Genomic DNA, 72089 nt, shown 5'->3' with positions numbered 1-72089 from the left:
GACGATAAGGACCAGCCAAGTTGGACATTCTCCATAATTACCGGGCGATAACGTTAATGACCATTAGATTCGGCCAATGTTGTTAATTCATTACACAAGCGCGCTATTAACATCATTGCCCGGGCAATGTCGTCATTTCCCGTTGGTTAACGGCCAGTGATGATAAATCAAAAAGTTAGGTTATATGTTTCTGTTGTGTTTATTGTGGGGTTACTCTATCAGTGTAGTTTAGTTTAATTTTTTAAATCGAATTCGTCATGGATCACAATGAAATGCGCCGCAGGTTTACTAAAAATATAAACGCTATCATAGAAATCAAACGCGATGACAATAAATCTTTTTTAAGCGTTGACGAATATAACAAACGTATTGATGAAGTTAAAGAGGCAAAAGCTTTACTGTCAACACCCGGCTCAGAAAAAGGCATGAAGCACTATAGGCGGGTGCGTAAATATGACGTCATTACAATAGGTGGAAAAGACCGTCTAATTAAACCTGTTGCTCAAACAGCTGAATCGAAGGTCCTGTACTACGTCACTAATGGAGAATTGTTTGATATTATTCATAATGCTCACTTAGCTATAGGACATGGTGGAAGAAATCGAATGATTGCTGAGATAAACAAACTCTACTGCAACATTACCAAAAAAACGATAATGGTATACCTACGACTCTGTACTCAGTGTCAGAAAAAAAGTAGTACTCCAAAGAAAGGGTTAGTTCCTCGACCTATCCCGCATTCCAATTTAAATTCACGTGCTCAGGTTGATTTGATTGACATGCAATCGCAAAGTTACAACGATTACCGTTTTATTATGGTCTATCAAGACCATCTTACAAAGTTTGTTTTGCTGAAACCGTTAAGAACCAAAAGGGCAGAAGAAGTCGCGTTTAATTTATTAGAAATATACACTACCTTTGGAGCACCTTTAATTCTTCATTCAGACAATGGTCGAGAGTTTGTCAATTCAGTTCTGGTAGATTTACATGCGATGTGGCCAGAGGTAAAAATTGTTCATGGCAAACCTAGACACAGCCAGAGTCAAGGATCGGTTGAGCGTGCCAATAGGGATATTGAGGAAATGTTAGGCGCGTGGATGGATGAAAATCAAACAACAGACTGGCCTTCAGGAATGAAATTTATCCAGTTCAAGAAAAACCGTGCACTTCATTCTGGTAAATGGGTTTTATGCAACACAACAAAGTTCAGAAAAATTTAATCACCCATTATAATACATTTTCTTCAGGTATTGGGAGATCTCCGTACGAGGCCATGTTCGGATGTCCGGCTAGAGTAGGATTAGCCTCAGCTGGCATTCCCCATGATGAAATTAATCATTTGTCCACTGAAGTCTTCTGAAACTTTGATAGAAGAAATGGGACGAGAGTCTAATGACCTCGAGGATCCTAATCCGCAAAGGGAAAGAGGAGATGAAGAAGGGATAGTTCCACAAATCATCCAATTCGAATATGAAAATGGAACTAATGATACTGGAAGCGCGACTGAAAGCAGTAAGTTAATTCATTCAATACAGTTTCAACTTATTGTAAATAACTAGCTATACCCCCCACCGACATTGTAGCGTACGAGGATAGAATAGTTTGCAACCAGTGCTCTACAGTCTTACCACTTGGCGAAGAAGCTAGTAATGATGGGAAGTGCATTCATTGCGAACGCCAAGAGAACATTGTTAATGAGCGTAAAAGATCCAGGGAATGTTTAGAAAAACAAGCCACCAAAATGCTGAAACTGTCTAATCGAAAATTCTCCGACGTTCAAGCTGGAACTACCGTTCGTGTACCCATACCAGACGTAGATAGAGCTCGTGGTTCTCCCCGTAATGTACTGGCTGTTGTTAATAGTGTAGAAGACGGTTTATATAAACTTGGTGAGTTTTACCATGTTTTACTCAGTTGGCAATGTCAATTACGCAATAATTCCGACATTTTAGGTACACCCCATGGCGCGTTGAAGCATAAATTTACCAGGTCAGAGTTTAATCCTTGCATTGAAAAGTTTATTCTATTAGAGAACCTTAGCGATTCCGCAAAAAATAAAGAAATTTCCCTGAGAGAAGTGGCCGCTGAAAATAGTGTTTTAGGGGGACAGGGTTACAAACGTTGTCACTGCAAGGGCGGATGTAAAAACAATAAGTGTGCTTGTCGCGCTAACAAGAAAATTTGCAATTCGAAGTGCCATGGATCTCTCTCATGCCACAATAAAAATGATTAATTATCCTTCTTATATTATTTTGTACAAACTATTATTATATAAACTTTTTAATACAGTTCAGAATAAAAATAAAAAATTGTAGTGATAAGTACCTACATTATATCTTACCTGATGTTACCATCAACCATGATTAATAATTATTTAAAAAAAAAGATAATCATACCTAACAACATTCTCCAGAAAATCTTGGGCATTATCGTTAATGACCGGGCACAGACGTTAATATGAAAATAAGATTGGAATAGTAACAACATTACCCTTGCGCAAAGGTCCATAACGTTAATTCCCGGTCATTAATGATAAGGACCAGGAAAAATGGGCATTCACATCATTGTCCGGGCATTATCGTTAATGTCCAATTATCGTCTTTGCCCGTAACATATACACCATGTACATAAAGTCCGAGAACACTTTAACATATTTATTGTATAAGAACAGACAAATGTACAGGATCATTTATGCACTGTGTTTAAGATAAGGATGTCTATGATGGGGATCTCCGAAAAAATAGAAGATACGACGATGGTCAAATTAGGGGAAAGTTGCGCAATTATCATGCTTTAAAGAAAATCAGAACATTTTGATTTTTCCGCAGATATTGTAACAGTATTTCTGTACAGGTTATTTAAGGTTTTATTTTTACGTAATTAAAGTGACCCCCAAGTACGAATGATGTGACTGAATGGGAATGCATTTAAAGGAGAATTGTTTATTTCAAGTTATTGTAGCCGAGTGTGCATTTCAAATATAGCCGCTATGACGCAGAAAGGGAATTAAACATAAGTAATAATCGCGACGTAAATAGAATTGCGTTCACCGTATGTAAATATGTAAATTAGGGTAAAAAACTGTATAGAAATAACAAGTATTAACGCTAAGGTCAAAGTCCGAGTCATTGTAAATAATTAATTGAGAGCTAGTAGAACCACTTAAGTCCGTCTGTTGCCAAAGTGTCAAAAGCTTAAGTCACGGGCGTTCAAGTTATTTATACATGTGAGAGTTTGCGCGATAAAGCGAATTGAGGCCAGCGGATACAAACTGCGAAAGTATAAACACGGGGATTTCAAGCACCAAAGAGGAGTTGCCCGTCGCCTTTTTACGGAGCAACATCTATGTCAGTCGCGCCCGCAAAGTTATAAGCGCGGAGTTTAATAATAGAGCGTTAAGGCGAGTATTCCTTCGCGCTTGTTCCGTCTGCGGTCCGTGCGTAGTCCAGCTGGAGAGTACCAAACGAAGACCAAGATAAACCAGCCTGCCTGTGATTGGTCCAACTAAAAAGCGAATAGCAGCCTGCAGTGGGCGGTCCGAATTCATTCGACTTCCACATCGATTGTGAAACAAAGTTATCCTCCAAGTCCTGGTGCACTTATGAACTAGAGGTATTTATAAACAATATTGCGTTGTAGTTATTTTGCGTTGTTATTAGCCTCGTGGTAGACTTATTATTGCGTTGTCGTTTATTTATTATTACAAGATTATTATATTGTAAAGGCGATTTAATTACCTACTAGTGTTGCGTTCAGATCAGTGCTTATTAGCACTGTTTGTGTTCATTTTAACGACTCGAACTTGAAAGCGTTATTACACGCATTTACAGCAGTTTTGTTTTGACTTTCGATTAAATTGGATGATCATTTATGAAATCCGAATTAAGTTTCTTTCTGTACTCAGCGGTTTTGGAGTAAATACTCCAATGATTTTAATTCACGTAGTAAATACAGATTTTCCTTTGTATACAGTGACTTTTTGTGTATGAATGAGTTAACCCTACTTTTACAGGAAAGTACCGCCTCGTCCCCATTTCTCTTAATATGTGTTATTTACAGTTAAAAGGCGATTTCTAAGAGAAAAAGAACTCGACAGGTTTTAATAAAGATTATTGATTTCTATTCATTTATCCTTTCCCCTCTCCTTGAGGCCAGAAGAATTATCGACTGAAGCTAGCCGGTGCCCAACAACCCTTAGTTTAGATAAGAAGAACCACCCCCAAATACAATATATGGCGAGAAGAAACGGTAAAGAGAGTTGAAAAGTAACCAGCCGGTTACAATATGGCGGATACACCTCGTGTTCCCTTTTATCGGACAAAAGAACCGCGCTAAAAAAATTCCGGATCACTGTTCACAGAGGTTAAATGTACATGACATCTAAAATATACAAAGATTAACAATCCGAGGAAGAACCCTTAAATTTGAACAATTTAAATCTGACGTTAATTTAATACAAAATTTGATAGGCTAAAGAAAGGGCTGTGCATGTAGATTGAAAAGCACCTTCAATCCTTTCCCATTTGTGAAGGGTAACATTTAGGAGTCTCTTACAAGGAGTATATGACATGAATTGTTAATTAGTCGAATCTCCTCCAATCCAGAAGGTATCTGAAGGTCTTGGGTATGGTAACCTTATGCTAAAGTTGTATTTCGAGATTAATGCCGTTAAGTATCTTGATCACTTCGGCATTTAATCAAATAACTAATCTCAAATAGTAATTAAATTGTTTCAACAAACTAGGATTGGTTATATGACTCGAAACATGGGATGCCATTATACGGATAAGACCATAACAGAGTTCTCCTACAAAGAAGAAACTTAATGACGAGGTAAATCAAGTATAACTGCAAAAAAACCAAACCTCTTTCGTAACGAGTAGGTAGGTGTTTATACAAAAATCCCCCAACTAAAAACACGTGACGTTTGAAACGCCATCGCACTCGGAAAAACTTTATTAAACGTGCTTTATGAGATTCTTGTCAAATTAATTGTATAAAAAGTGATTATATAAGGAATTAAGCATCAGCTGTTGCGTTCGTTCAAGAACCGATTTCGTGTCAAGATAAGCACGAACGAGCGCTTGCTTGGTTTCGCCTACGTAAAAGTAAGAAATAAAATTAAATGGTTAAAAGTGCATTTTTAGCTGCACTATCGATGGTAATTTCCTTTTCCAACCTTACATTTACATCCGCCCATTAGCTGAGAGTGCATTTTTCTACTTCGCTTACTTATACCTACACCCCCTTTGGAATCGGAAGGAAAATTACTTTATATTATTACAATATCATTATTCTCAATATTCCACCCGAACCACTGCATACCAACCATTTTTAGTGGAATAATAAAACTAAAATAGCTGCGTGACAAAATCTTATTTCTGTTTTACATAGTTTAACAAACTTTTATCATGGCAAATCGGAATTTCAACTTCCGGCTTATATGTACTTTTTCAGTAAGCAACTACGGCCAGGTTGCAATCTTGCTAAATAACAACAAACTCGAAAATGTTTTGCTCCGTTCGCTCGGCGAGGGTATAAAAATGCTAAGCCTCCATATCCAAGCGGGATTAAAACTAAAGCTTATGTTATTACGTGATTTAAAAGTTTTTGTTAGATCTGGTAGTTAAAATCTTGACTGAAAAAGGCAAAAGGTACACGCGTGTGTCGCATAAAATACAGTAACCGTAAAGTAAACCTCAACAGGATTATACGAGGGTATTTATTTTTTCTATGAATATAAAATTCGAATCACGCTAAAGCTATTTTACTGGTTGCTGCTTTTTACTTTAAAATTTAAACGATTTCAAACTATATGCATCGAACATCAACGAGAATACGTTTATCACTAACTTTAATTTGAAAACTTTCTGCGTTTTAAGCAGGAACTGCTTTTTCGCGAAAACTACTTTCAGAATGTTATGTGTTTACATAATGCTACAACGTAATTAGCTTTAGTTTTTGTGGGAGTAGTCACTTTGAGTGATGCATTGCTCTTGTTGCTCTTGAATGCAGCGCTTTTTCACATTCGTGCAACTACCATAATGGCATAATTGTTTGAAACGAAGTAGACTTATGTACAGTTTTGGTGGTCTGTTTGAAGTTCAGACAAAACCATTCGACGTTATGTCACACTGTAATATCATATAATAATAGGAAAATAAAAAGGCACTATACTCTTGATGTAGAGGTTTAAAAAAGTAAAGCTTTCAAAACTATCATAACTACTTTAGCTCGTAGTCATGTTTTTCTATTTTTCGAAAGCAAAAAATACTTACTGGTTTTATTGGCCCATTCGCCTGCGCTAGTGTTAAAAATTACGATCTTAATCCTTTCCCTTCTAAATAGTCCTAAAAATGCGATTTTCCATTTTTCTTGGCTTTCCCACAATGGAATTCCAAGGCAGATGATGGAGATTTAAACTCGAGTTTAAACTCTTCAAATATTCTTTCGAGCAACAGCGATTTTTTCTACGAGCATATTCCTGAAGGAGTAGACGAAAAGCCTGTTCCTTATGTTGTTGTCGTAATATAAATAATAATACTTTTGTAATTAGTAATTGTTTAAGGATCTTCTTAAAGCTGCTTACATTCTACATTGTACATCTACTTCTATATCTTATCACGACTGCCAACTAAACTTTCTTGATCATTTCCAACATATACAAGGTACTCCAACAAACCCCATTTCTGCCAGCAAGCAAGTTCGCTATTTTTTTGACAATAAGAATAAGTATTCGAAGGAGACTATAATGTTCTAACCACGTTCTAAGCAAAACTGTCAAACCAACAGAGTTGCCAAATAAATCATGCAGTCTTGGAAAGTAATCTTGTCGCAGCAAATACGTGCCCAAATGGAGTGCAATATTTGTGTGCCAATTTAATTTTAAGATGTACAAACGCAGTTTACAGAAACTGTACAAAAAAGAAGTTACTTTCCAAATCCAAAACGATATTATGCAAAATAGTCCCTACTGATTAGATTATAAACTATCGTGTAGAATCAGAATTTACCCACATTTGAAGGTATCTATTAATTATTACATTGTGATTGACGTTCCTTCGTTTAGTGTCACTTTTCGTCCCTTATACCATTCGGAAAAAAGGTAGCACGTATTCTGTCAAATAAATGATAGAACACGTTATTTAGCCCACGAAGTACAAAAATACTATTTCTCTATTACCCCGATTAATTAAAAAACTAGCGCAGGCGTTTTTGTCATTATTTCAAGCAAATTCCACTAACGATAATATTATGTTACACTTCAACTTTCTAAGAAAACCCTGAAACGTAGATTTTTTATTTGTAAACCCCTGTAATAAGTGTTGTAAAATTCCCACGTTAGATGTCGCCTGCTGTCATCCTCATCCTTTGAAATGAAATTCCAGCTGAAATCCCCTTTGAGTTCCTCACTTGTTCCTTGCTCCTTCTTGTCCATAATAGCATAATATTGTAATTCACCAGACACAACTTCTTTCTAGATCACTTACCTACCAGAACTCGTAACCTGATATTAATCCAGAACCGTATTCCGTATATTCCAGATCAGAAACCACAGACACTTTTCCATTTGTTAAATAAGGGGTTGCTTGAATCGTTCGGAAGATTCCGACGTAGGTAAATCCTATCCGACCTTATTGGGAAACCAGCACGTGCAATAATCCTAGGGGTCTCCCAAGCCGATACTGAAAATGTTGACTTACCCTGTACTTACCGTCGGCAACTCTGGGGAAAACTATGAGCGGAGCCACCTATCTTTCAAATTGAAACGACGGACGTTTCCCGGTACTTTTGAAACTTGATAGCGGGCGGCCCGATATGGATGGCGCGACTGAATTTCTACGTTGTGTAATCGGTTCTTGTACGCGTTGGGACGTGAAACATAATCGGGAAGGTAATTAAATAAAAGACAGAAATTTTGTGTGTAAGAAATGACAAGAACAAATAAATATCTTACGCACACAACAAGACCATGCCAGAGAAACCTACAGGACATAACCCGGCATAGCCCACACAAGTACATGAAGTCAAACATCTCAAATTGTACGATAAAAATGAGGTATCGAATCAAATGCAGTTAAACAAATTCATAAAAGCAAAACATACGACACATCATAAATGGAAGTGGAAAGCATGATAAATCAATGTAGTACAAAAACCCATTAACTGAAATTAAACAACTCGTAAAATGATAAATTGCATGTACATAGAAAAACATCAAAATGGCGTGGCTCTACCCCAGCCTCAATTCAGTTAACATTATCACAAAAAGTACAAACATGAGAATGCCAGGAACAAGTATTTATGGGGAAGTCGATTATCACTCAAGTAAAACATATTCTAAATAAAGGAAATTTTAATTAGTAGACCAACTAAACAATATAAAGGCATAATCATCTGTACAGTGTAGCAAACAAACATGATTCATATAACGGTATTCAAAACATGGAATATGCCATGTGCAATAGCAAATATACTGTGATTACTGTGAAGTATAAATAATAACAAATTGAGACATGAAAGTCACCGATTAATAGTTAGTACAAGAAAGAATAAAATGGTTACTACCTGTAATTCCACCTTCAAAACACCCGGGAACGCGTGATGCCCTCCATTGACGCCATATCTTCTTCTTCCTTAACCCGACGCTAACCTTTTCCCCTAGTCTTCTGCATCTGCGCAAAACGGTCGAAATCGACAACGTAGCACGATTGGTTGTATATAGAGCAGGTCGTATGTTTGTTTCAGATATAAAAGTGTGTTGCCTAACCAGAATATACACCGCTGTCACCCTACCTTAAATTCCTTTCGATGTCGCCTATACATCTAGATGTTCAGCAGCGCACTCCTGTCACTAGCTCAGTGGGGACAGGATGGATTCCACGTTGGCCGGAACCTATTACAACCTTCAAGTTTCCTCTCACACCAACAAGTACCAACAATTAAACGTGACAGCCGTTCTTTAACCGTAAAGATCGATCAAGTGATCACTTTAATCGTAAGGGTAGATAAAGTGAAACAGATGACTGTGTATTTTAATGACATCTGTCACTCTTATTTAAAATGCACGATATAAAATGACGTCCAGAACATAACACAATTCTGTTTCTATGGAAACGATCGCGACGGAAGAACCTAACCTTGCTATTTTTGACGTCTCTACATTAAATTCAGAATTGTCAGACAATGATTTATAGGGATTCTGCTATAAAATAAAGTTTTGTATTATACACGACGATAAGGGGAAACTAACCATCTCGTAAAAGTTAACATCTCTCGCTCAATGGTTAAAATATCCCTTTATCGTCTTGTTTAATAAATAACTATATCAAACTTCTAGTAATCACTGGCACTCGCCCCACAAAGCAATTAGAATTTCCAACTTCACGCTGGAGTGTCAACATTGATATATTCAACATTTTTTTTACTATAATGTGCTAATTTTTTGCTAATTTGTGCTGCTAATTTAAATTTTTTTGTGCTCATCAGGTTAGTGAGTAATTGAACTTTTTCTGATGACATTCCAACTTCACGCTGTAGTATTCTGGAAGTTGTTTTACATGACAATATTTCTTAGAGGAATTTTTTGAATGAAACAAATCCCCTAATGAGATGGTTCTGTCCGTCCGTTTGTTCGTCTGACTCGAGAACCAAAAGGGACAGCGATGTCAAACCTTTCCTTTGCATAGATCTCCAACAACAGCTGGGATGTGCGTTAGGTATTTCTCAATTTCCATTTAGGAAAAAAAGGGACGCAGAACATTGAGAGCAGACCAGTAGACCGGACCGTTTTTCAAAGATTCATCAAAGATTTGTAAAGGGCGCGGTGCTTGGAATTTTTATATAGTTCTGTAGGGAAATATTTGAAAATAAATTAGGTTAAGAACTGATAAGTGCTATGAATCAAGCTTTTGATTTAAAAAATGTGAAATTTGTAGAATTTTAACACTGCTTAGATACTTGTAAAGGTTTCACATGGCTTTTCCTTATACCTCGCTTATTAAATCTAGAATACAAGGACTCGACTACCTGTATTGCTCTTTCTTTTTGTATTTTTCCTGTTAATTTGAAAATTTTAAATTTTAAAAAATTTGGACATTTTAACGCAAAACCTCGAACATTTGAACTATACCTTCTGCACGCTTTTGAATGGTAAAACATGCGTGGAATAACTGTCAGGTGTTGGAAAGGTTAGTTTTAACCCGGTAGGCTTGCTTTTCTGCCTTTTGTGCCGATATATGGTATACGTAAAAGTTAAAAACATCGCATTAGCATTTATTGCCAGGAAGTAGCATGTATTTACATCAAAGAATTGTATCTAGGTAACATTCTTGTATTGTACGCAAATTTAAAGTGCATTATGTTGGATGGATGGGGTTGCGTTGAGGGTTGCGTCATTCGCTCCTGGTTTCATGGTGTTTCAAAGTTTTGTAGTGCCGACAATCTTACCTTTACATGTAAATCGTTAATTACAATTTACTTGTCCAGTTTAAACAAGATTTGAAAATACATGTGATAATGATAAAACAAGTTGTAAATCAGCATATACATGACGAAAGCGCATTTTAGTAAAGCAGATCAGTATTTCATTAGCATAGTTTAGAATTATTATATAATAGCGTATTTTTTTTCAAAAATGCGCTAATAATTAAGTTGTTATATAGGTAGCGCTATCTAACGGTAAAATTATAGCACCTCCAAAAACCATATCGAAATTATTTTCTTAGATTATCGATCTCACAAGCAATCTAACTCAAAATAGACTAGAGCCTGCACATCTACACTACATCAGAAAGCTTTTAGTGAAAATGTGAAAAGTCTGTAGCTATTGTAATTGCTGATATCTCAGCCGAACAGCCAGCCAGCCAGCCATATAATATAGCGCATTTTTGGAAAAAAGAAAAATAGAACTAATAGGTACGTACCATACCTTTCAATCGATGATCTAGAGATGTCAATCGTCTCCGAAAAAAGAAAGTAACATTCAGATTAAAAATATCTTTATTGCTTTCTTGAGATAAACTGAATAGGATATAACTATTTACTTATAGATCTAATTAATACATGCATACGCTATCGCTACTTTTTACGTTCCTATGTGAATGCAAATACAATTTTTTTCATTTAAATATATTACGTTTAAATTTTTCTGGTGAAGTTGGATAAAATTTTATTGCTTTCTGTACCAATTTATGTCTTCTACAACACGGCGTAAAAGGTTAAAAGCCCTCCTATTCGGAATGTAATCTTAAATTTCAGTCAAGCTTTTTTCCTAACTCCATTCTTTCCAAACTATTCGATAAACGCAAATACGTTCTGAATTTTTGATTGACATATTACGGCCCAAACGATTACTATCGACATTCTCTCGCGCCATTCATTGCATATTTGCGTGTCCCGAATAGGTTTGGATGAATGAGATATAGCAACTTTTCAAGCTGTGAAGTGACCTATTCTAGGTTTACGTGAATAATTTACCAATCTGATAAAAGTTAATGTATATAATATAAATATTTGGTGTATTTCTTAAGGCCGCGACTATTCCTTAGCTTTTACAGCCATTTCACTAGAGGGTCGCGCCGTCTAAATCACAAATATTACCATTACTTGATTCTAGTAAAATATGCTGCTCCTGTTTGTTAACTACCATAATGGAAATCGTATATCGTTTTCCATTTTCCGCATATTAAAACTAATAATTGATCTGATTTTGAACTCCCGTTCCTCTAATGCATGCCGGTTACCGTGTCGTTTATGATGTTTGCGACTGAATATCAAACGTTTGACTGTGACTTGTTGATGCCAGAACTTGTAAACAGAATCATTTAAAGGGGTCTCCATTTAGATGACTCGCTCATAAATAAACTAAAGGTTTCACACAAATAAATGAAAAGACGGAGTAGTTGGTTCAAACATTAATCAGTTCTAAGAGCTTCACATTAACACTTTTGTTTCAGAAGTTTTACCGTTCCCAAAAAGAGACATTCTCGCTACACCCGCGCGTACTTTTTCTCAACTTCCAGTTTGGATGTGGAAAAAGTTTAACTTGTAATAAAAAGTTTGAATGCGACATATTATCAAGTTACTTGGCGCCTCCTGCTTAATTTATAGAATAAAGGATTTTGAAACTTTTATCAATATGGAGAACGATTTTCATTAAAAAGTGCAAGTTGTTGCTTGAAACCGTATCAAAAATTTACGTTACATTCAAGCTAAAATTCGTACCGTACGTTTCGTTGTTTGTTTTATTTACAATTTGGTCCCTAATGTGGTCATAAAATGTGCCATTCAATGACGCTGATGCTCGTGCCTATTTAACATAACGTTTGTGAAGATGGCCGACGGCGTTGATATTCAGAAGCAACAATAGAAAAATGCGTAAAAGCTAAGCGGTTATTATTTGATTACATTATTCAAGAACGGCGTCGTTTCAATATTTTAATTAAATTAATCATTTGATCTACGAATTTTGAACAGAATTCGCCCTGCCATATAAATTCGAACGTGTCTCGCAAAAAAAACTTTTATAGCTTGGCAATCAGTAGCAAATATTCTGACAGTCCGATCGTATTTCTGCTGGTTTTTCAATTTCATTCAAATATGAAACTGTCAGAATGATTGGGTGACCGTCGTTTCGCAAACTTTATTAAAAAGTCTCGTCTCTCAGTCTCTCACCGATACTTGAAATTTAAATATAGAGTATGCATGTTGTTTCTTTACGTATCTTTTTGTTTTGTACAGAAAACAAATCGAAAAACTTTCCTAATTATACAATATAAGAATACTTGTACAGATTTATAAAAAACATTGCACAAAAAAATACTTATATGGGTACAAATAACACAGATATTTTGACTAGATTAGATGTTTATTGCCATCGATCTTTAAATATCCCCCTTTTGTTAATGTTTACGTATCAGACTAGTCTTCTCACACAGGTACCTAAGAGTGTTTGCACCGCAAACGACCAATTGCAGAAGCTGCTTTCGTACAGAAAACTTTTTTGGTGATAGACGTCTCTTATCTATTTTACTTTACCTTTTTGAACAAAAAGTGGTCATTGTTAAACAAAGCTTTAGATTCTGGTTCTGGAAAAATATTAAGACGTAGACAGGGCGATTTATGTACATACATTGTGTTTCCCTATGTCTACTTTCAAAAGACAAAATCCTTCTGCTAGGCGCCTAATTTTATGCAACAATAACTTCTTAAAATAAAGATTATTATATGGTTTAAAAAGCTATTTTGGATGCCTAAAATTAGGCGCCCTTCAGAAGAGATTCTGCATACGGAAAAATAATATAGGTACATAAATCCCCGTGTCTACTTCTTAATAAATAGCACTGTATAATAATAATAAACTAGCAATTCCATGTAAGGTAAGTGGAACAAACAATTCTTAGTTACGATTTGACACAAAACTGATGCTGCCATTATCACAAATAAAAATTGTTACTTTAGTAACGGGAGCCTCAAAAAACCGAAACTATAGAGTGACGAGCGCTTCAAAAAATGGGAGCACTAAAGTGATTTTAAACTTGGAAGACCCTGCCGAATCCCACACTCGCTAATCTTGATTTTACGTGCTCATTCTCAAAAGTCAGTTAGTCAAGCTGTTAGATATACTCGTACATAGAGTGTTGCTTCCATGGTTTTCTAGATGGATAGTTTCCAATGTGCACAGCAGAAATCGCAGTAAGGGTAGGAAGCCGCTGAAAGTAAGATAACGACTAATCCATAGCTCGGTACTGCTCGCGAGCGTTCTGCTCGAAAAAGGGCTCCAGCTCGAGCGTTTAAAGTGCTCGGCGCTCGAGCGGTTTTTCCGCTAATGAGCGGTTTTTTTCCGCTCGCAAGCTTTTTTTCAGTCGCGAGCTCTTCTTCCGTTCGCGAGTGCTTTTTCCGCTCTCGAGCGGCTTTTTCCGCTCCTGAGTTTTTTTGTCCGTGAGCGCTTTTAACCGCCCTCAAGTGCTGAAGGATTAAGCGCTGCTCGCGAACGTTTTTCCCCTCCCGAGCGCCTTTTCCGCTCTTGAGGTTTTTTTCGCTTACGAGCACTTTTTCCGAGCGCTCGCGATAAACCGCTCGAGTACTTTTAGGAGTGTTCGGAACTCGCAAGCGGTTTCGATTTGCAAAACCACTCGATGCCCGCGAGAGAAAAAATTATAGCGCTCGTCGCTAGTCGTTCGGGCGGTTTTTAGAACGATCGACCCAGCTCTGGACTAATCCCAACAGTCGAGATAAGTGGCCTGGTTTTGGTGACCGGAGGTCACTCCAACAAAAATGAATGTTAGTATACACAGTGTCCAAGATAATGGTGCCTATCTTGGGGATCTCCGAAACCATAGAATAGACGGTACGACGACGATCAAAGTTGTGCAATTATTAAAGAGTTATCCTCCATTTTTTATTACGAAATACATGTCTTTATTATTTAGGTCAGAAAAAAGGCTTGTTATTACATTTTTAACATTTTGGTGTAGTATGCGTTGACAAAATGTCAAAATAATTAAACAAATATACACATTAAAAAATTAAAGAAATTAATAAACTAATTAATTACCTAAAATCATTAAAAGATATATCAGGGTGCATTATAAACAATGTTCTAATAAATGCCCGTTACTCCCCAAAGACAAATTACATTCTAACAATCGAATCTTTCCAGCTGGTCCTCTGTTTCAAAATGTCGGTAAACAAAATTTTTGCAATAACCCCAAAGAATAAAGGCGAGAGGGGCCGAAAATTGTGGAATAAGTGCCTATCCATTTTTCAGGAAATTTGTTTGATAGGTATTCTCGCACGATTAGGGCGTTGTGCGCCGGTACACCATTCTGTTGAAACCGATAGTTTCTAACAAAAAAAAAAAGGTCAACAGCACTAAAAGCAATAACAATGTTCAAAGACGATATAATTATTTACACTACATGTTTTTTTAATTGAAAAATTTGGCAACGCCTATAGTACACCAAAATGGCTTTTTTTCCGACCTAAATAATAAAAAATCATACAGTGCCGTATATCGTTGTATTCGTAATAAAAAATGCTACCCAATACAGTGTGTACTTTTTTTACTGGCCATATAAAAAATAAAGTTGATAATGATTTATCCGAAATGTTGTATTGAAAATTTCTCAATGGTGTCGTGTAAAATTAAAAAAAAATCGACAAATTTCGGGTTTCGGAAGTAATCGGAATTTTTAGGATTTCTTTACAGGGTATACTCTCAAATTACAGTGACGGTATACTGTATAGAGACAGTGTGGCCATGTTTTTTCCAAATCCATCATTAAGCTAATTGGTATATCCGAATTTTGCTATGGTTACAAGTATACAGGAAAGTATTTAAATTATTTGAGTTTTTTGCTTGTGGAAACCACAAGTTCTTAGTTGGGTTTGATGTATAGAACCACCGATACATAACTGTTATTCTGTCATATAGAACGGCGTTTAAGCACGGTGAAAAATGCATAGCAACCCAGGTATTCGTGGCGCGAAATATTGTGTAATAAAAGGAAAATTTACACATACCGCTTTATAGCGAACATTAATAAACGTATGTCTGGCGATAAGATGAACGGTTTTGTCGAAAACAAGCGCGGTTGCCACAATCTCTTCGAACTTAAGAGTACCGTTCCGTTCTGTTGCACACGAACATGGAGCTCCAATTAACTCCCTGTAAGGGTCTCGTGTTTCAAAATAAAAGTAAAAGATCGATTCGCGTACGCGAGTTGAATTTTAAACGAAAAGTCTTTTAGTAGCGCGCACATAATTGGTTCATTGACCGTTACATTGTTAGCAGAATTCCACAAAAAAGTGATCCCACAAGTTAAGATTGAAGTTGTCGCTACCAGTGTCGGAGATTTTATAAAAGGAGATGCGGCAACTAACTATCATGCTCGCGATTCTTATACAAGAAGAAGATAATACAACAATAAGAAATGTGGAAGAAAATCGAAGGAAGTCGAGATAAAATGGTGAAGAAAGTGGACAAGTGGAATGAAAAATCATGGAAGATGAACAGAATTTTAGAAAAGAAATGAGTGTGAGACGAAATGATGCAATACATTAAAGCGCAACGAGTTCAATGGGAGGAGGAAATCGCAGCTGATCAGTGCCAGGTGGAAGAAGAAATCCAGGTGGTACAAGAGGCAAAAATTGAGGACATTTAGGAGGAGGGGGAGTTCCGAGTTATTGCCTCACTAAGTATTTAGCAAAGACAAAAAAGAAGGAAATGAAGAGTTAGATGATTACCGAATCCACATGAAGAAGTTAAACAGAAAACTAGAATTAAGTAAGAAGTGAAGATTACAGTATAAATTTGTTAGGCAAGAAAATTTAAGTAATTTGATTGAGTAGTTAAAACGAGTTCAAACCGAAATGGAAGAAGATGAAAGAAAAGAAGCAATTGAAAGTCAACCTAATGATTGGCGAAGAGAGCAAGCTAGATATTTGGAAGCATAGAGTGGAAGAATTAGAAGAGGATTTAGCCAAAGCACGAGGGACAAATTTGAAATTTCATGAAGAATTACAGTAGAACGTAATACAGAGGGAGAAACAAGAAGAGCGAACTGTCATCTTAGCGAAGTGATATGAATAGTAAATTAGAAGAGGAACTAAAGAATAAAGAAGATGAATCGAAGTTGAAAGAAGAGAAAATTACAGATATTTAGAAAGAGCTAGGCAGAAATTACAACATGAAATTACACAAAATGGATCAGTTCAGAAGTTTCTTTCAGCGCTACCAAAGCTTAGATAAGAAGATAAGAGAGAATTTAGGAGCTGTACTAGAGAAGGAATTAGCAACAACCAGAGGAAGAATTAAAGAAGGTCATGAAGAAAAAGGTTTGAAGAAAATTGAGAAGAATAAGTTAATTTGAAGTTAAGAAGCACAGTGCAAGTTAAGATTATAAATTGAAAGAGGAGGAAGAAAAAGAGGAAATATCACACTTGTCCAATTCGCATAGAAGTGAAGTTAAATGAAGAGAAGTTTAGAAGTGAAGTGGAGCTGTGTTGAATAGCCTATTATTTGTTTTGTGAATAGTAGTAAAATTTAATAGTGTGTTGAAGATAAAGGAAGCGAAGTGAATAGAAGACCTTATTTTTTATGCTTTTTGAATTGATTTAGGTTTTATAGGTTAGATAAATTGGTTCAAAAATTTTTAGGTTAGGTCAGTTAACTTCTGATGATTTTTGCTGTTTTTAAAATCGCAATCTGGTTTTTTCATTTTGAAAAACACGAGGGGGTACTGTAACGGGTGGTCGCTTAAGAATTTCAAAAGTAATTTTCTCGATTTTGTATTTGTATTTTGTGAAACATAGGTATATACCGCTACATAGCGAACATGGACAAAAGTATGTCTAGCGATAACAAGACCTGTATTGGAGAAAACAGATGCGGTTGCCACAATCTCTTCGAACCTAAGAGTTTGGTTCCGTTCTGTATAGCCGTTACAAGCGACTATTCGTTGTAATTAAAAACTGTCTTTTCAATATAACATCCATTGTTGAATGAATAAAGGCAGTTCCAATAACATTAAGTTCAAAACTACGAAATTTGATATGAACGAATTTCTTATTAGCGTTTGCTTGATAACAAGTACCTATTTGATATACTGAAAAGAGTATATTTCGCAAAGATTTAGAAAAAACTCAAAGAGTTCCCAAACCTATATCAAATTTATTCCAGATTTTTGTAGATTAAAAGTCACATTTCAAATAACGAAGTGTAAGTCAATTTCCTGTGTAACCAAAAACCATATAAAATTGAAAACATTTTAGCTGAAACGGATTCATTGGAAAACTTTCCGATATTTTCCATTAGAAGTGGGTGGAATCATAAATTTTATAATATAGCACCGAATAAGAACGTAAAATTTAATTTGTTACGGAGTTTAAACGTAAAACCTGCATGCAAACTTCGGCAACAACGGTTCACCAGATAGTATCCATTTGCTCGCAGGAATATAAAAAGAGCAGACTTTTCCCGATCTAGAATTTTAGTTAGTCCTAATGGAACCACGCCCACCAATCCAAAAGAAATGGAAAACCTTTCGGCGAGCACTTCCCCTCTTCTTCCTCTCTTTCTTCGTGTCGATCCTCATCCTCATCTCCGTCTCTTTCCGTTTGCTTCTTCATCTTCTCTTACTCTTTCTCTCTTACATCCAATTCTCTCTTTTCCTTCTTCCTGTAATATTTGTTTCCTGCTTTTCTTCATATATTTATTTATATATTCTCTTTTTTGATACATAATCCTCATTTCCTTTCTTCCTCTTTTTTCCATCCGTCATACCCTTTCTCCTCATTTCCACATCTCAATCTCACTATTACCTTTATTATTCTTATCTCTCTCTTATCTTTTACATTCGTTATGCCTGTCACAAATCCGCGAATATTATTTTATTGTACCCCACCCCAATAAATTGTTCTCGTCTCTTTTTCCGTATTATTACCTCTCACCAATCAATTTGTTATGCCGTGCTTTGAAATATTGCGCTTATAAAATACTCAAGTGTACCTTCCTTTTCTAATTTTCAGTGGTAGGAATGGAAACAAAACTATAGGGACTGGAGAATAGAATCAGTACACGAAATACGAAATCAATGATGCGGGTTGGTGTTTTATTAAGATGGAATCAAAACGAAAACGTAGATAGAACCAGAAGAGATGCTCCACATCGAAAGCTGTCAATTAATCCATCAAAATAAAACATGATTACTCTAATGGTACTCAAGGGGTACTGTAACGGTAAATTTTCATTTGCATTTAATTTTTTTCGAAATTTCGTTGAGATTTCTGAGTAATATAATAGAAATTCTATGGTATGTCATAATTTAGAGGGCCGATTTCCTTTTCTTTTCTGCATCATGTAATTTCCGTAGAGCATTACTTTTTTAATGGATTCCGGATGTACGGAGACTAGATGTAGCATTTTTCGTTATCTTAATTCAAGCTATTTGGTTACAACTGCGAATTCGGCATGAAGTCCGTTTAGTATCGTGGAAATTACAGCGTAGCATATACAGGCATCGAAAAAAGAAATTGCTAATAAGCTAGAAAGAAACTCAATAAGCATTATAGGAGTATGAGAGAGACAAAACTTAACCATTGTTGACATTGTCCGTAATAATTATTTTCCATACATTTATCAATGTTGGTCGTATGATCTGATTATGGTTTGATTCGTGGGGTGGGAATTAAGCAAACAGGTTAGCGATTAAAGACTTCCGAGTTTGTTATAAAAAACCATTTTGTAGGCATCCATTAATTAATGAGGGATAGGGGGGGTTTAATTTAGTTGAGAACCACCAACGGACAATCAACTGTAATAGTTTTCGTCGATAAGCAAATTTGTGCTGAATTCGTCAAGGGTGAAAGTGTTTTGTGGAGTGGGAATATAATCCAGTTAAATTGTATTTTTACCAGGAAAGTTGTGGGGTAGTTTTGATTTCTTTGATTCTACATGTTTTTTGGGGTGCTGAATCCGAATCTGAGGTTTGCTAACAAAATTTCATGACGCAACATTGAAAAAAATACAAAAGAAGTTGAAAAAGATATTTTTTTGGCAGTGTTGTACTTACAACTTGAAAACTATCAACTTTTCGAAAATAACCTTCCTATTCAAAATTAAAGTACATAAAATTTCCTACAGACCCCACTATTTAGTTTTTTTCCTCGATAAACCGTTCGGGCTCAAGTGCCAGTTGAAAATTGGCGTATTTCGGCTATCTCCACAAAACATAGTTTTTCGCACTAAAACCCTAAATTAATATTAAGCGTTGTCAATAAGTGAATTCCTTGCATTTACCGACTATTATTTGAATTCCATATGTAAGGGTGGTTTTCTCATTTTTATAACATTCAAGGTGTTTATTGTAGTCCAGAATTGTATGAAAAGTTAATTTCTAACGAACAACACTATGTCATATTATTATATTATTTATGATATATAATACTTATACTGTGCCATCTAAAACTATTCCCACTCTCTTCCGAACCAGATAAAGAAATCACAAAACCCTACCTTAGCATGTTTGGATAATTATTGTTGAATTTGGGAAATTGGCGCTGTGGTCATTATTAATTCAAAAAATTCAAATGGCAAAAGGGGGTATATTGATTTCCTATTCAACGGCATTATCCCTCTTGCTCCGGTGTTCTGAAGAATCACGTACTCCTCGGAGTGGGGTAACGCAATTACCCCAGCTTAAATTTGTCTGCTAACAACTGAACTCGATTTATTTCTTTTCTGTTTACATGTTAACCAGCGACAAAAAGCGAGTTCATGATTTTGGACTGTCCGTCCGTCCATCTGTGTAACTTTGTGAGGGTGTGTATGTATGTGAATGGGAGGAGGGTCTCCAGACTGCAAACGCAGGTACACGGTGACGTAATGGGCCTTGGCTCATCTGTGAAGGAGTGGGAGAGTTTTATACCAGACGGAACAGTTATAAAATCTTTTCAGGAGACCGGTAGACAATGAAAAGTACGGATTTATATTTGCACAGAATAATAATAAAATAATAATAAAAGATGAGTATTTGCGGATACAGCTGAAATACCCCAATTTTCAACTGGCACTCGAGCCCGAACGGTTCATCAAGGAAAAAAACTAAATAGTGGGGTCTGTAGGAAATTTTATGTACTTTCATTTTGAATAGGAAGGTTATTTTCGAATAGTTGATAGTTTTCAAATTGTAAGCACAAAACTGCCAAAAAAATATCTTTTTCAACTTCTTTTGTGTTTTTTTCAATGTTGCGTCAAGAAATTTTGTTGGCAAACCTCAGATTCGGATTCAGCACCCCAAAAAACATATGGAATCAAAGAAATCAAAACTACCCCACAACTTTCCCGCTAGATGCCCGTTTGAGCACAAATGGCCTGTATTAATAATAGAAAACGTTATCTTAGGAAGTTGCGCGACTTCAAAGCCGATAAAGTTAATATTGAGAAAGGGTTTAAGTGATTGCGTCCCCAAAATGGGAATTGTCGTGTTAGAATATGACACAGTGTGAAATATATACCTTCCCGTCACATAAATGAAGTTGTGCTCAATCAAGGATAGATTAATTAAACGCGCTGGTGTTTTCGCTACGCTGTGTAGCCGTTAGTGAGCAAAAGGGGATTAAATTTAGTAGTTGGAATACTTAATTACAAAATAATGATAGAAGATGGAGCGGAAACACGTCTGGTTTATCTCTCCTTTCGAAAGTGTACTAGGAACCACGGTTACTATTGTAAGGCTTATTTTGAGATATGTACAGTGTATGTATTTAAATTTGCTCGCATTTACGTAATAATACTTGACCAGAAATTACTCTGTTTTTATCATTATTATTTTTCTAATAACGTACTAATCACCAAATGATTCGGTATCTTTAAACAATTGAATCTGTGATGGAGACTTCCTTCCAATGGTCGTTAGGGATGCACTGAACCAAAATAATAATAATAATGTAAACTTTCCTATTGCTACCCAGTTAATATGTGGGGGGATATTTAAAGTCCGATATCGTATTGACGTATAAATACCTACTACAACGCAATACACATAAATTTATTTCGTTGTATAGCATTGGCCTCAACGGTTAAAATAATTGTGTACTTTGAAAAATATATACTTTTTCTGAGTAATTATACGTAATTTTGACACGCTAATGCTTTCTTCCTATTACATAAATAAATATCTAAGTCTTAACCACTACATAATATCTCACTTTGGAAATTTCTTAAAGAATACGGGAATGATCTGTACACACGAAGTGGATGCATACGAGTAGAACCTATCTAAAAAAAATGGTTCGTTGCAATATTAAATTCTATCAGTTTTCGTACGACTCTTAAGCGTTATCAGTAGCGAATATTGCTTATTATTGCAAGACCAGCGTGTCCTAGGCTTTGTTAAAAAATATACCTACTTTAATTGCTAGAGTTACCCAAAATTTTGCGTACGTTTTCGACGACCGGATCGTTCGGGTCGTCCGGATCGCTCTCCTTATTGTAATCCCAACAGGTCGATTCCTGATGTTTGTTTAGATATGACTTAAGCGCGAACGTCTTCTTACACTTTAAACAGCGAAAATTCTTGTCGGCCGAATGCGTTTGCATGTGCGCGCGCAAGTTGGACCGATCGGCGAACGCCTTGCCGCAGTGCGCGCAACCGTACGGCTTTTCGCCGGTATGCGAGCGCAGGTGGCCCTGCAGGAGCCACGGTCGCGAGAACTGTTTGCCGCAGACGCCGCAGCTGTGCGCGAGTTTGTGTGTGAGTACGTGCATCGCTAAGGCCGGCATGCTAACGTAGGCCTTACCGCATGTCATGCATTTTTTGGCCGATTGCGAGTCGAGACTTCGATGCGTCTGTCGGTGCCTCGAGAGGTTGCTGGAGGTTGCGTATTGTTTGCCACAGTCCATGCAGATGTATCGGCTAGATTTAGGCGAGTCTTCTTCGGCTTCTAATTTAGAGCTGCCTTCTGAGTCTCCTGGAACGACTTTGAAGAATCTCTGTAAAGAAAATGCGCATTTTTATTTTAAGTATAGTATTCTAACTGGGAGTTATTTGACACTTACATAACTACCTAGTATTGAAATAAATGAAGAACAATTTTGATAGAATTGAAAAAAAAAAGGTTTTTAAAAAGAATTGGTTTGTCGATTGAACGCAAGAAAGAGACGACAAACTTAGGTTCAGTCTCTCACACTTCAGTTTTTTTACGAAAATCACGTTCGCGTTATTTCAAAATGCAAGACAAACTTTGGCAAAGTTTTTTGTCCAAAATTACATAGACAAAAATTTACCCCGAAAAGATTTCTTTGTTTACCAGCTGCTTGATATTGCAGATGCAGTGTCAGTTCGCACTTAGCGGTTATCTACCCTCATATTTGTACATAGAACTGCCATAGGCTAAATAGCGGAACAGCTCTACCGAGAGAAAGATGCTGTCATAGAGTTTCTATGCAGTCTTCGCCAGGAACTTCGAAGATAGAAAGAAGATATCAACAGAACTTGCTTTGGAAATTGTTGATGTATCAGAAATTACAGCTGTAGCCCAGGGGACGAGAATGAAAAGAATCCGGACACCGGAGTATGGACCGCTTCGTTAAGAAAAGGGTGGGGGTGAATAAGTGTGGCGTGTGTTGAGGATTCGACCCAATAGGCCGTATACCTATGTAGTGAATGGGATCTGAAAGAGAAGAGTGCTTTAATTGCGGCAAGAAGGGTCACTATAGGAATAAGTGCGACAAAAAATGTCTCGTGTTTGATATTGAAGGCCACGCTCCGTGGACAATGGCGTGTCCAAGCTGATAAATAGCAGAGACGCCCAATAACTATCTGACTTTTAGTTAGTGTTGGTAAACGTAGTTAAATTTAATACTTTTTCTATCTTTTGCGTATTTATAGTGTACCTATATTTGTCGCCGAATGAAACAGACGATCGTTTTTCGACGACACTCGGGACAATTTAACGCCAGCATGAGTGGTGCAGTCAATAGCGGCCGGTGATTTTAATACCCCTTTCCCGGCATGGTGCGAGGCCAGAATCTGAGAGGAACGTTTAACCACTTATGTGGTCAGCCCTGCACAACAAAGACATAGCGATTAGAGAGAGACACCTGCATTTGCACGCAAGGAGCAACGCTCCCATCTACAGTTATCTCTGCGCTCCGTGGATGGACAGTACTTGAGGAGGAGAGCTTGAGTGACTATGACTATAGTTATGTGGAGGAAAGCACCCACGAACAAATACCTGGGAAAGAGAAACAGACCAACTGTATAACGGCACAAATAACACAAGTACGTACATTGCAAATACATAGTACGTACAGCGCTGGATTTATGGACGTACATTTTACGAACATGGTACGTTGTTTTTGCACTACTTTGTACATGTTAGGTTTGTACTTTGCCATACGTGCATTAGATGTACTGTTATGTATGTATAATGTACTTACTCCTTCTCCCGTACATAGTACGTACGTCAAAGTACGTACTTAGGTTGTACAAAATGGTGCAAAAATAGCTTACCATGTACGTGAGATATACGTACATAAACCGTAAGAGTACGTGAAATGTAAGTTCATAAATCCAAGGCTGTACGTACTATGTATTTACAGTGCACGTACCTGTGTTACTTAGGAAGTACCCGTGCGGTTTAGTCAACTTTTTATTGAACAACGTGACTGTATATTTAACGTACGTGGGCACGTCATGATCACATTATCAAAAATTATCAGTTGACAGAATTTTCTGACGTATCATGTACCTACTTTGTATGTTACAGAGTTATAGTTTGTAATCGCACACAACTGTACGTACATCAGACGTACATATTTGTCCCATGAACGTATGTACGTAAAATGGAACAAAAATGTACGTACAGTGAACAATTAAGAGGGATGCTGAACATCTAAAGAGCGAGATGAGGAGAATATGCGGTGTACTGGTGGAATATCTTCGCAGAACGCGTGTTGCAAAGGTGGTGAATTGTCACCAGAGTGAGGAAGGCCGGAAGAACTCTTGAAGATGCAATTGTTGGACTCAAGGAATCTAGACAACTTACCAAGAAGGGAATCAACGACCGTAAAAGTGCTGATAAATGCTGTGTGATGAACTTGGAAAGGACGATTGAGGTAGAGGGCGTAAGATAAGTTTCTCGTAAATTCAACAAGAAAGGGTACCTATTAGGATGGAATGATGAGGCTTTGCGACGTACTATTAGACAGCTCTTCTCCAAACGTGTGCCACTTGAACCAACTGAGAAGAACGAAAGTGAATTTTAGGAAGTTCCACACTGCGAAGTGAGTAGTTATACGGGGGCGATCCTGGACCACTTCTAGATCGCTCGCCATCTGGTGGTGACTGTGGAAACTAGGTCAAGGTAAAGTCGCCTGTCACGTGGTGACCTTGGAAATTAGGTTAAAGTGAAAGTTGCGTGCCACGTGGGCTGTGACCTTGGACGGTAGGGCGCGTACACAAGTTATCATTACATGGAGTGTTAAATTACATTTACAAGGTCAATGGCCTCAATTGATAAATTACATTTTTAAATTTCCATGAACCTAGCAGAGCAAGGTCAGCAGAACGCACAAACATTGCATAATTAGGTGCTAATTAAGTGCCCTATTCCCGAATTAAATGCTCCTTTTCTTTATAAATTATTACATGTTCTGCCAGGTGCATATGAACTCATCAGAGCACTACCTCAAAAAACCAAGAAAATGAAAAGTGAACTATTTATAATTAGGTGCTAATTAGGTGCTAATTAAGAGCCCTATCTCCGAATTAAATGCTCCTTTTTTTAAAATTATTACATGTTCTGCCAGGTTCATATGAACTCAGCAGAGCACTACCTTAAAAACCCAAGAAAATAAAAAGTCAACTAACTATAATTAGGTGCTAATTAAGCGCCCTATCCCCGAATTAAATGCTTCTTTTTATAAAAATTATTACACGTTCTGCCAGGTTCATAATTTAAAAAAAAGGAGCATTTAATTAGGGAATAGGACACTTAATTAGCATCTAATTTTGCACATAATTATGCAATATGTTTGATTGTGTTCTGCTGACCTTGTTCTGCTAGGTTAATGGACATCATTTTTAAGGGCATACAAGGTTATTGGCCCCATGTGGTCAATGGTTTTATTTTTGTGCGGTCAAATTAAATTTCAATGGCATACAAGGTCAATGACTGTATTTTTATGTGCTGGCAAATTACATTTTCAAGGTTATCCAAGGACAATAAACCCATTTTTTGTGGTGTCAGATTCCATTTTCAAGATCTTAGAAGATCAATGCCCTCTTGTTGTGGTGTCCAATATTACAACATTCTCGAGTTCTTGTTTCCTCTGGAAAGAATCTTTGAAAAAATAATTAAAAATAGGCTTGACGCAGTAATGAGCAAACGAATATCAGATGGACAATATGGCTTCCGAAAAGGAAGGTCGACGGTAGACACCATAAAGACCCTGCAGAACAGAACGCGAACAGGACATCATAAGATCGATGACAGAGATGGATGTATTAACTGTTAATACATCCATCTCTGTCATCGATCTTATATGTTAATAATTAACATATCTCTTAAATATCACATTGAGGCGGAGGAAGGAACATATAAAGGGAGGTTATCGGACAAACCTTATGGACAATCACACATGGGGCATTTGACATCATTGTACCTCCGGGGGAAAACGTTATAAGTTTCGCCGATGACATCACCATCGTAGCGGAGGGTAGGAAACTTGAAAATCCAGTGAGAAACTTCCAACGAGTTATAGAAGCTGTCAACAAGTAGATGGAGAACAAAAAACTACAATTGGTCTCCTAAAAAACGATAATGAGTACGTGAAACTGTTACAAGAAGACCTTCCTAAAGCTGAATCCACCCCGTTCTTGAGGTTAGCGTACACCTTCTACCCTATCACCCTAGCTTTCATTTAAGGACCATCTGGTGGGATCAGCAAATTCCGAAGTTAATTACGTGACTGCATCTTTTTGGAATTTAGGGGTTGCTATGGATAAAAAATAATGTCAAGCGTAAACGTCACCGACAAACACCTTCACTCGATGAATTACGTGCTGGTGGTCTCACCGTGACGTAGGAGCAATGAATTTTCCACCCCCTTGCCGAGAAGGTGATGAAGAAGCAAACCGAAGAAGCTGCAAATGCACGAATCTCTTTTTATTATGTAACCGACCGACGTCCCGCACTTCGCAATTTAATCACTTTTTACAGGTGGCGCGTCGGTCTTTATTTTAGTATATTTTTATGTACGAGTTACTGACGTTCAAACGTGTTTATACGAAATGCGAAACCATCTTCTAGGCGTAAGTTGCAACCTTTTCATTTTAAACTGCTTCACCAGAATTCGTAGGGGAAAGGCGGGGCGTTGAGTGCTGTCGGCACACGTGGCGCACGTGGTGGTGGCGGTATGCTCGATGATATACAGCAGGCATTGCTACAATATGATGCGGATAAAACGACTAAGCCAGATTTTGCCTTGGAGTCCGCCGGTAATCAGATTCGAGCAATTCATAGGGCTTCACTAAAACTGGTGTTCTAGGTGGCAGAATTATATCCGTGGGTGACACCGAGCAACATGAATCGAGTTCCAGGTCCTGCACTCTTTTTGGCATACCCATATGCCAAAGCTCCAATGGTCCTCGGCAAATACTACAGGTAGTGTACGTTAGACTTTGACAGTTTCTACATTGCCTTCTACAGCCCGGTGTCTTGCCTGGAGAATGCTGGGCCTTCAAGGGTTCAACAGGCTACGCACTAATAAAGTTGTTAGGTCCAGTTTTCATAGATAGCGTTAGTATTGAACACATTTCAAAGGCAATTTCACCAACTGGCAAAATTGATACCGCGCCAAAGGAGTTTGCAGTTATCGTAAGGGCATAGCATAAAGAAGTATATTACCACGGTCTGCTTCCAGGGATTAGACTCCGAGGAGGATGACGGTGATGGCGCAAATTTGTTGGGTGAATTTGTATATGACATCGAGGGTCTTCCATTGCAAACATTTGAAACCTATTCTATTGACAGATCATTCGAGTACATCGAATTTAGGGTCTTCTCGAATCACGGAAATCCCATTTTCACATGCGTCTATAGGTAATTACTGCGGTGTAAGCTTTCCCCAAAGCTTTTATTTCTAGGCTACGTGTTCATGGAACTTTGGAGATAACCAATGCAGACGATAACGAGCTTTAAGCACGCAACAGCGCTTTTGCGCCGTTTAAAGTATATATTTTCTGTATATTATATGTACCAATAGTTTTATAGCTCTATACATTATATTAAAGTGACATAACATATTTTATTTTAAGCATTGTACAGGGTGGTGCAAATTTGTGGTTAAAAGGGCAAAGTTGCCGCTTTGTGATTAAAAAAACTTTTTGAAAAACCTTTCGAAATAAAAAAAAATATTATTGCTATAGAAAAACTTCGAGAAAATCGCCAAAAAAACAGTTTTAAGATATACACAAAATAGATTTCTCATCCCCTTGAAAAAGAGGTGTTTTTTCAGAAATCGTGGATTCTTGGAAACGGTTCAACGTTACGGGTCCAAAAAAATTGTCTGCTTTTTTATCATAAAACAAGCTATGTTTCCTACGACTTCTTTTCGCAAAAATAAGAATAAAAAACCAAAAAAAATCAAAAAATAAATTAAACATTTTCTTCTAAAATTAATAGTTTTGCGACAATTTGCAAAAACTCCACTTTCCACCCCCTTCAACCCCCGGGATTTCACCCGCGAAAACTTCAGCTGTTTTAATATTATTTTTCCCCAATTTCTAATTATTTGACCTGCCTGAAAAACCCGGATTCGCCCGATACCTAATTTTTTTTAAAGTAAATTATTTTAGAGCTATTTAGCCTGGACTATAAACACCTTCTATGCTTTTTCCCAAAGAATCAGAATCTGTCAGAATTTCCATAACACGCTAGATGTAGATACTATAGGCTACTAGTTTCTGGTTTCATATAGACGCCATATTGGATTTCTGCGGAAACTAAAAACTGAAGGTTTATCAATTTGGGGGAGAGACTAAAACCAGGGGTCTGGAACGTATGGAATGCCCCTAGATAAATACATTCCAGAAAGAAATATTTCGTGAATTGTTATTGCAGTTCCGAAAGTTCTTCTTTCCTGGAACCTATACCTACCTGGGTGTGACTGGGGGGTATACCATACCCCCTAAACTCGGTCTCAGACTCTCCCCCGGATTGTTAAACCTTGTGACCTTGTTTTCTTTGCCTGAAGGGTATTCCATATCTTCCATTCCCTGTTGTTGTGCTGTATCGCCCAAAATGATTAAAAAAGTAATAATGATTCAATGTCCCCCTTCAAAAATGATTACAAAAGTACAGAAGGTTTATCAGAGAGACCCTCCGGTCTTAGACTCTCCCCCAGACGTTAAAAAAAAATAATTCAATGACCCCTCTTGAAAAATTATCATAAATGTACTAAAGGTTTCTCAATTTGGAGGAAAGTCTAAAACCGGGAGCTCTATACCTCCCAGGAAGGAAAAATTCCGTAAATTGTTATTGGACTTCCGAAAACAATATTGCTCCGGGATGCAATCTAATGTAAGTGCTCAGGAAATAGTACTAGAATTATTGTGATCTGTGCAACCTCCCACTGACAGTGTCCCACACTGTTCCGGATTGTCCCCATTTGAACGGAAATCGCCAACAAGGCAATCTGGCGAGGTAGATATGAAAAAAATTAATGAAGAATGGACCAATGATCATCGAAATCGAAGCCCCCCCCCCCAATTTTTGTTTTTTCAAACTTGGACTTTAACACTGAAATTACTGTAGCTTATTACAGGAGTACAAACAATAGCGTTATACTTCAGGACAAAAATGCGTCCTAATTCCTCGGGTGTTTGTCATACTCCACTACGTCGCGGGTCACAGTCTGTACCCTCGGGATTAAAGCACACTCAGTGCTTCAGTTTTTTTTCCCTTTCGAAGGTTGAAGATTACCGAAACAATTTAAGTCAGTTGCTGTTTGAATTGTGACAGCGAACAATATATACAAGGTTCGGTTATTTTTTCTTGATTTGTGTAAAATTAATGATTGGTTCCATTTAGGAAATTTGCGTAAAAAATATTTTATTGACAGTATTAATCAAATATTTTGTGAACACAAGTTACGCCACTGCATATTTTGTTAGCGTTTTGATTTTCTTCGAGCGAGAAAAAAAAGATACAGTTGAAGTACGCACCGTATTTATGGGTACGTAGCATTGTTTATTTGTTAGAAATGGCACATACGTAATGTCATCTCGTGTACGTAGAGTACGTAGCAGAACGTCGCTTCAATTTTACGTTTATAGGAATCGTGAGTTAGGAAAATGCCTTTAGCTTAATAATCTTTATCCAGTTTTGATACAAGTGCAGATTTATCATGTATTAGGGGAAGGTTGAAGATTAGTAAAGGGTGTAATATAAGTTAGCGCCTATTGTAATTGTCCATACGTAGGTAGTTAAAGTGGAATTTTCCATACGTGTGGATGGCTTTCATTTGAGATTAATATACAGGGTGTTTAGGTAACTTCGGGTATCTGGGATGTTGTGTGCGTAGTTAAAGTGCTATGGAACTTTCCACATGTATTTTATATTTTAATCATTTGCAGGAAGGTGGTTTTGGAATTCAAGTCTTGCGTTATACTTGAGTCAGGGGTTTTTGTTTGTTTTATGTGGATGCGTAATATATTTGTTGGACTTGTTTACAGTGGTATTTTTCCACCATCTTATTTTGTACAATGTAACACTATTTCATGACTCCTGAATATTTATGTTATTGGAATACTGTTATGTGGTGGGTTTCGAAACCCTATAGAGCTATATTGTCCAATTTTAGCGGCCCTTCACCATATCTCCTTTTCTGACTATAACCTTTGATGTTAAGTATTGTACCGTAAAGAATTTAACGAGTATTTTGTATTAAGATAATTTGTTTTCTTTCTACTAGCTGGCCCTTCAGATATGTTAATTTTCAGTGGATGTAAAACAAGTCGGTTCTAGTGATTTTAAAGGAATGGCTATTATAGCCTTTACTATATTTCTTGGTACTGTCCAAAATAGAACTTGAATAACCTTTCAGCAATACTCCCTTTCGATCTTTGTGCGTATTTTCAAAAAAATATGGTAACCTTGTATTTGTGTGAGTCTAGAGATTTTGGAAGTTGGAACGGTATGTAAGAAGTGTTGTATTACTGTTATGTAAATTTTGTGACGGTTTTGGATTTAAATTCTTGAATTTTTCTCGCAAAAATAAGTAAAGTAAAAAATGCAGAGGTTCTGCTCTCCCCAAACCAACTTTAGTCATGTAAAGAATTTATCTGGATGATTGGAGTCAAAAAATATGTAACATTTTTACGCAGGGTTCTTCAATGAGCTTTTGTTCTTTAATTGGTTTTGGCGTTTAGATAGCGGGCGTAGAGATAGGATTGCAGTATGTTTAATGGGGATATAATCTGACATTTTTTAGCTCATCATGCGACAAGTTAATACCGTGGAAAGTGCTGAATGTACGTTTTTTAAAATTGCGTAGGTCTTGGAAGCATCTATGATTGGTAGCACAAGAGACAAATATCAATGAGAATTTAGGTTTGGCCAATTTAAAGATAATTTGCCATTATTTTGTGGGTGTGAAAGATTAATTAAAGAGGGGTTCATTCGAAGTTAACAGATAGATGAAGTCTCGCAGCCATCGGGGAGAGATGGTAAGATTTTAATTAAAAGGAACAATAAAATTTTTTCGTTGTGATATTGGAATTCGTTATCTTTCCGAAAGGTTTTTTTTAAATCATAAGGTGAAATTTACCGTGAAAAAGTTACGTTTTTAATATACAAAAAAGAGTTACTATTACGCGATAAGGCCAAGAGGAAATTTAAAATTAGTTAAGTGTAGAATAGCATACGTATATAAATAAAGACTTCTCTCGCAGGCTAAACTAAATGTTGATCAAACATATTCCTCATTACGCGTTAAAAAACTGCGTAGGATTCGTGGTAAATTTAACTAGATCGCAGGAGACGTTTGATCTCTAACATCTGTAACATCTGTAACATCTGTAACATCTGTAACATCTGTAACATCTGTAACATCTGTAACATCTGTAACATCTGTAACATCTGTAACATCTGTAACATCTGTAACATCTGTAACATCTGTAACATCTGTAACATCTGTAACATCTGTAACATCTGTAACATCTGTAACATCTGTAACATCTGTAACATCTGTAACATCTGTAACATCTGTAACATCTGTAACATCTGTAACATCTAACATCTGTAACATCTGTAACATCTGTAACATCTGTAACATCTGTAACATCTGTAACATCTGTAACATCTGTAACATCTGTAACATCTGTAACATCTGTAATATCTGTAACATCTGTAACATCTATGATATCAATCAATTTTCAATGACTGACATTGAAATGTGTAGGTACACTGAATTTGTTGTAAATTCAAGATTCGTTCTTATACCAGAATTTAATTTTATTTATTGTGTAATTTGAATAGTTCATTCGGCCAAATTCAAGAGTCCATTTATTGCTGAATGTGAGCAAAAAGTCTGTTTACGTGTGTATCAATATACGAGTATATTTATATTGTATTAAATTTGAGGGTATTTATCATTAAAAAATGAAGTGACCATTTCAATTGAGATTACGTTAAAAAGTTCTAACAAAAAAGTGTACGTATTGTAAACACTGATTGTACTAAAGGAAGATGCATGTGGAGACTATTTGGAAATTAAATTCTAAGACCATTTCGTGTTGTTCTTTTTGTTGGCAAGGTGGAAAAGAGAAATTTGGTAGTGATTTGCAGAGAACCAAAAGGGAAAATTCTAGTCAGAAAAAAAACACCAAAAAAAGGTAAAATGTGTTAAAAAAATTGGCTAGTCGACGACAAAAGAGTAATTCATTTTATTCGGGTACAATTTTAGTTCAGAATTTGAAAACTTTACAAGACAAAGACCGTTTTTGCATTTTTTTGTCATACTTCTCAGCAACCATGGCTGCTATGTCTAGTTCTTTGCGCATTAGGGTTCTATTCTCCACAAAATTCAGGTTCGAAATCATTTTGAGGGTCGGTCTTTCTTACCGCAGATAAAATCTGATACTTAAATAAATCCCTACGTGAATACATTTGTTTTCAAGGATAGTTTAACTGAAACACGAAAAATCGGTGTAGAGAAATTGCAAATGTAAAGGGAAATTGGAAACAGAATCCGAATAACAAACTCACCGTTTTCGGTTTCTTCGGTTCCGGCGAATCGGGCTCGTCCTCAATTTCAATATTGTGATCGACAATCTGGTCATCGTTATTATTAATATTTTTAATTAACTTTGTAATCTTTCCGCCATGCTTTCGCATACGCCTATCCGGAATGTTCAAATGCGCTGACGTAGTGGATATTATAACAGATTGTTGTCTGATAGGAGGCGGTTTCAGTTTGAGCGGACTAACGATGACGCTTGTCGTCGCTTTTAGCATGCCGTTATCAGACTCGGGAGACGCGGGAACGGATTTCGATGTGGTGTCTAAAGGTCGATTATCCGACTCGGGAGACAGTGGAAGGATGAGGATGTCGTCCGTATTTGTTGTAATGCTTTGTATGGAAATCGTATCTTGACGCTTCGAATTAGTTGAAAAGCTTTGGATTGTAACGGTTTCCTGCTGAGAATTATCATCGGGACATATATGTATAGTGTGATTTTCCGTATCTGATGAACATTCGGATATGGGTGGCGTGGGTGCTTGCGGGATTTGTACTACATAGACTATCGGGGGCTGGTAATTCGGAATAGCTAAGGGAATAGGTGAGGAGGTGCGGTAACACGGAATTTGCTCGGGGGATAGGGGCCGATAAGATCGTGTAGGAGATGACGGTGTCTCTCCATGGGGGATGCTGCGATGTATAGTGACAATGCTTGGCGGAGGCAGAGGTGGTAGACTTTGAGACAAAGATAACAAATCGTGCGCCGCTTCGGTTTCTTCGGGACTTCGTATTCTAAAAATTGGAATTCCACCATCTCGTTCTGAAATGACGTCTTCTGTCTTAACAAGAGGCGAGGTTCTCTCTAAGGATCCGTTCGGAACGAATTCCTGTTGGTAACCTGGAAAAATAACTAGATTAGAATCTGTCGTCCTTCCACTTAAGTGCGTTTGTTTTTGTTCAGATTTAATTCAATTTACTTTTATGTAATAATAAAAAGTTTGGTGAGAATTCACACTCACTTCTATTATGAACGTTACTCGTTTACAGAGAATACAAAACTTATTTTCCCAAATAGAATTAGGAGTCCAACGTTTCGCTCCGCTTTCGTTTTTGTTCTTACTTATCACGACCAATCAGTTACATATCACCTTACACCGAACAAAAATACTCATTTTATTTGTACTGGAATTTTAATTCAATTTGGCAGTTTGTGATTGAATAAAGGAACCTTGCACGATCAAAATTCTACCGAATTTTCATTCGGATATGCTGTAGAAGTTTACTACCAATACTCTTTGTCACAATCATATAAAAATTGCGTACCCATTCTCGAATCAATCGACTTGTCGGTTTTTGAGAAAGTGTTACTTACGTCTCATTTCTGAGAACTGAGAAATGGAAACTTGAAGAGTGGCTGTATGTCACATGTCTCAGTTAAAGCTGAACTGTGGTGTTAAGGGTCCCGGGTTCCAATCCGGGTTCGGGCTCGGATATTTGTAAATGTATAGTGGGTTGAGTTGATAGAGCAGCCTTGGCTCAAACCCCGCCCACTCAAAAATAAAGGCAAAATAAAATAAAAATAAATAAAACTTTGTTTGGCGAGGATTCGCACAAGATTCTCTTTATGCTAACGGGCACTCCTGTTGAGTTTTGAGGTTTAGATTTAAATTTTTGAATTTTTCTGGTTGTAAAAAGTCTCAAGAGGAAACTACTTTGAATTTTTGGTGTACATTCCTCTGAATAAATTTGAATTTACGTGAATTAATTTGAATTAACGTGAATTAACGTGAATTAATTTGAATTTAAATGTTTGGTGTAAGTACACCAAAAATGGTACTTGTTCCCCTTAAGAAAAACTCGTTTCTAAAAAATCATCGATTGCTGAAAAAGTTGTCCTTGTAAATCCCAAGAAAATTTGCTTCAAAAAATTTGGTTGCGCTTCAAAAATCGCCCTTGTTCCCGGAAATTCCTGCTTCCGGAAAATGTAGGCTTGAAAAAGTCGCCCTGGGGATGTGCGCACCGGAAAATTCTTTCCTGGAATAATTTATAACAAATTTTTGTCCTGGAAATTTAGCCCCGAAATAATCGCCCTTGGAATATTTGACATTAAAAACACGCCTCGCCTTTAAATTCGATATGGCAAAATTATTGTCCTGAAAATTTAAACACAAAAAAATCGTTCTTGGAAAACTTTTCCCTGGAATATGTGCGTGAAAAATTGCTCCCAGAAAATTTAGTCTCGAAAAAATCTCCGCTGAAACATTTGACGACTCGTCCTGATAAAATTCGTTTCTCGAAAATACGCCGATTCCTGTAGAAAAATCGCCCTTAGAAATCTCCTGAAAATTCGCTAGGAAAAATCGCTCTCATAAAAAAAGGCTCATAAAAATCTACCTTCGCTAGAATACTTGCGTGAATAATTGGTTTCCAGAAAATTTGACGCGCTCTAAAAATCGCCCTTGGAATATTTGACCCCTAAAGACTTGTCATCCGAAAAAAATATACAAGGCAAATTCGATATAAAACCAGGTGTCAAATTCTTGACAGAATAGCTTCCTAGCTGAAACCAAAAATTGCCAACATATGTACGCACTGCTTTTATTAGAGGGACCTACCATCCAAATTTCGTTAAAATTGCTCCTTAAATAAGAAAGTTGGATGTTGCACATGCGCAACACTATTTTTTGCGCATGCATTTTGTTAGCTTTTATTAAAAGGACCCACCATCTCAATTTCGTTAAAATTGTTCCATAAATAAGAAAGTTGCATTTCTGCGCATGTGCAACACGATTTTTGCGCATGCATTTTGTTTGCTTTTATTAGAGGGACCTACCATCCAGTTTTCGTTAAAATTGCTGATCCATAAATAAGAAAGTTGGATGTTGCACATGCGCAACTCGATTTTTTGCGCATGCATTTTGTTTTCTTTTATTAGGAGGACCTACCATCCAAATTTCATTTTAATTGTTCCATAAATAAGAAAATTGCATTTCTGCGCATGCGCAACACGAATTTGCGCATGAATTTTGTTTGCTTTTATTAAAGGGACTTACCATAGAAATTTCGTTTAAATTGCTTCAGAAACAAGATCGTTGCGTTTTGCACATATGCAACACAATTTTTTGACTTTGACAATTTTTTTCTCCGTTTTTTGATAATATAACCCGGCCCAATTTTTTGTAGGTTATACACAGGAAAATAAGGTCTTCCAAATAATAGAATAAAAATTTTAGGTTGCTATTTGAAAAAAAAAGTTCGATGCCGTTACGGCGCTCCAAATTTTTTTTCAAAAATCCGGCCCGTTATTTTTCTGTTCGGTATGCCTAAAACATATATACAAAATTTCAACAAAATCCGTCGAGCCGTTTTCTCAGAAAATTGCCAACAAACGTACGTACGTACATACGTACGTACGTACATACAGACGGAAAAAAATTTTATTCTTTAAAAGTTGCTTAAAATGGTCTAAAACGTTGACATTTGATGAAATTTTGAAATGTTCAAAAAACGGCTATCGCAATAGCTACCTAGCACATGCTAGGAAGCTAAAAATCGCCTTTTAAAATGCTTCCCTGTAAGATTCAACCCGTAAATTCATGCAGGGAATATTCGCCTCTACGAATTTTCCTCTCGTAATATTTGCGTGAAAATGTAGTCTCCAAAAATTGTCCTTGAAACATTCGCCCAGAAAAGGAAATTCATCTACAGAAAATGTTGAAAAAATCATCTTTCGAATATTTAGTCCCCAAAAAATCGTTCAGGGAAAGTCTGTCTTGGAAAATTTGCATTGGAAGTTTATGGTCTGAAATACTCACGTAAAATACTCGCCCCGGAATCTTGCGTGGAAAACTTGTCTCCAGAAACGTAAAAAAATCGCCCTTGAAATGGAAAAATTCTTGTCCTGGAAATGTAAGATTGATAAAATCGCTCTTGGAAAGTTTTTCCCTGGTATACTTGTGTAAAAAATTTGTCCCCAGAAAAAATCCGCCGTTGAAATATTTTACTAGCAAACTGTAGTCCTGAAAAATTTGCCTTGTAAAAATTCTAGATGGAAACAACTTTGAATGTTTGGTGTTCAACTCCTCTGAATCAATGTGAATTAATGAGAATTACAGACAATTGATGAGAATTAACGTGATTCAATTTGAATTAACGTAAATTAAATTGAATAATGAATTAACATGAATTAAATTGAAATAACGTGAATAAATTTGAATTAACGTAAATTAGGTTGAATTAACGTAAATTATTTTGAATTAACGTGAATTAATTTGAATTTGAATTTTTGGTGTACACCAAAAATGGTCTTGTTTCCCCCTTCTGCAGTGTCTTCCCAGATATAATATATTGTTCATGATGATGGATGCTTGCGTCATTATTAATTAGTCATTTTCATTGTTCTTTAAGTACTTAGGCGTCAAGATGGCGGCGATCGGGGTCAAATAACATCCTTTTTAATGGGCATATAAAGTTACATTTCTTAGCTCATAATGAGGTAAACCCACCGTGGCAAATGCCGTTCCCTTTGTTTTTGAAATGATTGGCAGCTGTTTAGGATTGGTAGGAAATAAGACACCGACCACTTAAAAAATTAGACACCGTCATTTTGAAGTTATAATTAACCATATGTGATCGTAAAAAAATTATTCAATAATTAAAGAGGGGATCATTCAGTGATAAAAAAGGAGATATACGAAATCTCTCATAGAGTGAAGAGAGATCGCAAGCACTTCATTAAAAAGAGGAAATTAATCGGTTTAAAGGTCGAATTTAGTTGCGGATGGAAGAGTTGTTCAGTCTTCAAAGTGGCAACATAAATAAGTAAAGATTTCCTTCAAAGAAAAAAATAGACGCACTGACTAAACGCATTCTTCGGTTCAATCAACCCCATTTGCTACAGACCGCAAAATGGCGCAAGTGCTTACTGGTGATTTTTTTGACTAAACGTAATAAAGTTCGTTGAACTGAGCGTATGCAAATGACGATCTCAGTAACCATTTTCACAAGTTAAAAGCTAACACCGAAATCGAACTCATTGTAATACCCATTATAGACCGGGAGGCAGCGTACATAGTAACTAAACCATAAGCGACAAAAAATATACAGGCTGAAAGTACGTTGAAAACTAGTAATAAAATCACCAGTCTGCCAGTCGTAAGTGGCAGTATTAACTTGAGGGCGGCACTGAAAAGTGATTCTTTTGGAGATCAACTAAATTACTAAACTATATACGGGCCACGGAAAAGATTTATGTCCAGAAATGCCATTTTTCCCATAGTTTTCAAATACGCTATGGCAGACGATATCAAGTGCAGCGTTGGGGGCGACAGACGGCCCCCAATGTAGAGAAAAACACCCCTGAACTAAACCATGAGGACCGTATAAAAATTATACATTAAAAAATTCCTCTTTTTGTCACTACTTTAAAATATATCCTGGCAGACGATATTAAGTGTAGCTTTAATAGTGGCAGACGTCTTAGAAGTTAAAAAATTTAGGTATAGTAAATTCCTGCGAGTGCAAGCGTATGAGAGATAAGCGCGCGAGAGCATAACGAACAGAGAGAGCGATAGGATACTGATTATTGAGATCTTTCAAACCATTTGATTCTAAACTTCTCATTCACATAGTTCCATCCACTTCAATCAGACGGATTGTAGAAACATTTTTCGGTGGCATTCGCTCAAATTGCGATGAACTAAACCATGAGGACCATACACAAGTCATACATCCGGTAAATGCGTGAGAACCCGGTAACGCGTTACCCTGCGCGTTACACACATCAACATCCAAATTCACGAACATCACTCGAAGATTTATGAGTTTCTGTGTGTTATTGGAAAAGAGACCTACCTACTTCCATCTATACCTTGATGGTATTAGCGTCAATATTTTACTTACATTTCCCAAAGCAATAACAGCAATCGGAAGCGTTAATAATGACTTCGCTGCTTGTTGGTAGTTTACCAAGATGGTAAATTATTCGAGAATCTGCTTCTTAGTGGCTGCAGCACAATTCAGGTTTTACCACACCATCTTCCCTTGTCACAAATATTATAGCACTTATCTTTATATGTGGCAAACACAACTTTCCTTCCAAGTAAAGCACAACAGGTCTTTTTTGACTATGAACGGTATAAGTAATCTATAAAAGAGGTTTTGAGCTATCATTGCGAAGTGGTTTTATGAAATTTGCAGGCTGCTTCTGAGTGGAAACAGCAATTGAGTAGGATTGTAATCTTTCCTTATTTTGATCCCAACGATCATGTTCTGCATCCTTCATGAAAGGGGTAACTATCTGTCAAAAGTAAGATGAACTTCTCTCGCTGACACAGCACAAATCTTGCCGAGGATGTGTTCAGAAAATCGCTCAAACGTTTACCAGAGATCTTTAAAAAGATGCAAAAAAAATAATCCATCGATTAAAACAACATCTACAACTGGCGATGGACTAGGAGCACTTGGAGAATCATACTTCTGAAAAAGTCTCAGCAAAACAAACTTGACTATTTTAATCATCGATCCATCAATGTTGCATAGAGGCAACGGCACTGGAGTCAGAAGATAGTTTAGAATGAGCTGAGGGTCTATCTTCTTTTCTCTTCAGGTTTTCTGTTTCTCAGTGTGAAAAGAATTCAAGAAATACCGACAATCTTATCGCGAAATAAACAATTTATTATTTTCCCTCATTTAATTCGGTTGGTAACTCCATGCGGTGCGTAAATCTATACCTATCTCTGTTCGTTATGCTCTCGCGCGCTTATCGCTCACACGCTCGCACTCGCTGGGATTTACTATACCTAAATATTTTAACTTCTAAGACGTCTGCCACTATTAAAGCTACACTTAATATCGTCTGCCAGGATATATTTTAAAGTAGTGACAAAAAGAGGAATTTTTTATGTATAATTTTTATACTGTCCTCATGGTTTAGTTCAGGGGTGTTTTTTCCTACATTGAAGAGCGTCTTTCGCTACCAACGCTGCATTTGAAATCGTCTGCCATAGCATATTTGAAAACTATGGAAAAAATGGGATTTCTTGATACAAATCTTTTCCGTGACCCTTATAGTTTGGCAATTTAGTTGATCACCTAAAGAAGTCACTTATTCAGCGCCGCCCCAAGTTAATGCTGCCACTTACGACTGGCAGACGAGTGATTTTATTATTAGTTTTCAACGTACTTTCAGCCTGTATTGTCGAATTTTTTGTCGCGTATGGTTTAGTTACTATGTACGCTGACTCCCGGTCTATTACCAGAAAAGTTCAATACCAATACGGCGGGGTTCCAAATGCATTTTGTTTAAAAAAATCTGATAAACATGTAACGATTTATTTTCTCCATTACAAAGCATTTACAATTGTTTACGGTTCATTACTTGTTGAAAGATCTCCTTTTGGAAACGATTTAATGACTGGATCCGTCTATTGATGGAATTTAATCACATAAATTTTTGGTTGTCGATTGTCACTTTCTTTTTCCTTCATACGCCGCATCGAAATACAAGTCAATTAAACAAACAACTGAAAGCGTAAGGTAGAACGCATGGAATTTTAATTGCCATCTTCCGTATATATTAATCTCTGGCGATTGGATTCATAATTGGGGATTCCGAAGTAATTAGCGGACGGAATTGACCTATACTCCTAGTGAGGATGTACATTTACATTCTTCCTTTCTTATAGTAAATACCGCGATTTGCATTTCGTATGTTTTGAGTGTACCTTCTTTAGGTCGGCTGTAATTTGTTGTACTGCAATTTCCATCGACAATTGTTGCTTCATCTACGATGAGCCCTTAGGTATGTAAATTAATTCATGAAAGAAGAGGGGTTACCTTTGATTTCTTTTAGGGTTCAAATTTTAGTTCCAGTTTAACTTCAATTTCAAGCTTCGACGCGTCTTACGTACGATTCTATTGGACGTAATCTTAGATTAAGCTCAGCATCGTCTGCGGGTGCCAACGCCCTTGACTTATACTTCCAACTACTGATAACAAGCGGCTATTTTGTTGTGAAATCTCATAAGGGACAACTACCGTAACCCTTTAGCGTCTTAGTTGATAACTATTTTGTCCCTTCAAGCTAATATACGATTACATTTGAAAGGTTCCACCCTGTATATACATCTTACGACGATACATACATTATTGAGAGTTGGCAACCATGCCTGCACCATATAGAAAAGCACGAACGGTTACGTTTGGCATCTTGCCTTGAATGGCGGTCATGAACGCGTCGCTCCATAAATGTTTGTTGTTATTTTGTGTTATTTAATGCAAGTGGTAATCTTTGCATTTCTTTATATCGTATTTGTGTTTTGTGTCCCATATTTTATTTTTTGTGCGTGTTTGAATCTTTGTTTTTGAATTTACTGGATTTAACCGCAATGCAGAATCACATATGTGGTACCGTTATGCTATTGTTTGTAATTGTTTACGTTTTTGGTGTAATGCTTGCTTAATTTATGTTTACTGATGTTGATTACTTGGTCTTGTCCCTGAAGTAACATTTATGTAAGTTTTGATAATTTTATTTTAATATGTGGAAATTACCGGTTCGTTTGATGTATGTACTGACTTGTTGTTTGTTGCTAACAATTTCCTCCGTGAATGAAGCAGTCACGGGGGTGGTAAAAACTGTAACCATTTGAAGTACACCTAATTCCGTGATTGTCTTTGACATCCAACTGTAGGTTCGAAACCCCGAAACCAGGGGCGGGCTACCCATCTTGCAGGAGCGGGATTACGCTAATCAAAGCTCTTCAGTTTAGATAAATGAGTTATGATTCGTAATTTTCATATATTTCGTTTTTAGTTAAATTTGCCTACAAGGCCATGTAATTTTCCATCTTGCTTTTAATAAAAGGACTTTATTGCACCAAAGATGAGTAACATCCTGTGTAGTTCATTTCACCCTTTCTTAGAATCTTGGTACCTGCTTATACCTGACCCATAATCCCCTAAACTTGTTTTTAATCTATATGTTACCTCTTGAAGTTTACCTGCTACTTTTTGTGATGTTATAATTTTGTTACGCATTCACATCATTACAAACAATTAATTGTACAACACAATTTAATATTAATTTGACGTCTGGTTTTTTTATTGGTAAGTTCTTTTTTTTTCCAGCCCATTTCTATTTTTATTCGGTGAACTACCATTTTCAAAGTTTATTTTTGCAATGTAATTTATTTTGGACTTAAATTTCCGAGCTTTTACAATCATAATAATTACGATCATTATTAAACAAACTTTTCACAATTTGAGTGTGAAGTTAGCGTAAAACCTGAGGGTTAAGTACACTACACATTTAAGTAATTTGTGAATCGGTTTAAAACGCGGATGTTGTTTTTAAGGTAGTGCTTTGCTGAGTTCATATGAACCTGCCAGAACATGTAATAATTTAAAAAAAAAGGAGCATTTAATTGGGGAATAAGGCACCTAATTATGCAATATGTTTGATTGTGTTCTGCCTTGTTAACGACTATCGCATTGCAATTTTAATTAATAGAATTGGGCACAAATTCTTCATGATTGCATTCAAATCCTCTGTTTCTGCATACATATACGGCCGTAAGTCTCAGTTTATCGTAATTGGATAAACTCGCATTAGAAAACTTCAAATCGTTTGATTTGCATGATTAGTCCGATGCATTTTACTTTAAGCTCAACAGAAGAAATCATCGATCGAAATGATAACGAATAAAAACGGCGTCGGTGATATAATTCTCTTTGGTGGCGCTCGTTATTTTTACTGTAGTAATTCACTTTGTACCGTTAATAATTTGTAAACCTTTAATAAAAGCTAGGAGAATCAAACGAAACAAGAAAAGCGGAAACAGTTAAATAGGCGTCTTTATCAAACTGTTGGCATTTATGCCGCTCGATTAAAGGCCGGGCAAAATTTCCGTTCAATTTAGTTTCTTGTTGCGTCTTTGAATAGCCTCACTGCGGCCTCGTTTCTGACACTAAGTTTTGAACTTACAAGAACTCTCTCGTGGGAGGTGTTGAGCTTAACAGGGAATCGCTATCGATTACCAATTTCTTTTGATATTTTTCAGAGCTTGCTAAAGTTAACAACTCATTTTAATGCGGCACACGTAGCGTGCCTTTGCTTCTACTTTTTTTCGATTCAACGTTGTGTTAATATAATTAAAGGAACATTTTTAATTCTACCTTCCCTTTTTTGTATGGAAAGAAACTTTTATGGGATTACCGTTTTAGAAGCAAAAAAAAGCTTTACGTGCTTTAGTTGATTACTTAATTGAATCTGGATTTGTAGCAAGTACCGGTACAATTATTGGTTCTTACTTATAGGTAGGATAGTAAAAGGACTGCTAATCAATAGCGAATTTGCGACATTTATTTTTTCTGTCAATAAGGGTTTCTTTTGAGCCAAAGCTATAAAGACTACAATTCAAATATGTGAAGTTAAAAGAAGAAACGTAGACGAATATTTAAAAAGAAATAGAATTAGAACAGTAAACCAAGTTTTTGAGTAAGGAAGAATTTGATGACGAAGTAGAAGATGAAGATATTGGTCAATAAAGTATTCAAGGAGTATATACTACAAGATTTTTGAAGCAGATACTGATCAGAGAGAAGAATAATCCAGCAATAATAATAATAATAATAATAAGACTACAAATGAGTCACGAAGACAAAGGTGAAGAAAATTTGGAAAAGTTTAAAAAATAATGAAGATTTGAGGAACAAGTTGAATATGGAATTGAAATTGGAAAAAAAAAGAAATATGTATAATATTGTGAAGTACACCTCGAATATTATTTATAATTATACAATTATTAATTAATAAATTATAATATTATAAGCAGAGCTGGGCAAAATACTTTCAAAAAGTATTTGAATACTAAATAGTAAATACTTTACACAAATCAAAGGTATTTGAATACTAAATACTTGTACGTCCAGCACAAGCGAATACTAGATACAGATAGGTACATTGAAAAGTATTCAAATAGAATGTGAGCTGTGGAATCCATAATTTCAAACAGTTCCAAGATGGAGCTACTAGTTCAAAAGTTACAGCCCTTTGAATTTTCTTTCAAAATTGGTTTCTAGTCTATAACTTTTGGTTGAGAAGTCTAATCGAAAAAGTGCGAATTGTTTTGGATTCTACGCACCAAAATTAATAAGAAAAAGTGTTTTCCCGAGAAATTTTGGTGTAGTCAATTTTTGGTAAAAAAGGAAGGTTATACACTGCCTTTTTTTGAGCCTCGAAAAAAAATTGTCTCAGATCGACCGGAAAAAAAAAATTTCTTATAGAATGTGCGCTGTAGAATCCATAATTTCAAACAGTTCGAAGATTGGGCTACTCGTTCCAAAGTTACAGCCCTTTGAATTTTCTTTCGAAATTGGTTTCTAGTCTATAACTTTTGATTGAGAAGTCTAATCGAAAAAGTGCGGATTGTTTTGGATTCTACGCACCAAAATTAATAAGAAAAAGTGTTTTCCCGAGAAATTTTGGTGCAGTCGATTTTTGGTAAAAAAGAAAGGTTATACACTGCCTTTTTTTGAGCCCCGAAAAAAAAATTGTCTCAGATCGACCCGGAAAAAAAATTTTCTTATAGAATGTGGCCTGTAGAATCCATAATTTCCAACAGTTCCAAGATTGGGCTACTAGTTCAAAAGTTACAGCCCTTTGAATTTTCTTTCGAAATTGGTTTCTAGTCTATAACTTTTGAATGAGAAGTCTAATCGAAAAAGTGCGAATTGTTTTGGATTCTACGCCCCAAAATTAATAAGAAAAGTGTTTTCCCGAGAAATTTTTTTGTAGTCGATTTTTGGTAAAAAAGGAAGGTTATACACTGCCTTTTTTTGAGGCCCGAAAAAAAAATTGTCTCAGATCGACCCGGAAAAAAAATTCTTATAGAATGTGACCTGTAGAATCCATAATTTCAAACAGTTCCAAGATGGAGCTACTAGTTAAAAAGTTACAGCCCTTTGAATTTTTTTTCGAAATTGGTTTTTTGTCCATAACTTTTTATTGGGAGGTCTAATCGAAGAAGTACGAATCGTTTTGGATTCTACGCACCAAAAAGTGTTTTCCCGAGAAATTTTGGTGTAGTCGATTTTTGGTAAAAAAGGAAGGTTAAGTATTCAAATACTATGCGAAGTATTCGAATACTTTACGAAGTATCCAAATACTTTGCGAAGTATTCGAATACTAAATATTTGTGAAAGTATTTGAGTTACAAATACAAATACTGCTTCCATAAAAGTATTTAATTACAAAGTATTTGAATACTTTAAAGGATTTGAATACTAAAATCGAATACTGCCCTGCAGCTCTGACTATAAGTCGGTTTTGTTCAAATAGGCGCACATCCTTTACTAGGTCTCGAATTAATCGTGCCACCCATCAATTTAAAAGGAGAAGTTTCCAAAATGGAGCGTACTATAGGAACTTATCTAGTTTGTGATTGATAGATTGTTGTCTCTCGCGAGACAACGAATTAGCCCTCGTTATCATTAGCTGCAGGCACGTTTGAAAGGAAATGTGATATCGATTGTAACCATTTTTGGAAGATACATACACCCAAATCGGGTAAATGTTGAAACATTTCTGACTATATTAACAGATAGCACGCAAAGTAACTCGGATTTGTTAGCGTGACATGAATTTTAACGACGACACCAATAAACCATAAAGAGCTATTTACCATAGCATTTACGCGAAACGGTGATTATGTAATTTGGACATTAACTACTTATACTTACATAACTTGGAACGATAATAAAAAAGCACGGAGCGGATAAACCCGAATAACAAACGAGAAAAAAATGTTCAGTATAAAGCCATATTGAAAATCTACAAATAGGGTAAATAGACCGTTAAGGGATAGTTTCCGTATCATTTAGTTTAGCGGTAACCTCCACACATCAGTGGACTTTTCGGGTTAAACTGCCGCCATCAAAATAATTGCCTTTAAAATTATATATACGGCATCTTGGAGAGGCTTTTTTTAAGTGCGACGCGTGCATTAATCAGCGCAGAATTTTGCATGGTGAAAATGGCATTATTTCCTTCAATTCAAATAGTAACTTTGTTGCTTGGGGAGAAAAAGAAGGGTCGTAAAAGTTCGAAAGTTCTTACTTTTTAAGAAGTAAATAGAGTAATTTTTCATCGCGATGAACTTTTCAGATCGAGCTTTCACGCGTTTAGTTCTTTCGTATTGAATGAAATATTATGTAGGACTTTTCGGACGTTTTTATGGTTTGCACAACGTGGACATAAAAATTTATGTCTGTACCAATATCTGTGTGTCAATTATACTTGAAATGCAGGGCGTAATTAGAAAATCAATCGCAATTTTACTCCTCCTGTTGCGTTAAGTGGTCATATAGGTAGATGAAGTGGTAATTGTGTCGCACATAAAGTGAGTTAGTGCTGCATTTCCTATCAAGAAGTAATTATTATAGCTCTCTTCCCATTTGAGAGCTTCAGTGTACGACGCACAGAGAACTACCTGGAAGGTATTATTGCAATTTAGCTCACTTCAGCTGAAAATGGAAGTTCTGGTGTGTTTCATGCAAGAGCAAGGGTGATATTCCCTAACTATACAATACAGTCTGCAAAAAAAACCTCTTGAAGATTTTTTTTCGATAGGTTTATGCCACTGACGTAGAATTCGACCGCCATCTGCTTGCGGTGTTCAATTTTTTCAGTTCAACTAACGCGATTTTTACGGTGTAATTTATATCGAGCAGCCCAAATATTCCCAAAACTTTTTAACATTGGAAATGTTTATGGTTTCGTATATGGGTACAAAGTTATGAGTTTCGTGCTAGGCGAAACGACAACGGTGTCGCATCAAGTGACGATTGTACAGTACTGACCGTGATGGATAGGTGAAGCAAAAGTGGCTAATAGTGCTAAATTGTTTAGTATTACGAGCATGTTACGACTCATATTATTCAGAAAGCTGACATCTGATCCGATTAAAGGAGTCATTTGTGTCTACATATGGCGTTATACGGTTTTTATTTCCAACTATTCGGATGGTTGTATGTATAGCGAAATCAGAGAATTTAAGTATTAAGCAACGAGAAGAGTTATTTTGTACTGCAACGATTTTTCTCCGGCAAAATAGTCACTTTTCCATACCATCTAGAATTGATCCTTTCGAGGCAATGTCAAATTTACTTCTTAGAAGATCTGTCAAGTTGTATCTATTTGATGTGGGTATAAAACAGATGCGGTATTCGCTAACAGGGTCTAAGTCTTTTTGCCGGAACTTTTCAAAATAATCCTCCTGGTCAAAAACAAATTTTGTTTCCAAGAGAAACCTGAACTTTCCTCTAAAAGTCAATGTGTGAAGGTCGCTGAAGACATATCTCCTAAAAAGCATTACAATTTGTAACGGGGACGTAGGCCACGAGTTTCGAACGCAAACTAGAAGGCAGGCTTCGGAAAAGCGCTTTTTAACGGAGCAGAAACCGTAAAAGCCGTATCAACATCGCCCAAAAGCTTTGTTTTGCCAAAACATACCATAAACAGAGGCTATTATTTTGGGGTGATGCATATTCTTCTAAAAAGGCCAAGGTAATAGATTGAAAACTATATAGTTGTTTTGCACTACAATAACGCATCATCTCACAAGGGTATAATTGTGACGAAGGTCTGACCAACTACGCAAATATCATTGATCAACCACCGTATTTTCAGAATATGCCTCCAATTGACTTTGTTCTCTCTCCAAGAACTAAATCAGCACTTTGAGGTCTCCAATTTGAGTTGATAAAAGAGGACAAAATAAAATAAAATAAACAGTACCGAAGTCAATGTGAGAAATTGCGCGTAAACAATAATTCTTTGATGGAAGATGTAAGGAAGGACTTCCCGGAAGAGGAGTGGACGCTAGAGGTGCTGGGTAGGTTGGGGAAAGGACTGGGATGTGGCAGTGTATGTCGGGGAGGACCACGCAATGAAAGGAGAGACGGCTATCGAAGCTAAGACGAAACTGCCCGCACTCGATGAGTGAGAATACTAGGGCATGGGGAGAATATACCCACATCGCCAAGAGAACGTGCATACCCAAAAAGGATAAACAGATCAAAGCGTTCATTGGAGAGCTAGTCGCCCAGAACGGTATAGACCCGCGACGGATAGTACAGGGTAAGTCAACGATTGCGCGGAGTAACAATGCCTTGAAGATAAGATTTTTCGAGTGCTTTTGTATTATGATATGGTTGAATATTCTCCACATTTGAAAATATTTGGAATTATACAGGATGTGCCCACAAAGTAAGGCGCCCAAATGGTACATTTTTTAAATAGAACCCTCTGTATTTGAATGCATTTTTGAATTCTACGTGTAATTGTACGTTTTTTTAATAATATGGTTTATATCCGAAAAGCTAGTAGTTTTAAAGATAATTCGATTTCTAAGAAAAATTGGGCATTTGCAAGCGTCAGTATATTGTCAAAATTTACACTCAATTGATTCCAGGTTTTATATCTTTTATTCTGGGTTAAGTGAAAGTCAAATAAATACATCTACTATGAAACATTAAAAATATAGCTTACAGGGTGTTTTTTTTTGGTAGGTCTAAAGTTACAAAACTTCATATTAAAAAATCACACTTTTTTTAAATGGAACACCCTGTATACTTTTCTGTCATCTTTTAGCTCTTCCAAAAACCTTCAACTTTTGATAATAATGTCCTATACCTATTTCTGATAGTTTTCGAAACATCTTAGTTTTCCTGGTTTTTATATTGTAATCTTAAATAAGTTATATGTAATTTACATAATAGTGAGGTGGCATGCAAAAAAAGGCAATTTTTATCTGCCTCGTTCAAAGCTAAAATCATATTTATTAATTCATTTTTATAATAATTCATTTAAGTCTATAAAAACTGGAGAATAAATTTGATAGTAAAAACATAAACAAATATCTTGGTTGTTCTACTTTTTATATTTTAATCTGAAATAAGTTCTAATTTACATAATAACGAGGTGAATATGAAAAAAAATGAAACTAATATCACTGAGTGGATGACATTCGGAGTTAAATTAGATTTGCTTTGTAGTCAATTTTTTTTACTTATTCTCAAGTTTTTTGACTTAAAATAAATTGTTTGAAAAATAAATTAATAGATACGATTTTCGTTTTGGACGCGATAGATAAAAATTGCCTTTTTTTTTGCATGTCCACCTCACTATCATCTAAATTATATACCTAACTTATTTAACATTAGAATATAAAACCCAGGAAAATCAAGATATTTCGAAAATATCAAAGATAGGTATAGGAGATTATTATCAAAAGTCGAAGGTTAAAAGATGAAAAAAAATATACAGGGTGTTCCATTTAAAAAGTGAGATTTTTTAATATGAAGTTTTGCAACTTTGGACCTACCAAAAAAACACTCTGTAAGGTATATTTTTAATGTTTTATAGTAGATGTATTTATTTAACTTTTAATTAACCCAGGATAAAAGATATAATACCTGAAATCAAAATTTAAGTAATAACTTTGACAATATACTGACGCTTGCAAATGCCCAATTTTTCTTAAAAATCGAATTATCTTTAAAACTACTAGTTTTTCGGATATTAACCATATAATAAAAAAGACGTAGAATTACACGTAAAATTCAAAAATGCATTCAAATGCAGGGAGTTCTATTTTAAAAAATGTACCATTTGGGCGCCCTACTTTGTGGGCGCACCCTATATAATTCCAAATATTTTTAAAATGTGGAAAATATTAAACCATATCATAATACAAAAGCACTCTATCGAAAAATCTTATCTTCAAGGCATTAAGTTACTCCGCGCAATCGTTGACTCACTCTGTACAAGGGATGATCAATGTGATAGGGGACCCAGCTGAGATATGGAAGACAAAGGCAGAGGCGGACATAGATCCCGCACTGAGAGGGCTAAACGTAAAATGGACACTGAAAGATTGCAAAAAATTATAGCGCAAAACCTCGCTGGCCATCACCGCGATGGTCCATCCCAGTTATTGGTAAAATTGGTATTCAACCATGTACTTAGATGACTGGCACGATGAGGATGTTGATAATACATTTCTATAATTTGAGCAAGTGGAACATCATCAAGGAGTTCTGATAAATCATTGTTTATGAAATGCACAAGTTTGAATTTAGGGCACCCTCGAAGAAAATGCACCAAACTATGTGATCAAAAATATTTTAGAAGTTAGAAGTATGGCGACGGTAATTGTGTACAATTTTGCTCAAAGACTTTTTTCGGTACCTTTACGGTAAAGGAATTATGATCCGAGGGGTCTTAGATGCTACACCCTGTATTCTTTCCCTCATTCGGTTCCATGTGCCACGCTCTTCGTCTCGTAATGTACATCAGTTCAGTTGTGATAAGGCCAATACAAACTTACTTTGTAAATGACCAATTATGGTAAGTAATTTTAACACTTGCTCAGTATCTGATATTAAAAGTTTTATTATCATTTAATTTGGTTTTTAGTAGGTTAGCGGTTATGGTATTAGTATATTTAGTTATTGTGCTTTCTTAGATTATTATTAATATTTGTCCTGTGATTGGAATTTAATTCTGTTGGGCAATAAATAGAATTATTATTATAAGGCACTAATTAGACCTCTCCGAACAAACAAGGAATGAAACAACTAAAACTCAGCCAAAACTGAAAACAATGGCAATCAGAGTACTCAAACGAAAAGTGGATAGAATTTGAAACGAAAAAGGTAACAGAGTAAGTTCAAAAAAAGAACTCAAAAATAGAATGAGACCGGGGAAATGAAATGAGGTAAAGAATGTATTTAAGAAAAAACCGCGGGTCGACAAACTACCTATGGCATAAGAAGATGGAAAAGAAGAAAGAGAGAAGGGAGTTACAGTTCCAATCTTGTTTGGTCTTGGTTTTGGAATACAAACGTTTTGTGTTTCTTTTGCTACAAGAGCAAGGAAAACAAGACAAGAATATGAAGGAACTCAATGATCAAATTAAATACCACTCCAAATTCAGGAAATATAAAGGTTTCCTTTATGCCGATTAAAATGTAGTAAATAGTACTGATTCGTTTTAAATGTGCTATACTATATATTTTGATGTAATTAAGATTATAGTATAAAGAATGACCCGACTACAAAAATACCTATCAAGAAATAGAGTAACAGCAACGAACATTATATTGACTTGTTCTATTAGGAATGGTGTCCGAAATGTCAATATTTTTAAACGATTTACGAAAAAAACTGCACCGTCGTCCTTTACAATTAACATTGAACGAGTGGAGCTTTCGGTTGATGATACTCGACGCCACCATTCGACCTTTTATCAGCTATTCCAGTCAAGCAAACTTCAACGATTGTGACACGGATAATGGTAAGACCTTAAAATTTTCGTGGACGGAAACTAATTAAAGTTAAGTGTAAAAGAAATAAATCTACTAGGCGGAAGTAACAGGATGGAAATTTTAATTTGCCCACCCCTTTAGATCAAAGTCGGTATATTACACTAGAAACGTTCCACGCTCATAATATAAGTAAATGTAAAACAAAATACAAGTTTAAACTGGAAATCTTAAAAGCTACTTGTTGCATTCTCGCGGTTGAAAGAGTTCAACATGGTTGTTCAAAACAGAACTTCTGATATTGTGAACATTTCGCATAAAATTACATAAAATCGCGTAGGTGCTTATGCAAATAAACTAAAACGGTCAAAGTGAGATGCATTCATCCGAAAGTCTCCCGCATCCGAAATAATCACGTCTTTCTCCTTAGCGAGTTAATACATTGAAGCATAAAGAGGATTTTCAGGAAATATATTCATAAATTTTCCAATTACGATCCACTTACTGGTTTAAGAATTCTAGAAAAATTAAATAAAAAGGAATTTTCAAATAGAAAACTTTTGAAAGTATACAATGTATTCAACGCGGGCGCTTATGAAATATAACGTCAGGAGCTTTGGTAGGTTTACCAAATTAGATTACGTATTCCACGGGGAGCAAAATAAGACTGTCGTTTGTACTCGTCCCGTTATTGTAGAGGCGGCTTTTCTCTTAGTAATAAAGATAACGAGGTGTCTTCATTCTCTTTAAGAACCTAGATGTTGTTTTATATTATAAGAATTATAGTTACTTTGGAGCATTGAGGAGATTACGACCTCCCACTGCAATTAAGATCTTCTTTTTATTACAATTTAATCTCACTTTTAGACGCTTTTCAAATAATAACTAACGTGTAATACACTAGATCTTATAATCGATAAGAATTAGGTACCTCCATTTCATAGAATTCTTCTATTTGGTTATTAACGAATTAAAAATCATCTTATAATCCAAGGCAAAATCGCGAAAACACCTGTTTTCGGTTTTATGTTTGCTCATTAAAATTCATGGCAGCTTTCAAAAGCTCCCCATTTTTATTTTCGTTTTGAAGCGATTGCGGCTTTAAATTTTCAGCATCCACCGCAACAATTTGCTACACCGTCTATAAATTATTAACCCTTCGGTAAGAACACATAACATTAATTAATTTGCCTTAAACCTCGCAATGGCAGTTTGATCTTCCCATACTTTATTTCTGCTTTTCGGAGTAGGGTCATTTATAATTAACGTACAGGTCGTTCAAGTTACGCTACCCCATTGTATTGTAACATTTAAAAGCAATTTGCTCAATAGACATGGAGAATAATTGAAGTGGTCATGGTGCATGTTGAAACATGCTTTTTGAGTATGACAAACGCGATTGATTTCTCCATAATGCTCATAGGATGCTAGAGCATTGAGCGGATACTCTGGTCTTTAAGACCGTGCTGTACACACATAGGAAAAAACTGAATGAGCACATTACATATAAACATATTTAATCTACATTATATACAAGGCCATGAGAAATTTTCAGTCGTCATTATGACAGAAACACAAGATATTGTCGTGCAGTGGCAAATCCGTTTAGCGTACCAAAGTGTCAGATCAGTAAGATTTCCTAGTAGAAGTGGTTTAAGAAAGGAGGAATGTGCAAGGATTCGCAATTACACGAAATAAGCGTCGTGAGTTTAAGTAAGTTATCAAATTTCTCAATTTTTAATTTCTTCCTCTTATGGCCTCCAGGATCTCAGCGACATATTCTTCCTGGATTTTCGTCTTCATTGTAAACATCTTCTTTTTAAAATTGTTGTCTCTTCTTTATTAAAATAACTTTCTGTTAAATCCTCCCACTAATTACAACTACCCACCCCTGCAATTTTATTAATCCTCTAAAAATCCAGATTTAATTTAAATGACCAAAACACACGCTTCAACATGAGATAAATTTTTACAAATACTATGCAAATATTTGTAGATATATACAAATAGATAACAGAACAAACATATATACAAATTAACAATCGAATTTAATGAAATTGAAATTCAACGTATACAGGCTGACCCAGTTGCTATATTTTCAATTCAAAATTGATGCTTTATGTTTTTTATTATTTTTTTTTTTTATTGTCGGAACTCTTTGTAACATTTATCAAGAACATCTTGAGGGGGGGGGGTAAATTAATAATCGGGGGGAATATTAATTGGGGGGGGGGGCTAACTTTACATGGGCTGGGTCAACCTCACGGGCGTTTTCACTACAGAAGGGAGAAACCATCACATCAAAATGAGACTTACGCCGCTGTTTCCATTACTTTCTCTAATATTGCTTATGGACCATTTTGAAGCGACGATCCTTTCACTTTACTTTAAAGAGTCTTCAAAGCACTACCGTAACCGCATGAGGTAATAGGCGAAGTGCCAGGGCCGTAGTCAGAGGCTCCGAGTGAGGGGGGTGTATGCAATAAAAAATGTCGACTTCAATAAAAATTCAAAATAATACACCGTATAACATTAAACGACGGCATTTTAACGCTGCCCATTGTGACCCTATTTTTTCCAAATGTATACTGTCTGCTATATCTTTTTCTGATTACTTAGAACCAATAAGGCAGTTAGCCAATTATCCGCCATAGAGGAACGCAAATGATTTTTAATTAAACTATATAATAAATACCAAAGTAATAATAATAATTATTATTTTATTATTTGTCATTATACAGAGTGCCCTTTTTTCGCAACTGTCATGGATATGGATTCTATTTTATTTCTATTTGCACGAAAACCGAGTCGAAGTGGGACGTTTAGAAGACTTTTACAGAGGAATTTGATAAATATGGCCAGAATGGCATAGAACTTTTTTTTGCGTTAGAGTCGCTAAATTTCATCTTATGAACTTTCATCAGAGTTATTTTTCTCTGACGTGCCATAGCTTTTAATTTACTACTTTGATTTTACCAAAATACCTTATTATTCAATTTTCACGACAGTGCTTTAGAAATTGCAGCCAAACTCATTTACGGATTTGCTTTGGTAGTTTACATTTATAATCAAGATAATTAATAAAAATGTCGTTTTAAATGTAGTAAAGCGTTCTTTTGGCAAGATTTTATTATATATTATTATTAAGTTAAAAGTAGTAATCTATCCAAAACCGATTTTTGTCTAAAAGACACTCTCGTGACAATTGAATAATTAAGTGTTATATTTAAAATGTAATATAGAAATCCATAGTAAATTCTTTATTAAAAAAATCTAAAAATTCAATGTGACCCCTACGTTCAAAACAAATTCAAAAAATAATGTCATAGTCTAAATCGCCCATTTCTGAAGTATAATAAATAAATAAATAAATAGGTATACTCGTTTTTTTTTAAATACAGAATTATTAAAACGCAGAATTCAGTTTTTTTAATTATTGAAACTAAAAGAGATATCCCACAAGTGGTTTCAATGATTGATTCACATTTTAAATTTAACTTTACCCCAATTTGACTATTAGTTTTCAACATAAGAGATCCCATCGTCAGGCGCTAAAAATGACCACCCTGTATACTTATCTACCATCTATCCCTATCGCAACTTTTAAACCCATGCAAACATAACGGCTAGAAAAATTTGCGGAACATTTTTAAGCGACCTTTAACCATGAAAGGTAATGGATCTACATCCTCGTAATAGCAATGAGAGTAACAACCAATATTTCTTCATTTTGCGTGGAAGGGGCGGCTACAAAACGGTTTTCCGGCTTACCGGCGCATTTTACGCAATTTTTTTCCAATATTAATTTAATTAATTTCATTTGAATAGCGATTTGCCGAGTGCCGACTAACTGAAGTTTTGCCGACTATGGTCACGCGTTAGGGGGGGGTGTGTGACACCCCCCCATACCCCCCCGTCAATCCGGCCCTGAGGCGAACGGTAGCTTTTGGGTTTTTATGTCATTGGTGAAGTTGAACAAAGCGTTCACAAAACATCTTTGCCTTTACTAGACCTATTCCGAGATAGTCGCATTCAGCTCTGGAAACCTGACCTTTTCCGTTCTACACTTAAGTTTAAATTATTAACTAATCATTAAACAAAAGTATTTATTTATTTTGGATGTCACGTCACATGAGTTGCGTTGTCGAACATCGGAGTTTATTTTGTTCGTAGTTTGTTGCATTCTCTATCCGCCAACCGGAAGAACGTAAATCCACAAACCCGGTTTTTGGGCTTACGGATGCCTAGTCTAGAGTTCAAGTAGATATAATAGATGCGCACGAAGTTCCTAAAGCTCGTCTTTCTAATAATGTAATTTCACCGGATAAACAATGAATCATTCCACCCCCTCATGTTTCTATGGTTAATTATAAATAAGTTTCCAGCGCAACACGGATAATGAATGTTTCACTTTTTTGAATAAATCGAGTAGCTGCGCCGTCGTGTTAATTACTAATTATTCAGCAATTACGTAATTGAAGCGAATTCTCTCCGTCATTATTTTATTTCAAACCGTGCACTCAAGATCGCTTCCTCCCTTTTGTCTCGCCGCAATCCACGGAAATGAATTGAAACGACGTTTCGAATCATTTCTGTGAACATATCTGCTCGCGGGATAGGGTAATTTTTAATTGCACTTGGCGGATTTCGAAGTACAATAAGGTTTTGGAGCAACAAGTTCTTGATAAAAATGAATCTCCACTTGTCTACCATCGTTTAGCGCATTACGAGCGCTATTATATCCCCAATCCCATAATACTAATATAATTGATTTTTTAAATTAAAAAGGTAAATACATCGAGTGGAAAATCCCGACCAATTCATTTACGTGATCTGCCAAATTTTTCAATTTCGACGAGATTTGGAGAGTAATGATAATTGGTTTTCGGGCATTAGTGTTTAACCTACTCCTATCGAAACTTGTGCACTCGCAATAACCAAAATCGGTTTTTCTGTTGCCATTCCGAGATAAACGAACTTTGTGCAGTAATTCTCCACGTTGCGCTAGACGTTTGTATTTGTTCATCCGTTCGAAAATGTATGCCACTCAACTATCACGATTAGGCTAATTACATTTAGCAATGTAGGAGGACGGTAATCCCAATTTTGTGTTGTATTGTTATTTACCCTCGTTAACATTTGTATTTTCCACTGGATACAATGTCAAATTAAATGACAGCACTCAAGTGAGATTAAACTAGAATCGGAGGTAACTAATATATACCAGGAACTTCTCTAGCAAATTAATATTAAACTGGTTGCATGCGACACAATATTGATATATATGTGTAATGCGCCACAGTCGTTAAATACGACTGCTGAAATGAGAGTCTGTACATTCTCGGTATGACAAAGCTTTGTTCTGGTTTTGCAGGAAAGATGTAAAACAAATAGGCAAGCATTCATGTCAACATTAATAACATTTATGCGCTATTTGCGTACTTTTTTTCGTAGTAGATCCAGAAAGTGTTATTGCTTTGTTTCCGCTTTATCATAACCCTAAAACGGCCCACACACTATGCATTCTGTCGTACGACAAGTTGCACTGCAGATTGGACAAACAATCTGTGCAACCAATTGGTTAGTAGTTTACCCACAGACACGAACGATGTGAACATCAATCACTCGTTGCAACTGGTAATTTAGGGAACCACTTTCATTCGTGTGGTGTCATGACTATTTCGAAAAAAAAAAATAGCGGCGGTCATTCTGTTGGATGATCACTGGAAAGTAAATAAGAAAAAAAGAAAATGGTGCAAGTCATTCGATTTTACATCCCACAAACATGTTTGTTCCCGGTATATTTCAATAAATTCAGTCCAAAATGAGTGATTATTATCCATTTTCAATATTTTGAGGAGTACCTAATAATAACAGCAACCTATACTACACATAAACTTTAAAATAATACTTAGATTGCTTCAACGCGTCGACACGATTCAAGACAGGCCCACAAACTATGCAATATGTCGTATATCAGACGTAGTTGTACAACCAATTTTTAACCAGCTAAACTTCCATACGATCCAACCGTGTCGTTCGACTAATTACTCTTTGGTTCTAGGTAATTTGTTTATCTTAGTTGGTATTTAAGTTGGTAATTCCCCCTTTTTCTAGTGTAATTTTAAAATTTTCACATAACCTGTCTTACAAAAAACACCACGTTGTTAGACGTTTCTTCCTGTTATCTGTGGTCCGCTTTGGGGCCTCCCTTGTAATTTAATTATGTTATAAAAAGGTTTGTTTGTTGTCCTTCAGACACAACAACCTGAAAAATGTTTGAAATTTAAATGTGTCGTCTTAAAACAATCAATTTTTTATATCACTTTTTCCTCTTGGTAAGTTTCACTCATGATTGAGTTAAGTTCTAATTTTAATGTTTTTTAGCTATCACTCATGTAATGATAAAACTTTTATGTAACACTTGATAATGGAACGAGGTTCGTTCCGAAACATGTCGTGTTTTTCATCTAAAACTACCTGTCAACTTTAAATTGTCATTAAATTTTGGATGCGTGGGGAGATTTAGTGTTTTACCATTCCTGATCAAGCTACCCCATTGTGAGCTATACCAACCAATTTCATCATGTCATTTATTGTAAAATGTTATATTAGGAAACCGTTTTTAGCGCATTTCCACAAAAATAAAAAAAAATGCGCTATTGTGGCCACTTTGTCCGTCCGTCCGTCCGCCCGTCCGTCCGCTCGATTTGCGACGCTACTAGTTCTTTATCTTAAGAGCTATTGTTCTACTTTTTTCGCTATTGGGTTCGTTATGGTGTCGAGTCTTGTACCAAGGAAGGAATTTTTTCTGTACCGCTTACAAAAAAAGTTATTGTAAAAAAAACAAAAAAACCGTTTTTTACATGTTCCATAATTTTACACTTTTGCCGTTTATTAACGATCCTAGAGATCGTTTATAATTTTGCATTGCTATCTGTCGTCTGCTGTTGGTCTGTCCGTCTGTTCCTTTGTCTGTCTGTCCATCTATCTGTCCGTGTGAACGATAACTTTGTTTAGAAATGTTCGATCGCTTTTACATCTCCGTTAGTTATGAACTGAATTGCATGAAATTCAATATGGGCATAGCTTTAGCCATATAATACGCAATGCCAAAAGTTGAATCAAATCGATTCAAAATTCACAGTGTCCTTTTCGCATCTCGACCATTTATAAACCGAATTGCAAACTTTTTTACTTACAAGAGTATTTGAATGAAATTTGATACATAGGCACTTGGGATAAAAGAAAATCAAACGCCAATTTTAAAATTTGGTTTTGCGCATGCGCAGTTCCAACTTTCTTATTTAGAAAAGCATTGAAATGAAATTCTTCTTATAAACTGAAATTGAAGTAGCACGTCAAAAATGGATTGCCCATGTGCAACGCTATCTTTCATATTTGTGGCCGGATTTTTACGATTTTAACAGAAGTTGCATCTTACAAATGGGAAATGAATGCAAGTGGAAATGCGCTTTATGTAAATCGTTTACGATTACCTACTTTTTAACTTGTTAGTAATTTGGTCTGTCTTTATGTTGAATTCGCTGTTCTAAATATAATACTTTTTGATAGAATTTGATTTGTTTTATAGCAGACATTCCATGGCATCACAGATTATTGAAAACGATGGAGGTTTTATTTTTCCAATTTCCCGTCTTTATTATGCAAAAAATTGAAAACTAATACAGTTAATTGACGTAAACAATTTTTTTCCACAAAAAAACCTTAATACATTTTTGCTCTAAAATAATTTGGGGAGCCAATAATCCATTGTTATGAATTTTACATTGAAATCCCTATGGTGCGTTACACAAGTCACCACCCTGTATATGTGGCATAGTATATGATTTTAGGTTTTGAGATTTTGTTCAAAATTCGCCTCTGGGTGATTGTGACAAGTTGCAAAGATGGCGATTTCTTCTATAGATCGTATCATCTAAAAAAGGAATCTGGAGTGTAACTTCCCTCTTGACAACCCTCAATGAATGAGCGAAGATGTTTATAAGCGCATAGACGTTTACAAGTTGAATCTTCCAGTTTACAGGGTGGTTCACCGAAAATGTCAAATTTCGTCTTAATTTTCCCTAGCTTAAACGGTTGGAAATGGACGGTTCCCGTTCGCACCTTCTATGGGCACTTCTTTCGGAGAACCTGAATCTGTTTTCAGAATTTCCATAGCACGCGAGGGGTAGAAGCTACAGTCTACTACTTTCTCATTTCTAATGGGAGCCATATTGGATTTTTACGGAATAAGAGAGGACAAAAGAGAAAAATAATGACGTGTCACACTTTATACTTAATACATAAATTTACAAGAAAAATTTTAAAATTTTACAATCATTTGTCAACAAAACACCTACGGCTAATTAGATCTTACTGAATCAACTTTACTATAACGGCGATGCATTCAAACAGTAGTTATAGTAGGCTCTGATTCAAATGAATTTATTTTTTTGTCCTCTATCTCATTCCGTAAAAAACCAATGTCCATAATGAATAAGAAAGTAGAGCCTATACCTTCTACCTACATCTAGCGTGCTATGGATATTCTGAAAACAGTTCAGATTCTCCGAAAAAAGATGCCAAAGGCGCTAACGGGAGCCGTCCTAGGATAAATGAAAACGAAATTTGACATTTTCAGTTTTTCGGTGATATCTCAGTTATTTTCAAACATGTTTCAAAAATTTCAAAATAGTCTTTTTAATCACAAAAAGGGGCAACTTTGTGTATCTGCCACCGTTACGGAGATCCCAATGGTAGGCAACGAATTTGAACCACTCTGTACAATATTAAGGAAGTTGTGTAGATCCATTGCAATGTACAGTGGAAAAATTCAAAATTATCCGAAGGCCTAAAAACATGCCGACTTCATTTTTTATTTCTGATCTGCAAAGTACAATAATAATAGAAACACCCGTGTGACCTCAATTTTTATTTGCGAGTAAAATAAACCCAAAATAAGTTATTGAAAAGCTGTGTTTTTAGTCCGAATTTGAAACACTTCAATCTAAATACGTCACAAACCTACAACCAATCACGTAGAAGTGAGCCAGCAACCTTGTGCGAGGGTCTGACGTTTGTCGGATTTAACGTTTTAAGAGGAATGTTTAACTGCATCTAACGTTAAAGTGAACGACAAGTGACAAGTGCCTGTGACAGATGACGCAATTTACAAATGACATTCTCCTGCAAGATTCCCAAGTCGTATGTCACTTGAATGGTTCTAGCAGCTCATTGGTCGGGTTTATTACGTCACAGAGCCCGCCACAATCATCTCGTTTTGAATAAACCCCTAATACCGCACATGTTCATCATTTTTTTCTAATCAGCCACTATTTTTAAATACACTTTTACGGTCCAAAAAATTGTTTTATGGTTTCAGGTACACGCTTATTAGTTATTAAATTAGAACTACAGAATTCAACTATACTGTAAACTTGAAGAATTATGTTCCTTGGCACAATAGTGCATTAAACATTATTGTAATGTATTTTATGTAAAGCAATAAAATCATTCGCTTTTGAAAAAAAATCTAGATCTTTATCATATTATCTAGATTACCTTGCTATTACGGTCGTCGATTTTATCCTAATCAAATTCTTCATAATCTTTTAATAAATTATTTGAATAATATTATACGTTTTTTATTTTAACGTCATGAAATCATACACCTTTATTAGGTATGATCTAGTCCAGATAAAAACAATCTTTGCTCTACACGTTTCAAAAATCTCTCCCAGATTTAAAACAATTCAACACACTTTTGGATGCTTAGAAGTATTGCTCATTATATAATCGGTATTTGGGTAACTCCAGAATTTCTGCATGTACGTTAGTGCGTTATTATTGTACAAGATTATTTCGCTTATATTTGCTGTCAGTTACACAAGCGCTCTTGTTATTACCGTAATAGATCTATTGATAAATGCTTTATATATGTATTTATAGGGTATTCTGAAAAGCTTTATGTTTACAATTCAAGCGTTTATAGTGTGTTTATATTTGCAGTTTATGTAGTTCGTGGTAGGTACTTTATTACGGGCATTATTATTTTACATGCGTTACGTTCTCGTTCTCTATGTTAAATATTTTGACGTGTTTGTAGTGATCTAACCCGCAATTGTGCTAACACTGTTAAATCGTTGTTCAGATTCTAGCAATGGTTTCTTGCGAATAATTTTCGAGAGAGCGCCATCTACAATTTCTAAGGAGAGTTCAAACGGAATCGCCAAGTCTGAGAAACTATACCCATTTCCGGCCGGAACGTTTAATAAATGAAGATAAATCGGATCATGAAGTCACTCAACTTCAGTTGTTGATGTCTTTTAGGGAATTATGATCAATGCCAAGTGTTTGCAAGCCTCGGTACTTCATTTGAGGGAAGATCAATTCCTATACCGAAAAATTAATTAAAAAACATTTTTTCCGTAAGGGTACATTCTGTACGATCTCTTTCCATAAGTGAGGACTCAATGCAAAGTAATTGAGCAGTATCATTCTTGGGAACTGATTATTCGGAAATATTTATAAAACTCCCCTATCTACGTTACAAACGTTCGGATGTGCACTCAAAGTTTGAAAACTTATTTTCTGATCACGTTGCTTGTCTAAGATTTATTAAAAGAATCTGGAAAGCTATAAATCGTAATAACATAAACTTCAAAATTGCTTTCTATTTAGTTTCTTTACGGGAAATGCAATTATTGTAGCAAGCACAACCCTCTATTAGATGAGGTTTTTTTGTTGTTCCCGTTACAGCTCACAATTTGGAATATATAAGGAAGGAGTTAGCTACCCGAAATAGTAGAGTTCCTACTTTTTAAATAGTGTTAGGGGTGTGCAAATTTGTTTTTCTTACATCGAGGCAAGCCACAAATAGCGACATTTATAAGGTATTGCACGGACTGCGATGCTAATTAAATTCTCTCGAAGGATTTTGGTAAGCAAATTTCCGAATATGGCTTAGTTGGATAGTGAAGCTAATTAAATGTACGGGTAACTAAACGAGAATTTGTCGCATACTTCCCTAATATGGATTAAATTATCTTCAAGAGGATTCATTTATAAACTTTTTCCACATAACATATCACGTATGGTGATAAGAAACCTATTTAACCCCAACTACTTTAATAAAATTTAGATACGACAGTTATGTAGGCTAGCACTAGAGTACGATGAAATAAACCACGTATTGTCATATCTCCAGTTAATTCCTTTTTTAAGATGATTTGCTCTCTGTCCAGGCGAAAATCTGCTTTACCTTGATAATGTGATATGACAATTCGTTTTCTCAACTGTTTTATATCACCTTCGATTTTGTTGCTTAAAACGCCGAATTCTTTGCGCCTTTGTCGGCACGTAGACCAATGGAAAAATGCAGCAATAAACTAGTATATTAAAACATTAGTGTATAATGGTGTGTTACAACGACCATCATAATCGCACACTATAACCGAATGTTTTATGCTATTTACACAAAATATCAAAGTATGCTCGTTTTTTCGAAACAATTCAACTTTTGCTCGAAAATCTAAAAGATGGAAGCGTCATCATCAAAAACTAAATTAGTGAACAGCGAAAAAAGATCTGAATTAAACTGCTTACAAAAAGGAATTTGAAAAAGTGACTTCGTGGTTAAGACAAAAAAAGTGGAAACTGTTCTACTTGCTTACTTTTGGACCAAGTACTAAGAAACCTTCTCATTTTGCTCATATGTATTCCATTTTCTTTGCGGTGCACTTTTTCAAAGCTGAAATGTATGCTGCGGATAAAAAAATAACGCAGGGGCCCAAAATTGATAGCCTTCATAAAAAATCGTTCCATTGGTTATGTACCAGAAAAACCGTAAATATTTTCAAAGGAGCAGTTGATGAAACGTATTTGCTTTTGAAGGTACGATTTCAATATGTCAAAGCTGCTGACATTAAATTAATATGTTTGTAGGTGGTTGCCATTTTTGGCCTGTTTGGGGCTTGCAGAAGAGTAGAATTTGTAACGAAGCATTATTATTGATTACGGTTTATTACTTGTTGAAAGATCCCCGTAACATTTAAAGCAATTTGATAGATGGCTCCATCTATTGTTGGAATTTAACGACGCAAATGTCGATTTTTCTCGTCCCTTTTTTTGTAAGTCGTATCGAGATACACTTTGTTTACACAAACAGCTGATAGCGCGAGTAGAACGGATGGAATTTTAATTGCCATCATCCATATTGATCTCTGGCGATTGGATTCATAATTTGGGGATTCCGAAGGACTTAGTGGACGGAATTTACCTATGCATCGAGTGAGGATATACATTTCTCTTTATCGTAAGTACCGCGATTTGCATTTTGTTTACTTACAGTGTATCTTTTTAGCGCATTTCCACAAAAATAAGAAAAAATGCCCTAGTTTGGCCACTTTGTCCGTCCGTCCGTCCGTTCCATAATTTTACACTTTTGCCGTTTATTAACGATCCTAGAAATCGTTTATAATTTTGTATTGCTGTCTGTCGTCTGTCTGTTGGTCTGTCCGTCTGTTCCTTTGTCTGTCTGTCCCTCTATCTGTCCGTGTGAACGATAACTTTGTTTAGAAATGTCCGATCGCTTTGACATCTCCGTTAGTTATAGGCGCTTGGAATAAAGGAAAACGCCAGTTTCAAAATTTGGTTTTGCGCTTGCACAGGGCCAACTTTCTTATTTAGAAAGGCATTAAAATGAAATTCTTCTTATAAACAGAAATTGAAGTAGCACGTCAAAAATGGATTGCACATGTGCAACGCTATCTTTCATGTTTGTGGCCGGATTTTTACGATTTTAACAGAAGTTGCATCTTACAAATGGGAAATGAATCCACGTGGAAATGCGCTTTCTGTAAATCGTTTACGATTACTTTTTGCTTGTTAAACGTAACTGTGCTCGGATTTAAAATGGGCATCGTCCTTTAAAGTACATATAAAACATCTAGTTACCTTATTGGTAATAGTTTGAAAACAGGTGGCTAGCTCTCTAACCAAATACAGAAACTTGTAACCAGACCCCGCTATGGACTTAAATTTTTCTCAGTGTCTTAGGTGTCAAGTGTTAGGAAGTATACAAGATCATTTTCAAATTTTTTCAAAGGATTCTTAATGAATATGGCGATCTATATTTTGTGAATTATTGGCTTCCGGATGGAAAATGGAATCCGCCTCATCTACACGCCGCCATATTGACTCCAAACGAACCGGAAAGTAAAGAACGTGAATATATTCAATCCAAAAAGGCTACAAATTGTCCAAAAACCAATAAAGACTAAAGCAGGAGACATGGATAGGTAAATAAACAAGGTATTGCATTGTACCGTATGGGTGGCACTCCCTAGGCACAGACGTTTTCAGGTTGCATCAACAGCCGTCTGTGTGGCCTAACGGCGTCGTGATATAACTGCAGGGACCGCCAGCTTTGCATGCCCTCCGAAGCATGGTAGTCAGGAGGTGTTCCGAAGAAGTCTTCAGTCGAAGAAGAAGAAAAAGAATATGGAGGGAGAGAATACTAAAAAGAAGAAGAAATTGAATGAGAAAACTTCTTATTCTAAGACTAAAAATAGACCGTGGAGTAGACCTACTGGGGAAACCACGTTAAAAAAAGCACGTCAAGTACACTAGAACTTTAGTAAATTTTGGAATCGCTTTTTCTTCTCAGAAATACTGAATCTTAGGGGAAAAAGTTTAAGAACAATTTTTGTAGATAATTGCATAATGTGCCATTATTGTGTGAGCTATTTTTCTCGTAAAACTAACCGTTTCGCTAAAAAATCTAAAAACTCCGTTTTTGCTAAATTTGACCTTGTATAAAATTTTTTGCACACACGGGATCGATGGGGAATTTTTACAATTTCACGGACGGAGAATGAAGTACCTAACCATAGTGTGGAACGGAAGAACTGTGAAAAGGCAGATGTCCCCTGTAATGCGGATGTTACTATAATTGAAACTTGTAATTATAGTGAGAACTGTTGTACAACAATTTGCTGCTATACGGTTGAAAATTATTTCGTGTATATGACGGAAATATAGCGTTAAATTTTTAATCAATCAACAAGTACACCTTTGTCATTCATATAGCACGCTTTTTCCACTGTACATAGATTTTTGTTCCATTTTACCTACATACATTACATCCAATGGACAAATATGTACGTCTTATGTACTTACGTACAATTGTGTACGATCACAAACTATCATTCTATTACGTACATGGTACGCCGGTAATTTCGGCCAACTAGTAATTATTGTGCACGTGACTATGAAATGCATGTTTATGAATTTGACGGATGTGATATTGTAGCGAATTCGAAAAAACTCTACTATGTATGTCCAGAAAAGTACGTATTATGGCCGTGAACAAGAGTAAGTACTTAATAGTACGTCTAATGTACGTACGGCAAAGTTCGTACCAATCTTGTACCAAGTAGTGCAAAAATAACGTTCCATGTATGTGAAATGTACGTACATGTATCGTAAGTGTACGTGAAATGTGCCCAGCGCTGTACGTACTATGTATTTGCAATGTACGTATTTGTGTTCTTTGGGTCAATGTAATTTGGATATTTGAAATCCCTTTGCACTTTGAGTTTGAGTTTTTACAAAAACAAAACAAAACAAAAACTGCAACAATATATTCAAGTGTGGAACGGGTTTTACAGCAAGGCCGTTTTTTATCAGCCTTATTACCTTATACTAATTACAAGTGAAAGTTTACAAAAGCTGATTGGCCTAAAGTACCTCCTTCACCATTATTTGTAAACGTCATTGGTATTTTTGTTTTATTTTTCAATGTTCAATGACCACAAACGCGAATACAGAGAGAAGGGCAGACGAGTAGGGAAAAGAAGAGAATTAAATGAATATTGTACAATGAGTAAACCCCAAAGTTCAAAGGAGAGTGGGCATGAGGTCGAAAACAGGCCGAGATGGGCACAAAGAAGAGAGAGAGAGAGAAGATGGGAGCTTCATTCTACTAGCCTACTATTGGATGCTTGTCTTTCCTGAAGCGGAAAACGCATCCAGACAGTTTTAGCGACAGTTGCGATTAATGAACGACTGAAAATCAATTGGGACTTGTACTTGAACTGCTTCAGAAGCCTTACATGTATAGAGGCAATGATTTATTCTTAAACTTGTAATCCGCTGTTACGTAGATATATTGTTATGCGACCATAAAACTATAATAAAAGTGAATTGGTCTGGCAAGAGGTTTAATACGTTCATCGAGTGACATTCGGTCCAATTCCTAGCATGATTTATTAACCGAAAAATGTAGTAAAAGTGGATGTCGTAACTTATGTAGGATTTAATCAATAGTTCCCGAAGCTTACACTGTTTCAACCCCTATTGAAAATGAATTAATCATCGGCGAATGAAAAGTGGATTAAGTTGAAACGTAGTTTGCAAAGTTTAATATGCAAGTCATTTCCCATTAGGGTTACAATATCTTAAATATTTCGGCGCTTGAATCATTTCCGATGGCTGACTCAACGTTCCGTTTTCCCACAAACGTGTTTGCGTGTGAGGGTCCGCACGCCAGATATTCATTAAAGGGCTTTACCATGCGTTGGGAACGTGCTCGAACATAATGCGTTAAGTCTTGTACTCACCCGAATGCTTGGATGGGGGGCTGTAGTATGATGGTGCGACGCAGGCCTCCGTTGGGCTCACTGGGGCTCCACCAGTTGCGGTTGATTCATCCCAATAATCTCTATTCGCAGCTTGATACTTGTTGCTCTGTTTCTTTACCATGTAGCAGCGCGGCATGGTGTTGGAGTTATTGATTTAGTATTAGCAGTTTGTATGAGTGAAGCTTTAAAGAGAGTATATTGCTTGCGATATTTATTGACGAGCCGTATAATGGAATGTGGTGGCAGGTGGTTGCTGTCGCGTAGGAGGAACAAGTGGTGATGGCGGCCGAGTGATGTCGGTATAGGTGGGTCCGTGCAACAAGTAGTAGCAACACGATGCCGGCTTATCCAACAGGTAAACAACTTGTCGTGTTTGCATCCGATATTCACTTCAAACAGTTCAGTTCCAAAAGGTAAAGCCACCTTCAAAATTTGGTAAGCATCGTAAAGGCAAAACGGGAAGAACTCGTTCCTATGCACATGCACCACTGGGATATACATAAAACTCACTTAAATGCCTAAATTTGGACGGTTTGTTAACATTTTCTGGTTTGAATAAATTGGCAAAATTCTGAAAATTGTGTTCCCCTTCCCTTTGACTTCTCTCTCAGTGTTTACGGAATGTGTTGCGTTATCCTTTGGCAGGAGTTTTATCACTAATTGCACGAGTTGGTAATTTATTAATCAACATTGTTCACTATTACTCACTGACACTCACGAACCCTTGATATATGTGTAAGAGAAGCGGACGCACCACTCCCTGGTAGCAAGTGCTCGCGTCGCGACGCCAGGCACGGGCGGGGTGACGCTTTAAGCGCAGGCGTCCCTCCTCCGCGTGCAGGAATCGATCCGGGACCGACACCTGTTACCGAATTCATCAATTCCCCTTCCTATTTCTTTCTCTTTCGACAATAAAATGCAGCGTATGTATCCTGCATAGCATTACATACGCGCGTTCCCATTCCAACCCAGATGCATTATTGAAAGGATGGGGCGCAAATTCCGACTTTCACAAACATCCCTCACTCGACGCGCTGACATTTAAATGTAATATTACTTCACGAAATTTCACTAACGTCCAGTTTTTTAAAGTGGAATCCTGCGTCATCCTGCTAAAGTTTGAAGCACGCTATTATACGCTCTTAAGCTCATTGTACTACAAAGTTTCCGTAATATATCAGCTTATACGTCTAATCCAAAATGTCGTATTTCAAAAACAAAGTTACCCTTAGAAGTGTAGCCATTCTTTCGTATCCTTTTTTATTACACGCAGATTGAAAAAGATTTATTGCAAAATATAAACTTTTTCGCGTGTAACCCGACAGTTATCCGCTCATTGGCATTTTACAAGACAAACCCCATTAAAATTAAACTTGCATGTGGGAAGCAACAGAAATTAAATTCAGCATTTAAAATTCAGTTCGTGGTAATTTTCGGGCGAAGTTCCTCAAATTTGATTAATGATATAATAGTTGACCTAAATTTTATTAATGATCATATTTTATAACTACCAAAATTATGAACTATATAGCGATAGTTAATTAGTTTATGGCATGACTGCAGGTTTTGTAAGACGCAGAGGTTGAGCAAACACTTCATTGGACGGAAAGATTAGGAGCGTTAGATGTTATGAAAACTGCTTTTAGAAAACCGTATCTAAAATGAAATTAAATTTTTCGAAAGGTTGATTTCTATGGTTGGCACGAGGGTAGGCATCAACGTTATCAGTGAATTAACTGTGCCGGTGATGGTATTGACACAATATGCACTTTTCCACGAGGATTATATCAACTTAGTATCATTTCAGCTGAACAGTTAAGGATTCAATGTTTCAAATAGTGAATCAACTGTGGTAAAACTAAAAGAGACCATGCTGCAGATGTGACGGTATCAGGGTCCTCATAGGACCTGAAGAACGAACTGTAGAGAAATAAAATGTAAATACAAAAAATGTGCAAAATTCCTGACGGAACAGCTTCCCAGCTCAAACCAAAAATCGTATTTTTGGAAGAGGGTCTTCAAAAAATGGTAAGTGAAGGAAAAAACGTGTCCCACAAAAGCTTATTATATTAGGATGTAGAGTAAGAAGATTCAATAAAAACTATAGATTTCTACTTGAAGAAATTAAGTTTTCCTACACTTGACCATTAACGGCCAGTTACTGAAAATGTGCGTAGCCAAGAATATTTTTATGTAAGGCATCCCCGCTAGTTGCCGCAATAATCGACTGTCTCAAGATAAATAAGACACCCTGCATATACGTTTAAAAACGGTTTTAAAGAGGTCTGAAGTGATAAATTCGATATTGGTAGTATGGTATACGTTTTTATGTAGACCGATTTTATACCTACGTTTAAAATACGATTTTTATTCATACATCTAACCATTGAGTTCACTTTCTACGTTGATAATACGTATATAAATAACCGTTTTTTAGCATTCGTTTTATAAACGTATATAACACCACTTTAATATACGCATATAAGTCGCATATCAATGAGAAATAATAAATGCATAATATTCTTACAAGAATACAGCAACATCCACCGGACATTTATGCGTATTATATGCGTAGGGTTTTAGTCTACAATAAACGCTTTTTATACGGAACTGGGTTGCTAGGGAAGTCAAATATAAGATTACGAAACTGGAAAGCGCAAAGTTTACCGCAACTCACAAAAGAAATGACCGCTAAACCCCAATTCGTTTGGCTTATGCAGTTGGATTTACACTCCAATAAATAATCCCCTGAAACTGATACCTTTTGTAGACAAAAATGCTTGTTTCAAAAGTATCGTATATAAATCGCTACTTATTATCGTTATGTTCCGAATTCTAGGTCTGTGTTGTAGTCGGACTTTCGTAGAATACGTTCTCTCATAACCGCCCCACGTTCTTGTGAGTCTACGCGCTCTTTTTGGCGCATTTTTTAAGATTTAAAAAAATGTGCCATTGTTTGCGTTTTGTCCGTTTGTCCGTCCGGATCAACTTCTACCGTTTCGAACTACTTCTAGGAGAATAGTCCTAGAATCCTGGAATTTTTGCAGTAGGTAGCCTATACCTTGAAGGGGTGCCAGACGGCCATCAAATTTCGCTGTCCAAACCCCCCCCCCCCCCTCACGAATTATTTCCTGAGATGCTGTTTTTGAAAGTCAAACGTGCATAACTTTTACATACGACAACCAATTGGTCTCAGATTTTGCACGCATGCCTCTAGTGGTGGCAAGTTTAACTTTAGACAACAAATTGAGCAAACTTAACTGCGCCGACGACGTAGCACAAAAGGACGGTAGCTATCAAAATTTGAAAATACATGTTTAAAAATAACTAAACGGTAGCGTCAATCGTCGCATTACTTAATAATAGATTAGATTCTAATATCGAAGTTGATTAATTATATGATCAAAACACTTAAAAGTGATAAAGATAACGGATTTGACACTCAAGTTTTGAAGTTAGAAACACGTGGATGAAATGAACAAAAAGTTTCAACATCTTCAGAAAAAGTTGCAGCGTCCCTTTAGGAGAACACCTGAATGTTCTAAATGGTAGGGTTTCTAAACTCATCAGTGCCATATCAATGCTTTATGGAGTATTCAAAGGCGAACCTATAAACAAGCTCCGCTATCTGCGAGGCTATCTCTATAGGGCAATCGCCGGCTACGCGTGTAGTGTGTGATTTACTCTTACCTGATAAGGTAATTGTACAACAATCGGCAATAAGAATAGACTCTGGGACCGGCGCAAACAACAACAATCTAGTAGTAGTCACCCTTGGATACTAGGTATTGGGGGTAGTCAAGGTAAAAAAAAATGCAAGGTGCTCATTATATATCGAATATAGTATATATCTCGGTAAATATCGACTGTATACAAAATTCTTCTAAGTTTATTTCCCATAATAAGGCAGCATTCAGTTGTTTTTATTTCAGAAAACAAAGGAATAACGATAAACAGATTGAATTTTTTTAAATAGCAATGCTTCACACAAAAAACAAATCATTTAAATGAAGAAAATTTTGCGTTGACCGAAGCACATATATGTTTGGGTAGGGCCAACTACATGTAGGTATATTTCAGTCTAAATGACAATATATTTAGGCTATGACGCGAATTTTTATTAACCCAGACACAAATCAAATTGATTTAACAATTAATTTGGTTTAAGTGAAAAACCTATTTTTTCTGCTACCCTTGGAATTTATTTGGTTTATATACATTGCGCCTAAATTGAAAGTATCGACGTGTTTGAATTAAAAACCATATTCTAGAATCTAGATCTAAATTTAAAAATATTTAAGCCAAATATATCATGCCTGACTAAACTAAACTTAAACATTGTTCAAGCCATACTTTGAATTGAAGCAACTATTAATTATTTAACCCAAAAGCTACATATTTCTTATTCGAAATGCGTACAGATGAGACTAAATAATATTTTGTTGACGCATATATACCATTTTTTGATTTAAATATTGTGCGAAGAGCAACCGAATCGAATTTTACGACAGGTTTTTATTGGAGGGGGAAATATTTATGCACCCATGCGATTGAAATGAATTAATTTCGTTCCAGAGATTTATTTAGTTACTTAGCCAAAGGCTCCTCTGTAGTCAATCCGCCATATTGGAAAAAATAGCTAAACGTTCTTATGAAATTCTGCTTTTGTAGTTGCAGTCTAATTCTCGATAGTGGATATTAGCGGTAGGTACGAGAAATCAAATGAAGGAAAACGAAACAATATCCCTCCTTAAAATTAATACAACAGAAAGTAGCAAAAAGCTTACCTTGCAGTGCAGTGGTGTAACGATTTATTTTTTCCGTTACGAAACATTACTATTGTTTACGGGTTACTACTTGTCGAAGAACCCCCGTAGCATTAGAAGCGATTTAATAGATGGCTCCATCTATTGATGGTAGTTAACCACGCAATGTTTCGCCTGAGATATGAAATGGTAAGAAGCCATTTTGCCAACTTTATTAGTATTTTCTTTTCAGACATTCGATATCTGACTGTTACGCCGACGTAATTTAATAATTGTCACTAACTTTATTCGTATTAATTGGTTTTTACGACCTCGCATTAACTTAGAGGTCTGTATGTTTGAGATTTTACGACGGGCGTTTTATGTAAAATTCGTAAAGGGCATTTCCTGCTGAACAATACCAGCCTAGCTCGAGGATGTTAAAACTACCAGTGTGATTCCGTGCGAATATATCAATTTAATTGGGCGCCATACATGTGTCAATCTTATCAGAGAGTTAACGACCACCTTGAAGCCATTGTATTGATTGTACCGACCATCTGAACACTTAGTTCCATTTAGTGCAGTCAGGGGACACATTCCGTTACTTCTGTGTGTTATAAG

At 36.1% G+C, this 72089-nt stretch overlaps 4 protein-coding genes across 4 annotated transcripts; 3 read left to right on the top strand and 1 right to left on the bottom strand.

Moving 5' to 3' along the window:
* The first annotated feature begins 257 nt into the window (after positions 1-257).
* LOC116174504 (KRAB-A domain-containing protein 2-like) lies at positions 258-1220 on the top strand. Its single transcript, XM_031492437.1, has one exon. It carries the CDS (start codon positions 258-260, stop codon positions 1218-1220), a length of 963 nt encoding a protein of 320 aa, XP_031348297.1.
* On the top strand, positions 917-2233 carry LOC116174503. The gene is made up of 4 exons (XM_031492436.1): positions 917-1512; positions 1584-1889; positions 1953-1989; positions 2041-2233. The coding sequence occupies exons 1-4, from the start codon at positions 1323-1325 to the stop codon at positions 2231-2233; spliced, it is 726 nt and encodes a 241-aa protein (XP_031348296.1). The 5' UTR covers positions 917-1322.
* A 19680-nt stretch (positions 2234-21913) lies between these two features.
* LOC116174502 (zinc finger and SCAN domain-containing protein 5C-like) lies at positions 21914-66943 on the bottom strand. The gene is made up of 3 exons (XM_031492435.1): positions 66700-66943; positions 32776-33647; positions 21914-22495 (listed from the first exon to the last, which is right to left on the bottom strand). Exons 1-3 carry the CDS (start codon positions 66854-66856, stop codon positions 21914-21916), a joined length of 1611 nt encoding a protein of 536 aa, XP_031348295.1. The 5' UTR covers positions 66857-66943.
* On the top strand, positions 26539-27808 carry LOC116174975 (SUN domain-containing protein 1-like). The gene is made up of 7 exons (XM_031493015.1): positions 26539-26680; positions 26728-26819; positions 26867-27005; positions 27056-27171; positions 27217-27384; positions 27431-27609; positions 27654-27808. The coding sequence occupies exons 1-7, from the start codon at positions 26599-26601 to the stop codon at positions 27706-27708; spliced, it is 831 nt and encodes a 276-aa protein (XP_031348875.1). The 5' UTR covers positions 26539-26598; the 3' UTR covers positions 27709-27808.
* Positions 66944-72089: the final 5146 nt, after the last annotated feature.

This window comes from Photinus pyralis, unplaced genomic scaffold (assembly GCF_008802855.1).
Source record: "Photinus pyralis isolate 1611_PpyrPB1 unplaced genomic scaffold, Ppyr1.3 Ppyr1.4_LG6, whole genome shotgun sequence".
NCBI lineage: Eukaryota > Metazoa > Arthropoda > Insecta > Coleoptera > Lampyridae > Photinus > Photinus pyralis.
Note: the sequence above shows the minus strand (reverse complement) of the source record. Positions and strands in the feature narration are given on the sequence as shown.

What these genes read in the sequence shown, in the direction of transcription:
- LOC116174504 (XM_031492437.1), top strand. Translation starts at nt 258, where the DNA reads ATGGATCACAATGAAATGCGCCGCAGGTTTACTAAAAATATAAACGCT.
- LOC116174503 (XM_031492436.1), top strand. Translation starts at nt 1,323, where the DNA reads ATGATGAAATTAATCATTTGTCCACTGAAGTCTTCTGAAACTTTGATA. An exon ending in AGACGGTTTATATAAACTTG is followed by an intron (nt 1,890 to 1,952) that starts GTGAGTTTTACC and finishes CCGACATTTTAG; the next exon opens with GTACACCCCATGGCGCGTTG. An exon ending in TTGAAGCATAAATTTACCAG is followed by an intron (nt 1,990 to 2,040) that starts GTCAGAGTTTAA and finishes AGAGAACCTTAG; the next exon opens with CGATTCCGCAAAAAATAAAG.
- LOC116174975 (XM_031493015.1), top strand. Translation starts at nt 26,599, where the DNA reads ATGAATTTTCCACCCCCTTGCCGAGAAGGTGATGAAGAAGCAAACCGA. An exon ending in CACGAATCTCTTTTTATTAT is followed by an intron (nt 26,681 to 26,727) that starts GTAACCGACCGA and finishes CACTTTTTACAG; the next exon opens with GTGGCGCGTCGGTCTTTATT. An exon ending in TTTTGCCTTGGAGTCCGCCG is followed by an intron (nt 27,006 to 27,055) that starts GTAATCAGATTC and finishes CTGGTGTTCTAG; the next exon opens with GTGGCAGAATTATATCCGTG.
- LOC116174502 (XM_031492435.1), bottom strand. Translation starts at nt 66,856, where the DNA reads ATGCCGCGCTGCTACATGGTAAAGAAACAGAGCAACAAGTATCAAGCT. An exon ending in CCCCCCATCCAAGCATTCGG is followed by an intron (nt 33,648 to 66,699) that starts GTGAGTACAAGA and finishes TTATTTTTCCAG; the next exon opens with GTTACCAACAGGAATTCGTT. An exon ending in AACCGAAGAAACCGAAAACG is followed by an intron (nt 22,496 to 32,775) that starts GTGAGTTTGTTA and finishes TTTTCTTTACAG; the next exon opens with AGATTCTTCAAAGTCGTTCC.